Source organism: Rhea pennata, chromosome 9, assembly GCF_028389875.1.
Source record: "Rhea pennata isolate bPtePen1 chromosome 9, bPtePen1.pri, whole genome shotgun sequence".
Lineage (NCBI taxonomy): Eukaryota > Metazoa > Chordata > Aves > Rheiformes > Rheidae > Rhea > Rhea pennata.
Genome location: NC_084671.1, coordinates 13,509,963 through 13,582,051, shown reverse-complemented (window position 1 = coordinate 13,582,051; position 72,089 = coordinate 13,509,963). Strand labels below are relative to the sequence as shown.

Here is a 72,089-nt window from a genome sequence, read left to right as displayed (position 1 = left end):
CATGTCTCTCTTGTACCAGGGAGCCTAGAACTGGACACTTGGTTGCTGCAAAAGGCAGTCAGATAAATTCAAGAAAGCAGCTTTGGCAATAGGATTAACTATAAAGATCACAGCTCTGGCTCCCAAAGTCTCTGAGTTACAGACCAGAGTTGTCTGGGAGATTCTTCTGGGGAAATAACTCAATATGTTTTCCCTTGGAATGACACTATGAGCAACCCAACTAAATGCATGCCGGGCTACAAGGACCCTTGCCCTGACCTTATGTAGATGCTCTTATATAAGCAAAGCAAGATCAGCCATGCTGACACTGTCCTGCAAAACCAGAAATATATGTGAATTGCTGCCTCTGGGCAAAACTGATTGTGCCTCAAACAAGTCAAACCTGGTTATTGCCAATAATTAATCTCAGTAATCCCTGGATGCTGCACAGCTTCTGCCAGCACATAGGTCGCTCTCCAGTGAGCTGTCCCCCTAGAAGCCAGGGTGGGCACAGCCAGCTCGATCCTTGCACACAGACCCCGCACGAGAGCCCAGGAGCCAAAAGTGAGAGCTACACCAGGTAAAACTCCTCCAGGGTGTAGGTCTGCTTTACAGAGACCTGCTTTGCCCTCTAGCGACTATTAAGCAGATAACAGAATTTTGCACCATCTCTTATGATTAATAAAATCAGCCCCTTGCTACATCTGCTGGCTGGCAGGCAAGCAGGAGAGTTGTTCTGACTTTGTCTGACCTAATTGAGATTAACACTCTCCCGAGGCAGCCTGACCATTACTTGTGTGTGGGAGGCGTGCAGTAGTGATAGGGGAAGGAGATGCTATTCTGAAGAGTTGGGAACAGATACCCTAAATTGGGGAATGAATGTCTAAGTGAATTGCAAAGGAAAATCCTCCAGGGCTGATGCTATTTCTAGTCTGCACATGCATTGGAACTGAAAAGAGGCTATTTGAGGGGGAAAAGGAATGGATGAATAACAGAAGCAAAAATAGCCGCTCCACATTCCATTCTAAAACCATGTTGCCAATAAACCTTTTGGAAACAATTGACAGTTCATCAGAACATGAGCTCATTTTTTTGTGATCTATGGGGTCATAGACTTTTATGATCTAGAGTCTGTGTAAGAGACTATTCAAAGAGCTTAGTTGAGAAAATAATCACACTGATCTTGTTTGAACAGCAGCAGGGAAAGAGAGTGATTAGAGATGAGCGAGATAGCTGAGCTGTATGGAAATCAAATTGCCTGAAAATATTATTTAGAAACAAACTGTTTTCCTTTAAACATAAGAATAAACACTGTTTTCAATTTTGAAAACATTAGTCTGTTTTGCTAAATTAAAGAGTCTTTTACTACAGATAAGCCAGGAAGCTAATGAAATTAGATTCCTCAGTAACACTGAAATGAAAGAAATGAAATTCTTAACAATCTTACAGTAGAAGTAGTGAGTCTATCCCATTTAAAAAGCCTTGTACAGTTAATTTTTGCAACTGGAAAATAGGGTTATAATAATATGATGGGGAAAATTTTTATTTTTATATAAATTAACCATCTATAGAAACTCTAAATATATAAATCCAGATATTCTGATGAATGAATATTAGCAATTTCTCAAACACACACAAAAAAAAGATTAAAAATACACCGAGTCCTAACATTCACTACAACAACAACAAAAAAAAGGATTATAAATGAATTGGATGGAAAACTAAAGCCCAGACACAGGCATTATGCAGATATGTATTAAGAAGAAATTCCAGGCAGAGTGGAAGCTGTTCTCTCAGGCCACTCACTAGACTTAGTAAAAAACAGAAGTCTGCCTTAGCTTATTCATGAACAGAATAAGAGAGGCTGATTAGATGACTTGCTCCATTGCTGATTTCAAAGTGTATTTCAGTTGGATGTTGTGGTACCTACAACCGCACTTAAGTAATTACTTGTAATTAGGCTTTCACAGAATCATAGACTCAGTCAGGTTGGAAAGGACCTCTGGAGATCTAGTCCAGTCTCCCTCAGCAGGGTCACCTAGAGGCTTTGCTGCAAATCAACATGATCATCTGGGACAGTCTTGGAAGGGCAGAAGCATTTGGGCTCCTGTTGTTAGATCACATATAGGAACCTACTGCAGAAGGTTTTGGAAGAACCGAGAGGGACTTGTAAGAAATGTCTGACTGTATTTGATATTGTTGCCTGGGTGTTGCCTCTATATCCATGCTGGCTGCTCAGAGCTTCACAGGTGGCTTTTTTTTTTTTTTTTTTTTAAGGAAGCTATTTTCTGTACTTTTATGTTTTTTCCATGAGGAATTCACTTTTACAGATTGTTTCATGCCAGGCTTTTTAAGGAGATAGCTGGCCACTCTGGTGTGCAGGGTCTATGCAGGGCCTAATTCAGAAGATTTATTAATACTAGCAGATAATTAGGAGTCATCTCATCTGATTTTAGCTTTGAAACTCCAAGAATGGCTATTACTTGCAGTGCCTATTTTCAAAAAGATAGTTTGTGATCTTTCAGGTTTTGTGTGTTCCTCTCCAAAAGCTACTCTCCTGAAGGAACCACTAGATGGCATCAAGCAAGTCAAGTCTAAAGGTAGCTCATTTTTGAAAATGGCTCTGTTTTTGCTATGAGCACAAAAAGTAATGTTAAAAATGAGTAAAAACACCTAGAAGGTATTTGTAAGTTATAGGCTGCTCTTATATGGGCAAATTCTGTTTACCTGCTTCCACTGTCAGCTACAGTGCACACAGATGCCTACTTATATTTAGCATTACTGTTCCCAAGCACTATAAACTAATGCAGCCAGTTCTCTTAAAATCAGGAGATTAGTGTGAAAATCATGATTGGTTAAAACGCAATGATTTTGAGGCTTTTTAAATTTGCTTCCTGTTTTTTGATCCTTTAGAGACCTATGAGTGACTGTTCTATAACCCATAACCAAGTGTTTGAGATCTTGCTTCTGATAATAACCAAATGCTTCAGAGGAAGGAAAACCACAGCAGCAGATGTATGATAATCTCTCTTGCATGAGTTTACTACTGATCTTAATAGTTATCAACTGATTTAGATTTGGAAAACTAGACTGAGTCATCTGACATTCAGGGATCATATTCCTTTGCTCTCCTTAACAGCTGCAAGAGGTTGGAAGGCATCAGAAAAAGAAATTTGATGCTATTTTCCAAATACATGCAGGAGCAGCTGATAGCTCTCCTGCTGGAGAGCAACTCAGACATACTAGGAAGCAATGGGAAGGGTTAATCAGAAGCAACCGCTTCTCAGTTCCCACATGTGCATGTAAGTGGAGGGTGGTTTCTTGTCCATGTTATTTAGAGATGTGTCCTCACTGCAAAACATGTGGGGATTACCAGGCAGTCCCAGCTGTGCAGAAGTTGGATGGCTGCTGAGATAAGCTTAGACTCAAAATGAGCAAACAAAATGAGCAAATGCGTAAAAGAAAGAACTCACCTGTATCTCAATGCTACTGGCAAATCCTGGTGTGCTAGGAAGATTCACTCAGGAGCTGATAGGTGTTTTTAACATATCCAGCCCAGTTCTCCAACTCTGAAGGTTCCTTTGTATCACTTTTTCTCTGAGAAGGCCTGTGAAAACAATGCCCTGGTTGGCCATCGGCAAAAGGAACTACCGGCCCATTACTTAGTGAGGAAGAGGAGCAAACAGTGGAAAGCACAAAGAAGCTAAAGTGCTCAAAAGGATTTTTGTTTCATTCTTCACAAATAAGTTTCTGACCAGGGAATTAATCAAGTTAATTGTAAGGGGGATAGGTTACTCCAAGGCAGCATAAGGGCACAATGAATTAAAGAAATATCTAAACTTAAAGAAATACTATGTGTTCAAGCTGGCAAGGGCTGCTAAAATCCCCCCTAGACTACTTAAGGAATTAGTTGAACTAAATCTGTTTGTACTTGGGGACGCATAGAAAACAGCAGAGGTCCCAAAGGAATGGAGAAAGGCAAGTGCAACATCTATCCTGAAAAGGAGACAAAAAATTGGCTCTAGGGCCAATTTCCAGGCCCTTTCCAGGCCCCAGGACTTGCAAGTGATCATTGAGTATCTCACTGTTAGTACCAAAAAGATAATACAATTATAAGGAGCTGCAACTAGGGATTTGATGAGAACAATATGTCAAACCAGTCTTATTTCCTTGACAAGATGGCTGCTTTGACAGGAAAGAGAAACCTGATTTGTGATCTTATCTTGACTTCAGTGCTTAATACTCTTTCAATACTCTTTTCCTTCTGCCATCACATCATATAAGCAAACTCAGGAATTATTTTCTAAATCACAGCTGACTTACAGAAACAAGTAGTGAGCAACAGAGCAGAGAAATGCTAAGATTCCTGTAATTCCTCTATTACATTTGCATCCTGGCAGTGTCATTATATCAAAAATACACTCTAGTTTTTCTTCTGTAAGCTTGCCTGTCATGTCCTCATCATAACAGCTCACATTGGACATTTTAGCATACACCTTTAAAAAATGACACCCATGAAGCCACTGTAGAATACAAATGTAATCAAAAGAAGCCATAGAAAGGTAGAGATAGCCCAAAACAAAAGGCTAGATTTCCCTGCACTGAATTTTGAGTGACTTTAGTTCTTCAAATCTAGATGTAAATGTATATAAATATTCTCCAAAAGTTTAGAGAATGCAAATAATGATAATCTCAAACTAAATCCCAGTTGGGGAGGCATGCTTTGCCTACCCTGGCTTTGTGGCAGAAAGGTGTGATGTCTTTGAGTTGTGCTCTAGCATTTTCTGTTCCCTTCTACCAGGACTCCATCTGAATTGGGAGGTGTTAGAAAACAAACCTCTTAAAAAGGTTTGACATCTAACAATTTGAAGCTCCAGACCCCCAAACCACAGGATTTCATTCAAAAAGCCAGTAAGATTGCTCCTTGGTAACTTGTGAGCTGTAAAACTGGCTATGTGCTCCCCCTGATAAGGGCTTCTTTGTGCCACATTGTGTAATGGCCATCACAGGGCTGATGTGGGCTTGGACATAAATAACTTCTGCATAAATATTTTTAGCAATACTTTCTGCTCTCTTGAGTTACCCTAGGCAGCTTGAAGTGTGTGCATTCATTTGTAAAGTAGGTGGGGGTGCCCAGAAGAGCCCCCATCCTAAGGGCAGAGCAAATATCACAGCACTCCCAATACTCACATCAATGCAGTAAGAATGGACACTTCCTTGAAAAACACATCCAGAAGAAGCAAGCTTTCTCAGAAGAGCTGCTTATCAGAGTGGTAAAGTATGTTGTCCTATTGTAGGAATGTGAATGAACCCAGTGCCCATGAAAGATGGATGTAAACAGAAGGGGTCTGAGCAGGTTACTCTGCAGCCAAGCCTTGTGCTGCCATCGTATCTGAAAGGTCCCCTGCTAGCTATTTATAGACCTCTGTGAATTCAGAGGGAAGGGTAAACTACTGGTTGCATTTTCACTGAGGATTACCTTCCTTTTAGCCTAGGCCTGAGGCAACAATGCCTGATTCTGTCTATAGAAAACACCAATCTCTGTAAATCATTGTCTTACCTTGGAAACATAGCAAGGGTTAATAGAGAATTTCAGTTGCCAGAGGCTCCATCAACAAGGAAAAAACTAAACCAATCACACTTATATATGAAACTACATATTAGGAACTCAGACATGTCTGAAAAAGCAAAACAGGACAAAACACCCCCACTTACCTCCCTCTCCTCCTTCAGAGACTTCAGAAGAGTGTAATATACTCCCAGTAATCAGCCAGAACAGGCTTCAGCTGATAGCACAGTGGGGAAAATACTGACAGTACTTTGCAGTACAAACTACCTGCAGGTTTTCACATGTATTTATCAATTACAGATTCTCTGACTGCCTCTGGACAGAGCAAATCAGGAATATGATGCTAGACCTTTGAAAAATTCTGCATGCATCTCTTACCAGAACCAAGTGACTAACAGAAAAGGAGCTGCAGGTAGTCAGAAAAATCATGAGAAAAATTGTTCGGCATTGATCCAGACTGGCATTGTCCAGAATAGTCTGCACATTGTGACAGCTAGTCTAGGGTGGCTTAATTCAGTTGATGAGATTCACAAAAAGCTGAGAGAGAGAGTTCTAAGGACTATGGAACTCACTAGTTAAAACATTCATTTGGGATGTAACAGGACTTGAAGATACACAGCAGAGGGCAACCTGTCTAGTCAGTTCTGCAAACACTGGGAATCTGGACCCCCAAAACTCAAGGGGCTCATTTTGGAAATGGTAGAGTGAAGAACTGACATGCTTGCCTCCAATTTTTCCTTAGCACAAGCTGTATTTTAACAGAACAAGCTGTTAATCAGATGCAGAAGTTCAACTCTGCTATGTTATGAAGTAATTATGTAACCACAGGCAATCACTTAGAGTTAGATATTTGAAAGTACTTAAATATACAGCTCTCAGTCATTTCTCTTAAGACAGATAATAGTAGGCTCTTTAGTGATCGAAAAGGAAAGGGATCTCCCATGACTTTCATTTTCACCTCTTGGTTCCAAAGTAGCTGCTACAGTCTTAACTTTAAGGCCTCAGCAAGTATTTGTGGTGACTGATATACCTCAACCCAGACCGGAGTTTGTTTTTCAAACACAGTTGATGTAATTAGCATGTATTGACTAATGAGGTGAAACTTAAGGGACTTGTCTGAGGCAGTAAGGGACTTGCTGTAAAGATTCCCCCTACTAGCAAGGTTATTTATTGACAGAGAATAGCTGTCCCCTTTGGCTTTTCTGTGGGTATATTTGGAGGACAGTATAACACAGGGACAACTGAGACAATGCAATATCTGATCCTTTCAGCTATGTTCCTAGTACTCTTCCTTTTTGTTCCACTCTTTCAGCCAGAGACTGGAAGTAGGGGGAGCTTCTAACTATCCGTAATTATAAGGGGAGGGAGGTTACAGCACATGGCCAGATGCCAGTCTGAGAGTAAAGCAATGAAAACCAGATATTGTAGTGGTTATTCCAATTAGGTATAAAGGTGATAGCAGCTAATGGGAAATGCTGTTAGGATGTAAGTCAGGCAGCTGTGAGTTCTCAAGTATAGTCCTAGATCTTCCTATTCTAGTATCTCAGTAGAAGTGTTGGTTAAACAATTACCGGTATGTGAAATAAGTAGCCAGAGTTTTACTTGGTAGTGCTGTAATGGAGAGCTGCTATTTGCCTGCCAAGTGCTGTTTTCTTCAAAAAGGTGATTTCGTCATAAATAAATGTACTACTGGAAATGCCTTGGTGAATCCATTTTTAATCAGAAAGATATGATCTGTTTTCCTCGCTATATCTTCTTTCTTTTTCCATCTCCTTTCAGAACATACCAGAGACTAAATATAAGCTATCCACCAAACTGAAACAACCAGTGAAAGGAGGTGACACCCTCCAGGCTGCTAGGAATGGATGATCTTGCATTATTTTGTTAAGTAGCAGATGGACACTTGCGCAAAGATTTGGACCACATTTGCTGATGAAGTCACTGCTTAAAAGCATCTACTATGTTGACCTCTTCACTATAGGCAGGGGCAAAACTTTGGGGAAACTTTTGAAGTTTTCCTGTCAGCCTGCCTATGGCAGCTGGGGTTGTATAAAATAAGAGTAAAGCCTCTTTAGAGTGCTCCTGACATCTGTACAGTATCTGGCACACGCTTCCTTACCTATTGGGAATGAGAAGAAAAAGTATACTGCACATATGAAATGTCTAGGTCGTGTTACAACAGGGGAACAAAGGCAAGAGGGAGATATCTGTACATCAGTGAGGAATAGATAAGAACAGTGCAAAGAAAGCAGGCAGGTTGGAGTATAGCCAGATGATGAGTTCCCTCCTATCAGACTAGTGTGTGGAGCAGCCAGAAGTATTTGGATGCTTGTTGTGCACTTGGCAGTACCATCAGAAAGTTTCAGGTGCAAACAAACAAGAAAGAAGAACGGACAAATGAGCAATGAAGATAGAAAGTTAAATTATCTTCACCTAGTTACAAGGTAATGCCCTTGGGTCTCCCCAGGCATAAAATTTATGTAAGAGATGTTGGAAGCCGTTGAGCTGAACTGAGCAAAGTTTGAGATCTGGAGTGAGCTCTGTGCATCTTCTCAATGATATTTGCATATGGGAGTTCAGCAGAAGTGAAAGAGGTGCATACGGTACAAAGCCTGGCTCGCTGGTAAGAATAAGGCAAAGTAAAGCTGCAAAATGTCTACGTGGCAAACTGTAACTCAGCCTGGTTAGTTGGATTTATTTCCATATGTACTAAAAAAGAGCAATAGTAAACATTTAAAATTAGAATGAGGTGAATGGAATCTGCTGACACATCTGATATTTACTGAACTGTATCCTCAAAGAACTCAAGGGAAAAGGAATCGTGAGGCCAGGCAAGAAGACAGCTAGCACTCAGCACAAACAGCAATCTGTTGCTACTCTGAGAAGCTGGGGTGTTGACATAGGCTAGATGCCCTAACTTTCTCCATTCTGGTCTAGCCAAACGCGGGACTAACGTAGTCTAGTGCTGAAGACCAGCTGAGCATTTACGGTTGGCTGGGTGAATTCAGAAAGTGTTTATTCACCAGGTCCCTGGCAGCATTATACCACTATATTGGAAGAAATTAGCCAAAGCAGAAGCTGGTATTTGGGGACAATAGCCAGGTATTTGAGTTTTGTTCATGGGTACATGTCTGAAGGGTGCAGTGAGTGAGTTGAAATGCTCTCTGAAACCATCAGGATGTTAAATGTAGATAAATGAACATGGGACAATGAGGCTGATACTGAATGGGAGGAAACAGCTGCTCCCTAGTGCATGACCACAAGTGAAGCAGATGTTTTCGAGACAGAGATGTGAAACAAAAGGATAGATGTCCCTCTTGCCTGCCTCCACAAAGTAGCATCCAATTGAAATCTAAGCATGAATGAAACAGTATTTTCTTTCACTGGCAAGAGTTTGCATTGAAAGATGACACAAGCAAAGCAGAATGCATGGATTACTGTCTTCAGAGACATCTCCGTTTGTGTTGGCAATATGTAACAGAGAAGAGGTAATAAGAGGAATTACCCATAGTCATGTTCTTGGACCCAAAACACAAACAAGAATGAGATTTGCGGAGCTGCCATGATCTGATATACAAGCATGCTGATTTATTCCAGCTAGCTGTAAAAGTATGGTTGGAGGCAAGCTTTTCAACTGTGGAAATGTTGATCGAGGAGCTCATGGCATCACTGGCCTAATTCTGTAATGGGTCTTAGAATTCTGGGAAATTACAAATACTGAAAACTGAGAATGCTAAGCCACTATGAAGAAAAGGACAAATCTGATGACTGAAGCAGACCTGAATGCATATTTATAATTGAAGCTGCTTTTTCAAGGAAAATGCTGTTTGAATGTGTTTTAAAAGGGATTGGTTTCAACCCATGCTGTAAACAAAGCAGAAATGAAACGCCAGCATGTTTTTGGCACCCTTGGTACAGCACACTGAGCTTTGCTTAAAAAACTTTCAAAATATGTTTGTGTTAAATAAAACATAAGTTAAAATGGGAATTTGGTATTTTCCTTTTATTATGAATATAAATTGCTATGAAAACGTTTTCTTTCTGGGAAGTTTTGATATCTTTTTGTGCTATTTTCTCACTGTTTCGAGGTCAGCAGAGAAAAAAGAAAAAAATAGGATTGCCTCTGAACTGGACACCTGGTTCTTTGTGATTCTGTATGGATAACTACAGGCTCATTTCTGGATTGAATTCAAGTAATGGAAAAGGCAGTATGGAATTCCACCCATATGGAATTTCACGGTAGCAGAATAATTAATTAACAACCAGTGAACATGGCTCTAGAGAGGCAGACTTTCCCAAATGACCCTTTTCCTTCAACAGTATTGGCAGTGTGGCTATTAACTGTAGATGCACAGGAATGGTAGTGCTTTGTAAGCATAACATTATGCATACACAGTAACATTGCGTCTGTTCTTCTTCAGTTAACCTGTAGATCTCAAAAGAAGAGAACTTCTCAGTGAGGATGATGTTTCTAATGGGAGTCGGTGTCTTCATGGCTGACCTGGAGATAAATAAAACATTGTTTGCTAGTAACAGTGGCAGATGGCACAAAAATTGTGTATCACCACTATTTCCCACTTCACTGAGCATACAACGTGATCTGGATTGCTTGATGAAATGGTTCCAAGAAGATACAGTACAAAATAGCACAAAGCCATATACAACCCTGCTGATGAAGCGTCGGGGTGCACCCTCAACCATAACACCTGCTTGGAAAAGGTGTTGGAGTGGGCAAGTAATGAAATCCAATTTCCCACTGAGATGTGGTGGCACAAACAAAAGAATCAATGGGAAGTAGTGAGCAACCGAGGGTTAGTAACTCCACTTCCTTGCACTGCCCAGGTGACAGGAGCAATCTCTCTGCCACTCATGTTCTGAAAATGATGCTGAAAAGTTAAATAATGAAGAAAAGAAAGAAAAACACTTAGAAAACTTGAGAAAAAAGGCTCTCTCATGAGCAAAGGCTTGCTGAATGACTTGGCAACTGTTTGTAAATATCCTCACAGGGGAAAACCCCTGGGAAGTCTCTTTACTGCATCAGAAAAAGGTAAAGCAACAACTCTGTCTGGAAGCTAAAACCAAGCAAAACAAAGATCAAGCAAGATTTTTAGGATGTGGCTATTCACTGGAACAAAGTATTGATGGGTTTGAAAACTCCTTGACGTTTTCAAATCAAGATCAAATGGTTTTGTGGAAGTATGCATTAACAAAGTACAATTCACTATATTAATTAAAGGCATACCAGTGTAAAGGTAGTGTCCCCTGTGCTCGCATTACCCTGTTTGATCTTATGAGGAATTACACAAATTTTACAACATAGTTTATAGAAAAATATGACTTTGTCTTGTTAATATCTTTAGGATGGGTGGTACATTTACTATGTCTTTTTGGAGTCATAGCCTCTCCACAGTGTGATCAGTAATGCTATCATCTAGCATGAACCCTGAAGCATACAATATCAAACCTACAGCTTTTCTGCATCCCTGGACACCAAACTGGGTGGCCTGGTGATGAGCAGGGGCTTGTACCTCTCAGGCTGCAGCTCCATGCTACAGGTGCACCCTTCCCGTGTACCCTGATGTGATCTCCATTTGGCTGTTTGGCCTGGCTTTCAGATGTAATCTCATGCTATTAACTGGAGTATTGACTACCAGCCTTTGCAGAACCTGGGTTTGTGGTGGATCAAAAGCAGTAGAAGAAAATAAATACATAGAGCTTACATGGTATTAAGGACTTGAAGCATATATCTTTTTTTTCCCTATTTCTGGCATCTGTTGGTTCCTTCATGGTCTTGTCATCATTTGGGAAAATGTCTGATATAAATACACTCAGATCAGATGCTCCAAGATTGGTATCTAGTTTGATGAATGAGCTCAAAATTCTTCTTAATGTTAGAAATAAAATTTGCTTTAAGTTCTTGACGGTTAGTGATTCATCCGTATTTCAGATATGGGAACTGTCTCATTACTGGCACGTCCAGTGGACCTTGCAAGGGAGAGACCTCCCGGGCATCAGAGCTTTGCAGTCACTAAAGTAAAGATAAATTGAAGTTCAGTGAGACTGCCTGACTTGCCTACCTTCCCTTAGCTAACTCCATTCAGTGCCTTCATGATGGCTCCAGCCTTCCATATATTATAAACATCTAGACAAAGATGATATATTGTACAAATAAGTCTGCACATTAGGACCTGGTTTCCTTGTACTGTAGCATGCCATAGGTAGGAGGTACAAGGTTACTGGAATGTGGTCTTCCATTAGGATTTAGTGGAAAATTTCCATATATACTAAATCTACTCACCCCTGAACAAGTCTCCTGAGAGGAATATAAAAGGTAAAGGGGGTAGTAAACACTGTGCTGAGACTAGTAACTTTGGATATAATTGTATTTTTGTATACAATTGACACGAATATGTTAAAAAAAAAGGCAAAATGGGAACCTCTTTTTACACCTCTTGCAGCAAGAAGCAGCCTAAATATAGCTCCAAATACATATGTACCAGAGAAGAGAGCAGTGACTATAGTCCATCTGCAGCAGTCAATCTTATATGAGAGATGAACAGATTTAACTGATTCTTGCAGAGCAGCATTTGAGCCCTGTGCAATGAATCTATTCTGGTCCTAAAGCAGTACTTAGTTCTGATGCAAAACTTGTTTACTTGGAGATATTTCTAACCAATATGTTTAAGATGAGAGAGCAATACAACCGAAATTGGCTCCAAGATTTAGTATCTGTGTCCCTGCAGACACACCTCATTTAGTATAGCATGCCTTCAGGCTCTGGGAGCTTGGTCTCTGGGAGCAAAGGCCCATAGCTGTGCACACACTGAAATTTGTCTTCTCTCCATATTCATTATGAGAGCAACTAAAGCCTTGTGTCAGTTCTGAAGGTCATAAAAGTGCCTTAGCTCTTTTGAAGCCATAGGAGTAGCAATGACCCTTACTAGTCTGCATTTGTTCTTTCTTGAAGACAGAGACCTTGTCCCAACAGACTGGAATTGGCCATTTTGTATGTCTATTACCAGCTTCACTTGATGATGTTAGCTCGAAGTTAGCTGTATCTTCAGACTGCTGTAGCTGACTGAGTGAATAACATGGTCAAATAAGGACACAGTTTGCAAATAAACCTTGTAAAATGCCAGCAAATAACAAATATATTTGCTCAGGAGGATATTTGATTGCAAATTATTTGTATTTCTCGGCTTATGTTTTCAATTCTGCCAGGTTCATTGACAGTGATGTGACACATCCAGTTGTAGGAAACTGGAACTATTTAACCATTTAATGTTGATAATTATTTCTTATAAAGCATTCTGCAATTTATCAGCTCACTTTCCAAACATCTCATTCCCCCCTCCTCCTATTTGATCACTCAGAATGAACACTTATGAAAAAACTTATTTGAGCCTTTTGAAGTGTGTCTGTCTGAAATCATAGAGAAATTCATACCTGAAGAGGCCTCTAGAATCTGAGTTTCTAAATTTTATGAGCTGCTAGATAGGGTTTTTTGTCTTTATTTTTTCAGATTGACTCAGCTCTGGGTTTTTCAGTTTATCTATTTTCTCAGCCTGATGCAGCAATGCTGTTAGGATTTAGCTCACAGAGACTGGTAACAAGAAAGTGATCAGCTATGTTTGATCTCTGAAGGAAAGAGCAGAAAAAAATCTAAGGTATATTGCAGAAGAGGGCTGCTGAAGGAAGGGAAGTGATGTGTGAATTATAAATAGATTTCAGCACTATTAAAATGGGTGAAATATGGCCCCTTGTTTCCTCACAGCTCCAGCAATGTCACAAGGGCTGCACCTGTGGGCATGAAATAAGAGTCTGTTCGAGGGGCCACAGGCCCTGTACTTTGAGCACTTAGTTCATGTTGCCCAGGTAGGAATTACAAGAACTTGTGAAGAAGCAACCAGATTGATTAGAATGGCTAGGAAGGGTTTTTTTGTTGTTGTTGTTTTTTGTTTGTTTGTTTGTTTTTTCTCAAGGAAAGAAAATATATTTAGTATATTATCCACTATGATGTGTCTGAATGTCAGCTGAAGGTGGGTAGCTAACTCCCAGGATTACCATGTTCTCTGAGGGGGAGGAGAAAAGTTGTTATACAAAATGGAACAAGGCAAATGAAGTTTTTATTCTGGGTGAACAGTGGGAAATACTGCCAACAGCAAGCTCAACTGATGAGTGGAATAGCCACCCAAAGGAGACTGGTCAAAGGCTCTTGGGGTTATTTAATGAAGTGCGGTTAACTTAGGATCCCTCAGCTTCAGTACCTGAGGTTTTTCTTATGAGCATTTGAGGCCTTGCTTGTATCCCTGAGCTCATTGACTATGAATTCATCCTATGGGGAAGCAGGGTAGTGGATCAAGCCCAGGAGCGCTCTAAAAGCACTGGGAATAGAGGGGCACCTTGATCAGATTGGGCAAATCACCTCCCCAAGTAGTGTTTGGTGAACAAGGCTTCTGGCTCCAACATTTACCAGCTCGTAAGACTGTACATGTCACTTATAACAACAGCAGGTTAAAGAACTCAGTTTTATTTAGAGAGAAAGGACCTGTTTTAAAAGTTTTGACCAAATTCTTTTAAACCACAGTGGTAAACCACAAATTCTTTTAATGCTCTGTCCTGCACAGCACCATACTGCACTGGCAGGGGGCTCCTGTTAAACTCATTAGCAAAATTTCACTCTTTCCAAAATGCAGAGGTGCAGGCTTGCCAGCCTTACTCTTTTGCAGAGACTACTACAAACGCGCATTGCTTCTCCCCTCTTCACCTCCCTCTCAATTTCCCGTTGGGGCACCTGCCCTCTACCCATGATTCCTGAAGCAAACCTGTGGCAAACTCAACTGCAGCTGGTAAAAAGAAACAGCAGAGAAATACTTATGTTTTTTCAGCTCCACTTTGCAATTTAAATAAAGCAGAAGGACCCAACACGCATGAACCAGGAGCTCCCAGCCACTGCTCTGTATTTTATTCCATGTCCTGGGTTCAGATCACCAGCAGGGAGACACTCTGTGGTATCACTGCAGTCCTTCCAGATGCTCCTGAGGGCCTGAAGATGAATGATATAACATAGAAAGACACCAAGTCAGCCTGTGATATCATAAAAACATCTTAGCTGAGGGCCCAGTGAATTTCTTTTGCAGGCCTAGCTTCTGCAGTGCTTTGAAACGCAGGCTGCAGCCCGCGGACTTGGCTAGAGGACGTAGAAGTCGTTGTTGTTCGATAAATCACTGTAATGGCAGAGGGCGAGAGCGGGGACTTGTGCAGGCAGGGGCTCTGGCTGACTCCTGTTCTGAACCCCCTGCGCCTCAGGCCTGCCTGAGCCCGGCTTGCAGAGGTGAGTCTCCCATCTGGACTCAGCCACAGCCTGATGTTTGCGCTGGAGTCTGCTGTCACCATTGCAATAGGTCACACAGCACTGGCAGGCCAAGAAGTGTTTGGCTCGGTGTTTGGCTTTTGACCTGGGGGCTGAGGCTGGCCCTCTGGGAGCAGCAGCTCCTGCTGCAGCACCCGGCGTGTCGGGCTGCCCTTTCAAGCGGCTCCGTCGCCTCTGGATGGGATCGAGGCTGATGTCGGACTGGGAGGAGCAGCTCTCGTTCCAGCCGGAGCCAGCGTTCAGGCTCCGCAGCGGCAGGGCGAGACGCAGTGCCTTCCAGAACTGGGAGCCGGACCTCTTCGACTTCTCCCCCTTCCAGGTGACGAAGGAGACGGACTCCTTCAGCTGGAGGATGCTGGGGTGGGTGCACTGCAGTGGTCTGTACTCTACCACAATGAGCTTAGTGGCAATGGCATTCTGGCACATGATGCCGAGCTTGAACTCCAGCAGGCTGATGCTCTTCTCTGTCAAGTAATCGGGACTCAGGACCACGATCATCCTACGGCTCCTCTGAATGAAGTCGAAAACTGCTTCAGTGGTATCTATGAGTGCAAGAGCAGAGGGATTGGGGTGCACAAAAGCAAAGGAACAGGGAGAGAAAAGCCCAGGAAAGCTGTTTCATGGCATACCTGCACAGATCCTCCTTCCCAGAGAAGGGAAGTTGGTGGAAGCCCAGTGAATTTTGATTTGCCCACAGTCCTGACTGCAGGAGCAATACTAATATTTTTGTTTTGCAGTTGTTTTTTGAGAAGGCTGAAGTAGTAAATGAGAAACAGCAACAACAGGATAGACAAGTGGTCTGGCCAGCACAGCACTATGGTTCCAGCTCTGTATTTTATCATCTCCTGCACAGACAAATGCAGGAGTTTCATAAAGGGCAGTTCAAGAACCATCTGCCACAGCTCTGGCAGCCCTTTGCTCCAGGAAAACATAGCGAAGCAGTCACATAACTGGGCTCCAGTTTGCACTAGCAAGGCTAAAAATCCACCTCCCTCCCTCTCATGCCGCTTATCCAGAAATGGAAGCATCCAAACTTAGAAATATGGAAATGTCAGCCTTAAACTTCTCCATCAGTTCCTCTAGCTGTAATGTGGGGTGAAAATACTGTCCTTCAAAGCATTTCTTATGGTTATTTGCAGTTTGTAAAGCACAGCAAGATGCTTAGCCGGAATGGTGCCAGGCAAGGACAGCATCTCTTTTATTATAAGCACTGAAAAGCAGCAAACCTGAAGGATGTCCTTGGACTTCTATCTACGACTTGCGATGCAGTAAGCATATTGAAGGTGTTATGGCTAATGAGTGAGCAGTGCAAAAGATGGGAATTAATAGAACTGTGGCACTTAGCAAATTAACTCAGATTGATTAACAGAATGGTTGTGAAAACTTAAAGAACATGTAAAAGCTGCCCACTTGCTGAGGGCTTGTGCCTGGTACTGGGGGACCTGAGGACAAGGCGGTGTTCACCAGGACAGGGAGAACTGTTGGAGTGGGAGCTCTTGCAGACTCAGTGAGAAAACCCTCTTGTAGGAGATGGCTGTTTAAGAATTTTCTTGGGAGAGAAGAGCTGATTGCTGTTTCCATCTCCTTTTACATTGCTAAAGACAGAGGGGATATTGCAGCAGCTTCCAGCTCTTTCATGCAATTTTGACCCCACTTTTGTTTACCTTATTTACTCTGAGGCTTTGGGGGCCATTCTATGCAGTGAGAAGGGTGAGAAAGAAAAGGAGAGCTCTTCGAAACTGCCAGCAGAACAGAGCTGCAATTCAGAGGGCTTCCACCCTGGCGTGTCGTCCTTTTTGGTACCTTGCCACCAGCGAGAGCTGATACATGGGCAGATCACCACAAAAAATCTGTAAACCCTGTTTGATGCCCCATTTTGGAGACTCTCCTCACCCTCTACCAGTGTAACAGTGGTGTTTTATGTAATAAAAATACTGCTCCTTCCGTGCAGTGCCTTTTATTCTTCCAGCACTTGACTGTTTCTATTTCCTTTTCTCACAGTGCAAAATGCACTGTGTTGCACCTGAAGGCATCTTATTTTAAAACTATACAAAGAAATGTTTTTTTTAAAGCCATTTGGCCAGTAGTAAAACTCATTGTCACTAGATTGCTTGGGAACCACGGACTTGAGATAAAAAAAATTATCTATTAGGAATATCCTAATGGAGAAAGTAAGGTACTGTTTGGTTGTTTAATGTAATACTGGAATTTAAATAAAACTGTTTAGAGTATTTTTTTTTCTTATATGCAAGCTTTTTAGGGATTTTTCCCTGTCCATGCATGAAAATATGGATTCACTGAAACCAAAAGTAAATGATAAAGTCAATTCTGTCAAAATCTTCACTTAAAGCTGTGAAACATTCTAACCACCCTATTTCAAAGGCACAAAGAATTGGCAGCAATCTGCCAATTTACTGAGTCCAGACCTCATACAAACCTTTCTATAACTGATTGGGATCTATTCTGAAATCAGCTAGGCTTTAACAGTTTGTAAAAGAAAAAGCTCCTTTGCTGGTTTGAAAGACCTTTCTTTTTGAAACTGAAATCACAGAATCACAGAAAAATGTAGGCAGGAACAATTCTTGCGAGGTCACCTGTTTCACCCGCCTGCTCAAAAGAACAGATTAAATTAACGTGAATGACTCCAAAACTGTTGAAATGAAATGTTTCAGACTGAGATGACAATGACGGTTCTCTTTTATCATATTTTGAGTTTGCTACATTTTTAGAGACTCAGCATTTTTTCAGCCTAGAAAATATAAGAGGTACATTTCACTCCTGGGAAAGGGATGCCCTTAGACTTGGCTGACCAGGACAACTCAGGTTTACAATCAGATGTCCAGGTTATGTCATAATCCCATCTCACATAGAATCTCAGGTGATCATTTCATGATGTGCAGGCAGGATGATTCCTCCCAGTAATACCAACAGACTAGGATGGGACAGGCAGGAATGACATTGCTGCGTTCTGGGTACCAACAAAGCTGGAAATTAGATACCCTTGGATATCTGCCTTTCACTAAAAAAAAAAAAAAAAAAAAAAGAGAGAGACTTCCATCTTTACCATACAATTTTCATGAAGGACTGGAAATTTTTGTTGCATTACTTGTGTCTGCCCTAATGCACCCTGGAGATAGAACAGAAGCATTTAAAAGCCCTGCATCTGTCTCAGCCCAATAAAAGCTGTGGGGTTAAATCCACCGAGTGTCACAAGTCTCCATTAACTAATCTGATAGGAAGCAGTCAAGGGAAAAAATCAAGAAAATGGGTTAGAGGGGAAAAAAATGAAGATGAATGAACCTTTTTTAGCCAACTACTTGTAAGGCGAGAGGAGAAGCAGTATGTGCTGTGGTTAAGGCGGATTTCCAAGCGCTGTCCAAAACTCCAGCTATTTGCTTGGTCTCTCCCATTTTTCTACCCTGTGATTGCACATGTGAGTGTTTCCTGGGTCAGAGACTTTCTATGTGTGCATGTACAACTGCTGGGTGACATTTGGCTGCTGCATGCCTCTGCATTTCTGCCTTTGTGGACCAGGTGGCAGGAACAGTGTCTAAAGCTTGTGCTGGGTCTATGCAGCCAGTAAAATCCCACCCTCTAAGGAGATGTCCCCAGCTGATCTTGACGCATGGACTACATAGTCACCTTTCTCTGACATCCTTTCGCAGATGTGATGGTAGGGGGAACGATACTGATGAGAAATGCCCAAGGATTGAAATGCAAAAGTGAAAATGTTTTATTGAAAAGCAAAATAAAATAACACTGACACTTCACAGATCAAATAACACAAAGGTAAAAACATACAGAAAAGAGAAGGGAGAACTCTGGAACAGCTGTAAAACATCAAACAGCACAGAGGGAAATATCCATTCCAATTTGTGCAAGGCTGTTTCCCCATGAAATAACAATGAGGAACTTTGTATGAGCTGCATATTGATAAATGTTAGGTTACAGCACAGAGACTCAAATGAGTCAGCTGAACTAGACAGACAGTGACAGGATCCTCTAATGGAAACCATGTGTGGCATAGGAAGTAATGGAAGGTTTATTAGAGGAGGTCTGCAGAGCTGCATTGCAGCCAACATTTGGGTTTGCCCCTGGTCTGGCAGCTCCCACTGAAGCCAGTGGTCAAGCTCCAGTCCGCTCCTTCCACACTACTCCCTTTGGACCTCTCATGCCCATTTTAGACCATCTCACCTTTTGCCTTGTGGGTGTTCTGCCGAGCTTTTGCTTCGCCTCTCTCGGTAATCCTGTTCTGGGGTTGCAATGGCACCAAAGGCCACTGCACTGTATGCCAGAGAAAGACTATGCCCATTATTTATTTAGAAAACTTTTAGAATAAACCCAGCAAAGTAAATGAGGGGGCTTTAATTTTCTAAATAATATCAGGCTTAGAAAAATATCAGCAGAAACTCTCTTGGTGCCACAGCCAAAAGTGAGAGGCAATGTGGTGAGGTCTAGGATGTTAATTGAATTGATGCATATTTCTGAGACAATTTTTTAGAAATCAAATTGGAATCTAACACAGTTCTGCTTTGGCCTCAGGGCCTTTCCTCTGCCTGCAGATCTGGCAGCTGCTTACAGAGATGCTGAGAACATGAACAAAAAGATGAAGCTGGGCAAAATAATGCAGTTGCAATGGCTTCACAAAGCTTAGCATATTTTTGGATGGTATCTCATACAAATGAAGCTTCACGGAGTGTGGGAATCTGCTCTGCCTTTCTGCAGAAGGAAGGCTCAACAACAGCAAAACTTTTAAGCACCTCTAAGCAGGTAAGAAGCCCCACTGCCTTTAGTGAAGCCGACTGCAATTTTTCACCTGCTTAAAACAAAGCTTATTGGGGGGGGGAGGGGGAGGGAGGGATGAAGAGGAAGGCAAGAAAGAAGGCTCTATTTGTTCCATGTTTTTACAGTACCTAGCCCAGTGGTGTGGTGGCTGGGGCCCCCAACTCCCCTGAATACAATTAGTAATAAGAAGATCATAAGGGTAAGGGGTCTTTGCTGACTCCAGGAGTCAGCCCCACACCTTTAAAGCTGGACTGCTTGCTGGGTCACCCACAAACCTCGCAGCCCACTTGAGTGAATAGTGCGTATACTCCGACTTGTAGTGCTTTTTTAATGCCATTATGGATGGCTACACCTCACTCACTGGACACCAGCAGAGTGAAAGCATGAGTCAGAGCTGACTCAAGAGCGATCATTATCTATAAAAACTAAACATGCACTTAGTGTGTGTAACACTGAATTCCGTAACTATGTGAGAAGGTCCTTACACAGGTAGTTACGGGAATATTGAGGCACCCCCAGAGTTTGTAGTATTATGTGAAAACATTGTGAACAACAGTACTAGCCAAGGCCCGCTGTGCTTTGGTCTGTCCTACAAGGGAAGCGACACTCCCCCTTTGTCTGCAAGGCCCGTCTGCAGGTGCATTAACATGTAGGCCCTTCCTGCGCCTGCTGCCTCCTATTTAAGCAAGGACTGGTACCCTGTGGCTGTTGTGAAAGGCTGCAGAACCTGAGACAGACCTTCATTCTGCAACTCTGGACTGAGAACAAGAGGAGCAGAGGTTTGCTCTGTAAAACTGAAGTAGGTTTAAACCCAAGCCCTGAATTACAAAAAACACGATGCTCATCACTCAGTTCAGATAAGTTTGTGGGGTCCCCTAGAAAGCTGGGCAGATATCTAGTGTTGTGCCGTGTCCTCAGCAACACTTTCCATGATGCCTTCCCACTGGAGCAGCACAGACAGAGCAGGGGTGTTCAGTAGTAAATTGGGGTTCCTTGCAGTGCTTGTGAAGTCCCTGAGTTTATTCTATGAATAAGCACCTTTTACACATGCTCCATGACCTCTGCTAACAAGAGATTCTCCTGGATTAAGAGCATTACAGCCCTGAAGGATCTGGGACACTCAGAAGACTGCAGAGTCCCAGAGACTGACCACTTATTAGTAGAAATGATATAATACAAATAGCACATAACAGAGCTTCAAAAAAAAAACAAAAAGGTTTGCTTCTGTAACAGTCATTTCACACTGGCAAACTACCTGAATGCATCTGCTCCTACAGGAGTGTGCAAGGAGGCAATGAGGAGCCTTAAGAGTGTAGGGGTTTTAGTGTGCTTCCCCCACAGAAGCAGATATCTGCAATCCTGCAGGACTATGAGGCACGTGAAAGGCTCCACACTGCAGACACTGTTCAAACTGCCCCTCAGCCTCCTCAGTGGGGACCAGTGAACAGGAAGGAGTGAAGCTGCTTAAGAGAGGGAAAGAGCCCTGCCAAGGGATTTAAAGAGGGTCTAATAGAAGTTGGAGATAGAAGTACTGGCCTGTACAAATGCTATGCTATCACCAGGTACTGACTGCACCCCACCTACAGAGTTCAAATTCAGATCATGAGCCTGGGACTTTTGTAGTTGATTAGAAGTTAGCATTTGCAAAAAGAAGGTGTGTGTGTCTTTGGTCAGGGCAGTAGGAAAGCTGCAGGGAAACACAACTGTCCTCTGAAATGCTCAGGACAGAGTCCTTCATGGTAAGCCCTGAGTTCTTTCCCACTCCCAGCCTAACTTGTGATTTTTTTTTCCTGATAGTGTCAAACATTTCTTAGGGAGAAATATGAAGGCTCTTGGCCATTGAGGCTTGAACTCCTGCTATTTTTTTTTACCGGCATTTCCACCTGCAGCTGCTTCCAGAACCTGCCCTTTGGAAATTTTGATTTCTCGCCTTTCCATTTAATGACAGTCAAGGCTGTCTTGGCCTGCTTCAGCTCCTTCACCTTGCTCTTCTTGATGGCTTTGTACTGCACTAGAATGACTTTGATGCTGCCCTTGGAAGCCATATTCTCTAGACCAGCCTTGAGCTCCAGCAGGGCCTGTGTCCCCTGCAAGACGTAGTTGGGGCTCAGGACAACAAGTAGTCGGCGGCTTTTCTGGATGAAGCTCAGGGTTTCATCTGTGACAACTGGGAGAAAGAAACATCAAGGTGGTTAGTGATGGCTGAGAACAGGCTACTGAGCTGCTAAGGTGATGCAAGGTACCTCTCAGAGGCCCTTGAGGGCCCTCTCCAGAGACTACACTGGTGCTTCCCAACACTGCAAGTGATCCTTGGTAGGGCCTCTTATGCCACAGCTAGTACTCACTGTCCCAGATGGTGACATCTACTGCTCCTAGCCTGTCTGCCTATCTCTCCATGATATGTGGACAAGGTGCCTGAAGTAGCAACATGTAAAAAACGTTGTACTCTGTGGCAGTGACACCATTCGATGCCGTGAGGGTGCCAAGCAGCAAAGGTAGCTGCCTTGATAGGCTCAGATTTAGTTTCCTTCTACAGACAGAGGAAAAAGAGGCTGTTCAGAGCAAAGCATAAAAATTAAAGCACCTGGTCCCTGGACCAGCCGGACAATGCATGACCTCAAGTGGAAAAAGACAGTCCAAATAGGTGGCAGGAAGCCTGTGCTTAAAACCTCCTTTGGTTTATGTCCAGAATGATGTGGGTGATCCTTTCATCTCTCTTGCTTTGGTTTCCCAACAGCAAATACACATAAGAATTTTCTATGCTCTCCCTAAGCATCATTACAGGTTAATTTACCTTGGAAATCCTATCATCCTAACTACTCTTTTTCATTCGGCTGTTCCTGTTACCATCATTGATGAAAACATATTTGTGTTTCTAGAAGTGACAAGTGCAACTGCTCAGAGGATTTTTAATGAAGTGTCCAAAAATTACACCCTTGAAGCTAGAGACATGTCATAGTAACTGTGGATCCTCTATGATTTTCTAACATCTGCAGGTAGATTAGATTGTCCTTAGCCATCTTTCTGTAATTAATGTGAAGTCTCCTTGCAACTGTGAATCCCTGTGGTTGCTCCCTCTGTTGCAGGCTCTCCCATGTTTCATTGACAATGGAATGTTCTTGACTGGTCAGAAAATACAATGGAGAATAAAATAACACTGACACATAACTTCATTTAGCTGTCAAGCACGTTTGATTAGTTCCTGTCAGCGCACTAGCAGGATAATCCATCTCCCACTGTTTCTTCATCAAGGACAACATAATTCTCTACCTATGACACAGATGCACACACCGGAGGCAAGCCACCAGCTGCCAGAAGCTATTTCCTGGTCTGGCATTCTTCCCCAAGAAGGAGATTAGTCAAATCCCAGCTAAAAGCAATAGCAAAGCCACAATAGTGTTGCATATGGCACTGCAATTAAAGGTGACCCTCTCACTGCTTAGGAACGCTTGGCCTTTAAGTTCATCAGAATAAGGCAATCAGTGACTACTACTGCGTGCAGAGATGGGAGCCTCCCTGGGGAGGCTCTGGGCAAAGAGCTGAGCTGGGAGGAAAAGAGGAAGAATGGAACAAAGTGGCAGAGTGGAACCATAGGGAGATGTAAGACCCAAGGAACAACTGCTGAGAACAAGTCTGTCTGTAGAAACTAGCTGGGGCTGTTTTGAGCTCTGAGCTGGTAGGTTCTGGAAAGCCCAGTTCAGCAGCTGGACTGCCTGATAGACAGTATGCCTCTCCCTTCAACAGTCCTATGTCTGTGCATAAGAGGAGAGAAGTGGAGGAATGGTAGAAATTAGCATCTAACCATTCAGCCTTGCTCATAAGCTTGCAACCCTTTCATAACAGGCAGTGGCCAGCATCTGTTTAGAAGAGTTTTTGCAGTAAAGCTCCAATGTCCTTCTTGCAACTCCCTTCAGGAGCTCTGTAATGGGGCATCATGATGCAATACTGTTGTTCCACAGAGAGCAGCTGGAACAAGCCAAGGCAACCTGAGGACACACTTCTCTGGACCAAGCAAAAGACCAAGCTTTCAGCAGGGCATCTCCTTACAGCAAGCACAGCTCAATGTGCAACCATGTGTGTCCTTGACCATGCACGCAGCAGAATAGTGAGGCAGATGAGAGTACACAGCCACAACCACTCTGCTAGCCGTTCACTTCACATCTACCCATGATCAAGACAAACAGCAGCCTGCCTGACCCAGGGATTCTTCTTTTGCCACACAGGCAACTGTTTGCCACAGCATGGCTTGGCTGATTTTAATCTTTTAGCTCTGCCTTTTATTTTCTCTCTCTCTCACCTGGCAAAGAATTGGATCAGGTTTGAATGGAGGAAGGAGGCAGCTGTCTGCCTGCAGCCCTGTTGCCATCAGCTGAAATCTCAAACTTCAGCAGCCAAGGAGAGATGGGCAGAGACTGCAGTCTGGTGGGAAAATGCTGAAGGCTGAATGGCTGCAGGCAGCACAGCCAGCCAGCCAACAGGCAATACTTGCAACAGGACAAGAAGCCTTAGTAAGTAAACTGAGCTCCTTCCTGCAACCAGTGAGTACACTTTGGACTTACAGCAGTCTTAAGCAGCACAGAGAGGTAGAAGCTGCTCTACTGATTAGTCTCTCAAATAAACAACCTAAATTATTAGCACTTGCTAACCTGTTCTGCGTCTGACATTGGCACCAAACAAACAGAACCTGGAGGATGACCTGCCAGTGATTCAGACTTTCTTTAGAACTAACAGTGTTAGGACAACAGCTCTCTCCCCATCCCAAGGGCACTTTTATTTACTTGCCCTTAAACCTTGAGGTGCTGTACTTTGGCAATGAGCTAGCGGAGAAAGATAAAAGGATCCCAGATTGATTCTGCTTCCTCCCACACAGCTCAGGCTGGACTGGGACTCTAGTAGTCCCTCCTGTCTCACCCAAAAGTAAGTGAGCCAACCCCCACAGACTTCATCTGCACAAGTTCTGATGTCAGCGGGTGAACCCATGAGTTCAAAGCAGAGTGTGTGCACTGACAATGGCCTAGGCTTTGATCTCTTAGTTGGGTCAGGGACCCTATAGCCATCTTGCCCCCACCCCCAACCCCCAGACACTAGAAAATGAGAGTGTTGGGTAGATTTGTGTCCTTGTTCTGATACCTCTGTGACTACACATGTATCTGGAGAGTTTCACAAACTTCCATTTTTGGTGATTCCCTTCATCCTTGTAGGGGGCTTTTTGACCAGAACCTAGGCATAAGATTTAGCTTGAAACAACACTAAGGATATCTACATCTTGGTGAAGAGATGAATCCCACTACATGCAATGAAGTATTCTTAATCATAGCTACCAATTGTATGCTATGTTAGACATAGACTCTCTAATTAGTGAGGGTGAGGCCTCATGGGAAGACACACTATCTTCTCACTGATGCTGGCAGGGTGCTCTCCACCCTTCCCTGAAACAGACACTCCTGGTATTTATGGTCACTCACTAATGCTGCCTGAGGCCTACCAGTCTGCTCCAGTATCATACTCTCCCCACATCTTTCCTTTCTAGCCTTGACTTTACCCTTGTTTCTTAAGGCAGCTCAGAGGTTTGTACAAAGGTCAATGGGTGAGCTGCCTTGTTTTGATAGACCCATCACTCCCCATCTCTCTGAGAGAGAACAATGAAAATGAGTAACCTCTACCACTTTACCACAGCAGCTTTTCAGGTAGCCTGGAGCATCTGCTACATTGTAATGTGAAGCAAAAATACTAGAAGATACCAATAAGAGATGATTAACAGAGATGGGGAAAATAAAAGATAAACTGGAGGGGTCGGCTCCTATCAATTATCAGTACTGCAAAGACAGTAAGAGGATGTGCATGCAGCACAGCACCCTGTGAAATACTCACTTCCTCCAGGGAGGCTGTCTCTGTCGAAGATGCATAGCTTGTACCCAAACTCATTCTCCAGGACTCCTCGCAGTGTCAGCAGCACAAACTCCTCCTCTTCTGCATTTCGTGCATAGGACACGTATACATCGTACTCCTTCCCATCTGAGCGTTGGGATTACAGAGAACCACAAAGAGTAGAAGAGACACTTGTGATACCGTATATGCTGAGTCTTTGACTTACTTCAGAGGAAAATCAAATATGAAGGCCCACTTTGAGCCCTCAGGGCTTTCCAGGTACCATGGATTAACACTGACCTCCATAGTTACAAGAGAGCAGTGGTATCCCTTTGACTACTCAGCCAGAATGTGCAGATTCGCAGACACCATTGGGTTACTGGAGCAGCAGACTGCAGCAACATGACCACCTCCTTCTGTCCAGAGTTCCCTTCATACTTCTACTTCTCTGACATTGCTTCCTCGCATTGCGATCAAGACCCATGAGCAATCCCACCACAGATTTGCACCCTGACTGCATCCTCTGAGAGCCTCAGCACTCTCTCAGCAGGTTCACACAACAGGCTGTGAGGGCAAGAAATTAACATCCTCCTTGTTCTACAGAGGGAGAAATCCTTCCCAGTAGCACTGGAAGGCTATGGCAAAACTGAGGATAGAAGGGTCATTTCCAGATCTTATGCTTAAGATTATTAATTACATTTCCCCTTCACACGCCTTCTCCCATCTTAAAACAAATTTTACCTGCTTCTCTAATCAGAACTCATATAGAGAGACCAGAGAAACTAGGGACTTGTTGAAACCTGGTAACGTATCTCTAACTGTTTTGATCACATTAAATAGCTAGCCTTCAGTAAAGCAGTGTCTAGGGAACTTGACATGTCCACACTTCACCCCAGCTGAGAACACGGAAGACTTCTCTCTCTCCTTCCCTCAGTCCAAGTCTGACTCCTCTTGTTCTAAAATAACCCAGAAAATTGCAGGTATAAACATGGAAGGTCAAAATGTTATCATGATGTGAAGAGGGTTAAAAGCAGCTCATATGAAAATTGCTATACACAAATGAAGGATCTGGTCAGTAGCAGGGTAAAATGAATATAACATGTTTAAATCCTTACCTAGAATGGTTTCATCTGTTCCAAAATGGGCTCGATAGAAGAGAACCATTTCAAGCCAATAAACATGATAGACAACTATCAGCACCACAACAAGCAGGATGGTGGCTCCCAGTCCACAGGCCAGCTCCACGGTGTACTTTGGTGGCACAACTGAGTTTGAAAAGAAAGAGGGGTTCCGCTTTAGAGAACAGGTTGGGCCTTCAGCTAAATAGAAACAAGTCTGTATTATGTGCAGCCAAGGAGTAAAGTGGAACACTGGGAATAACAACCAAGAGCTCAGCTAAGTCTTTAGAGGAACATGGCCAAGCCAAGACTCTTCTGGTAGGACACACAATGGCTGGTCATCCTAGAGTGCCCTTTCTGGGTTATCAGATGTGGGTGGCACCTGCAGGGCATAGGCATCAAGACCAGTCAGAGAAAGGGTTGGACTTCTGCTTCTGAGCGCGATGTTGTGGTATAATGAACTTTAGATGAAAATCACTTGCATAGTCCAAAGCCAGCTCATGAACTGTGACTTTCTCGGGAGAACATGCAACCTCCCAGAACAACACCACAGTAAAAAGCCAACCAAAGCTCACCTGCAGCAAAATAAAAGCTATGGCCACCATCTTCCCTCCCCATCAAATATAAACAGTTCTTATGGCTTGTCCCAGACTTATAACAAGGATACAAATAGCCATGACCTGATTTTTTTCTGTCAGGTAAGAAGAATTTGTGTTCATCTCAGAAAAGTTGAAATGCTGGCAAACAAGTAGGACAACATGTGCATATCAAACCACAACATGACAGACTACCTCTATACAGTGTCTGATATCATGCTGCTGTTTCTTTATTTTAAGGACAGGAATAACTCTGCTAATTGTATCTCTAGGCAACCTAGTTTTTATGGTGATTCAGGTGGCAGATGTCATGCACACTAGCAAACTGCATGTTAAGAGTAGTAAGTCAAAACATCACCAATTTACAAAATTTAATGTTTTATTAGAAACCAAACCACCAAAAAGAAAATGGAAAGAATTTAACAAGTTTCATCAGATGATAAGCAACAGCATCACCACTGGTACAAGAGAAGGAGAGGGAAACCATCCATAAAAGTAGGAAAGATATACAAACTAATATAAAGAAAGGGTGCAGAGAGACATTTTCTTATAGCCAACATATATAGCTATTTGCTAAAAACTGGAAGGCAAGTTGGGGATTAGGTTCTGGCATGCTTGATATTCCTATGCATGATGGGATGATCTGTCTTGAGCTTATTTAAGGTTGTTCCGCCAGCAGTGGTCTGGGCCCATTCTTGCAATTTGCTGTGGAATGGAGTAGAAAGGAATGGTTGTAAGTAACCAGGCTTACTCAAAGGGAACCTACTGAACTGCCTCATGTGCAGCAAGAGCAAGCAGGACAGGGAAAGAAGAGAGTGGATAGTAAAGATCAGTCTGTTGGAAACAGCGTTTAGGCACTGCTGTACAGAGAAAGGATTTGAAAGCTTTAGATTCCCTGATGCTACGTGTGCAAGCGTTATTATCCCAGAAGAATTAATTATGTAGGATGAACATACTGGTTGATGGTTCCAGCCTTTTTTAATTGAATGCTTGGTCTTTGGTTCCTTCTTAATGATTCAGAAAAGGTTTATCTCAAATGAGTGGGACTGAAAACAAAAAAGGACAAGGATTAAGGATGTACTGGCCTTGGTGAAAACGACTTTGTAACCTATTCTTCCAGCAACCACACTGGTAATAGACTATATGAAAGAAGAGAAAGAGCTCTCTAAGTGAGTCCTCCCATGTTAATAGGGCAGAACTGGAGGAAGAAAGTGTCTGGCATGAGCTACACGAGAAAGGGCAGAATCTCTTATGGGAGAGGGGAAGTCTAAGTTGCAGCAACTAGGCATCAAAGGTCCACAGGAAGTTGGTAAGGAGGCAGAAATATCCACCTTAGTCAGGAAATCTCAAATACCTATACTAAAGGCTCAGTTCTTATTACTGTCAGATGTGCTTTTGAAACAGGAAAAAACAAGCACATTTGATGAAAGAAAATCACAAGCAAAAACCACTCTGAATTGATCTTTTTAACTTTGCTAGATCAGTCCATGCCAACTACGCTGAGATGTCTGTGTCTAGAATGGGCAAGGTGTAAAACCCCTGGGCATCGTGCTTAGACTGTCCCACTCCCCGAGGAATGTTGAAGATCTTAGTGTGCCTTCTAGAGAAGGTCTTGGGCCTCAGGGCCTCACACTGAAAAGCTCAAGCCCAGCAGGTTGCTTGTTCCTCACACTCTCCTTGCTGCAGACCCCCTGGTAAATCCAAGCTTAGAGAGAGCTATGAGCATCTCCAGTATGCAGAGATCTTATTTAGGAATAGTTTCTGGCAGCTTTCCAGGAAAGAACACTAATTTAACAATGTCTAATGCTTCTTTTAGTAAAGTTCAAACTCAGGGGCCTGTTCTATGCAACAAGCAAAACATGGTTTTGTCCAAGCTGCAAATGCAAGTGTTAATAGGAGATTAACAGTTTTAGTTAAAACAACTCCATACTCAGTCCAGAATGAGTTTTCTGGGCCTGAGCAGTATTTAAAATTTGATAAAAAGGTATCCTTGGGACAAGAAACTCTCATATTGACCTCTATAGTCCTCAAATGGAAAGCCAGCTTACAGTTCAATGTACCTTGATACAAATGGCCAACTCACCCATACTTTTCTAGTGGGGAGTGGGTTTGCATTTTGGCTCCTAGAGCCCAGCACGAGGAAAGCTGCTCTGTTCTGTGCTGATGGCCCTTGCTATATGTATCCTTTGAAACAGCCTGGGGCTAAACCCTCTTCCTGCTTTTTTATGCATTTAACAGGCACACAATACATTTTGTATGAGCTGTAGAGTGGTGTCAGAGCACCACAGAAAATGAGCCTTGGGTTAGGCTGCTGCAGGAGATACATGCATATTCCCCTGTGTAGCACACACTGAAATTGGAAGTGAATGTGGGGGCAAAGGAAAGCAGGGAACTCCCAGTACTAGGTGGGAGAGCATCACCGAGAGGTCCTACAACTGCTGTGCTGTAGCAATGCAGTACCATCACGTACTGCATTGCAAGTAAGAACTGGGATAAACTACAGCGTAAGATGTCTTGGCTTGAAGCCTACACTCCCTAAAGGATGGATGAGCCAACTGATAGCTCCTGAGTTGCACAAAACTCATGCATCTGACTACAGGGCAGTGCTGGCTGTGGGGTAGTGTTATCCTAGCTATGCAATGGAATGAGCCAGGCAGGCCTGCTAAGGATGGCGCTACCTCAGCAGTCACCCCAGATTCACCCCCGCTCAATGTAGCCAGGGAGCAGTACAACCCCTGGGGAACCAATATCATCTTCTGAAGGGGACCAGCCTGTGTTCCCCTCTCCTCAGCCCTCCAGCCATACCATGCTGTCTCCAGGCTCACATATTCAACTCTCATCTCAATACTATATGGAGGTTTGCTTCTGTGTATCTGCTTATCTGTAAAACCAAAACATGCACTTGGAGAACGGATTTCATGACACTTTCCTTGTTTCTTCCCTGCTCAGAGGGAAATCAAGCAATCTGAAATCGTTTTTGATACAAACAGTCTGTGATCTTGGGTCTGCTTCAGTTGTAGTAAATGGATGGGATAAAAAAACAGTTCTATGCCTCCTTCTTTCTCCCCAGCCTTTGACCACAGTAGGATGTATCTGATATGCATCCTTTGCAAGAAAAAATGCAATCTGGGCAGCAGTAATACAGCTGTGTGTACAGAAGAGTGTGTGTTGGGGGAAAGCACCTGATAGAATATTTTGTTCCCCTTTTGTTTTGTAGGACTAACAGTCCTGTTTGAGCATTCTTCATTTTACACCCGTGCTCTGCAAGTGTTTTACCTTTCATGTGCACTATGGCCTGGCTATGGTTCTCCCCTCTGGCATTTCTGGCGTAGCAAGTGTAATTGCGTTTCAAATCCTCTGGTGTAGCTTTTGCAACTGTTAGAGTCCTTATGATAGTTTTGTCTTCAAAATTTCCAATGATTTCACTGGAAGAGAAAAGCTAGAACATTATACACGTGAAGCTGCAATGAGTTTTTAATGATGAAGAGTTCTTCCCTGATGGAACGTGAGCCTTTCTTTAAAAAAACACCTGAACTTATACTTAAGAATTGATACATATTTCACATTTTAATATGGAAAATTTCAGCTGTGACTGTTCCTTTATCTGATTTTGCTTACGTTATTTTGCTATTCATATTCTCTCATTGCAGATGTGTCACATTGTATTTTAGAGACAAAGAATTTCTTGCCTAAAAAGCAACAGATTTTATGAACTCTGGATTTAGAGTCCATCATACATTCCTTGTGCAACCCTGAATGAGTCACTTTGTGCCTGAACTTATCTGCAAAATGAGGATAATAATATTTCCTTTTGCCTCTTACTTTTCTACATAGATTTGCAAACTGATTGGAGCCGCGACTGCTTTCAACATGTTGCTCAGTACCCAGCAAATGGGATTCTGAACCTCATTTGGGTTCTTCATGTAATTGAACCTCTATTCTTCCTAATAACTACTACATATAATACTACATTGTTGTTCTCAGCCTCTGGCTTTTGAAATGTTTTCATCTGTGCTATTTTGGAATATTTCTGTAAACAAAATTGTGCTTGTCCTTGCTTTTGAAGTGAAATCCCACAGTAGATTTGCAAATCTGGGCAATTAAGTATTTGATATTTCCAGATGTTGTCATCCTACCAGAATCTGAATGAGTGATAGTGTGAAACGCTGCATAAAGTTCCCTCAAGTCTTTCTGTAAGAAGAGGCACTGGCAGGGCCCACAGGCTTCTTCCCTGGAGCTCCTGGCCCTCATCATGGGGTGATGTGGATATAGGGCTTTCCCAGTGACAGAGGGAGGAATTCCATTTTCCCTTGCAAAAGAAAACGACACAAGGGGGTCCCCAGTATTTGTGGTGAAAAAGTAAGAGTAGATGGATGGTAGGAGGCGTCTAAAGATCTGATTTCTTTTGTCTGGAACCATTCACCTAAACATGTCACTTGTGGTTGGGATAGCCATATTAACACACATCTGCTGGAGCAATCTCTGAACTGCCATTCAGAAGTGAACTGTTTCCTGGATCTTTGTGCCATAACCTATCTACTGTATATGGTCAAAGACTCTGGGCATTTCCAGCAGAGGTACAGTACTCTTGCACATCTGTACCCAGGACCTCTTTGCAAGATCTAAAGAGAGGGTGAGATACAAATGAAGGTCTATGTTACTAAGCATTACCTTTGTGTGACTTTTATCTTGGGGTCCATAATGTCATCTGTGTTTTTCCCATCTATGGTCCACCACACCTCAGTTCGGGAGTCCTTCAAGAAAGTGAAGAAGACTTCACAGGACAGAACAAGCTCATTTCCTGGGAAGAAGAGAACACAGTGAGCTGGATGGCACAGCAGGAACAGCACTATCCTTACTCACACGCTTTCTGGTGATCCTGTCAGCCTGAGCTCTGCCTCCTCTCAGGAGGGAACAAGGCCAGCATACACCTTCAAACATTTGATACTGACTGAACACCATGGCTGTGGGAGAACTCAGACCCTTTGAGCCAGAAAGCAGTGCTTTAGAAGTAAAAGACTGCTGTTAATCATCATCATTGCACTACATCTATTACAGCAATCAACTGAGATCAATTCATAATGGGACAAGTTTAGGGAACTGCTCCAAGGACCTATCCATCTGAACAGATGGGATGGGAGAAGGGGTATAACACACTATATACAACGCTGTGAGGTCAGCAAAAGGAGGGTTGCCATTAATTAGGAAGTAAATAGCTAAAAGAAGAAGGGAGGGGAGATGAGTAAAATGTGGCAAGAAGGGTAAAGCCACTGAGGGGCCAGATGAGGGATGGTTAGAGCAAACAGCAGGGGCAGGGTTGAGACAAAGTCCTATAGGAATTTCTCTGAGCAGCTGACAGATCATATTTTGTCTGCTTCTGCAGCTGCTCCAGCCTGCTGTAATCCTGTAACTCCATGCCTGAATATTTCAAAAAAATCTGTGCGCTCAAATAAACCTTTAAAGCTGTGCTCTCCTATTCTGTAATTGAGAACTGGCACCCCACACTGTCTGCTAGACAACTTGTCGCAGCTTGCTTGCTCTATGAGGAAAACAGTCTGGGAGAACATTGCGGGAACAGAGGAAGGGGAACCTCTCCATGCTTGGCTGGCTATGTCTCCCCATCCCCGCTGGCAGGCTGCCAGCGCAGGCACAGCAGGCGGCTGGCATTGCAATTTACCTGGGTTCAGCTCATAGACAACTTTCTCGTTCGGAGAGGTGAACTGTGGTGGCAAAGCCTTGTTGGGAGACCCTGCAGGAGAGAACACAGTCCCCCACCAGGGGTCCAAATTTCATGAGACTCAGGTGTTCTTACAGCCTCGCTCACGATACCCCATCACTCATGTCCTGATCTAACTTGTGATGTAACCCTGCTGCAGAGTTTCATCCAATGAGAACTCTAGTCCCAGCCCCCAAATTCAGTGCCAGACACAGAATCTAAAACTCCTCCAAAGCTTAGCTACACCTAAATGGAAGGTTTTGGACCCATCAAAACACTCCTGTGTCCCTGTGGATCCTGGAGGGTACATCTTCCATGAGGCACAATCTATAACATAGTTCCTTTGTACCGATGGTTCTAAAAATACAAACATGATTTCCTGCCTCAAGTATTTATTCTCCTCTGAAAGCAGCAGTTACCACAGGACTCTGCATGTGCTCTACTGTTCACCAGGTTTCTAGGCTCCCTCTACAATTCACTGCCAGCTAGACTGAGCCCTTATCACTGGCACAGACCTCTCTGAGCAGTGGGCTAGGTAACTGGAGTTAGTAGTCCTTCCTGGCTGAGTAGCAATCTTAGCCTCAGCACATAAGGCTTCAGCTTTGACAGAAGATTAAGGCAAGTTGGCTATAATGGGACAATCTGCATCTACAATTTATGACAAGTAAAATGCACTGGAAAAAAATATTAACAATGCCAGGGTTATGCATTCACATGCCAGCAGAGGGTACCCCTGACCATGTCATAGGCTGCATGTCACCAGCCTAAGCCTGATCACCTGCTGCGCTCTTTGGGGCATTTGTCCTAGTAGTTGGTAGGACCTCCAGCGTGACATGCACTGGGCAGTCACATGAGGCTTATCCCAGCAAGCAAAAATATACCAGTGACAGGTGAATTGGGTAATAAAGATTGAACACACCATAAATGGATCCCGTGACAGACTTTTCTAACTATTTTCACCACTTCTGCTGCTACTGAAATTTGCATTTTTTTAAAGCCATTCTTACCCACAACCTTCATCTTTATGGTTCTAGTGAGATTATACGTTCTCCCGTGGTCGTTGAATGTCACAATGCAAGTGTAATTCCCTTCATACACACTGCGAACAATGCCAATAACAAGCTTGGACCCTTGGGGATATCGCTCATAGTAGCCATCCACCAACCTGCAGTTCTAGAGTCAGACAGAAAAACGCTTGAGTTTCAGGACTCAAATTTGAAGATATTGATTCAAATACCACTACAAAGATCTGTTTTGAAACTATGAATATGATACTTTGGATTGTAATGTAGGCTAGACTTAAATGCTACAAATCTTGAGCATGCTGGAATAGGAACTGGTAGGTTCACTTGGAGAATGAGGTGATGAAGCAGATGATCCTAACAGTTTTATCCTCCTTTAAACATGGACAATTTTATAAAAGACAGAGCTGTGATTTAGAAGTACATTTGCAAGAAAGGCGAACATCTTAGTAGAAGGAAGTGAGAAAGTAAAAACAGAATATGTCCTCAGTTGATGCCAGGTTCTTTAACTCTTTTGCAGCTAATCAAGCTACCCTGACTGACGTCAACTGAGGATGAAGCCCCAAAACGGACAACTGGCAAAAGAGAATCTATAATACAGAAACATTAATAACTCTTCTCTTCCTGTTAGATAAGGCAGGAAATCTCTACCAAGCATCAAACTAGAGATCCCTTTTCAGGAAGGGGTTATGCAGATGACATCTTGATTGTCATAAAACCCAAAGATATGCACATTTCCTAATAGATTATTTCTGAATGGTACATTTCCAAGTCAGATATATCCTAAGGTGGTAGTTTAAGACAGAGGTCATACAACATTTTTTATGGTTTTTATTAGGCAAGCAATGACTTGCTGCTTGCAAAATGATTTCCATGGGGCTTTTTGTTTCATTCTGCTAATTGATTGTTGAAATGTGAATTTCAATGGTTGGTACAAGTAAGGCATTCCAACCACTGCAGTGAAACTGCTCCTCTTGGCTACAAATGCATTTTTTTCCTGAGGGGCTTTGGAGTTGGGTATCTTTTTTATAGTTGTTGCCAACTTTCTTTATTATTAATTTCTCTCATATAGCACCTTCTATCTAGAAATCTGAAAGTGCTTCATGAGCAGTTAGAGAATTCAGTCCCATAACCCTCTGGCTGCAAAACCTCTGAGAATTTCTTATTCTCCCTTGACTAAATGCATCCATACAGAGAATGACACTGAGGTCAAGATTTATTAAAATGAGCACTAATTCTGTACGCTTGCCTGGAGATGGCTTGAAATAAGTCTAGTTTTCAGAGCAGTAGGAAAGGGGTGTCCTCGTCTTCAGAAATGAGGTCCACTGAATTGTGCCAGACTGGCCTCCCACGGTCCTTGCATAGATCTTGCATGGATAACTTCATTATATGACCTCAAGGGATCTTAGAAAGGATGCTGCTTTCACTAGCTCATGAGGAGAGCTTTTTACTAAAGATGAGAAATGAGTCACAGCTTTCTTTATGGGGCCAGTGATTTGCCCACACAGTAAGCCATGGATACTGCTAGGAACTGAATTAAGGTTCCTAAGCCTCTGTTAGAACGTCCTCCACTTGAACACACTGGTCAAAAAATTTCAATTCTACACAAATGCCTCGAAGAGCAATTTAATCCATGAACTAAATGAAATGAAGTCCTTTCTTTATACTAGCTTTGCTAATTTTAAGAGTTTTATCTCTAGTGAGACACTGAAATATAGCTACACAATTCTCATACCAACCAGTGTGTTTTCAGATGAAACACCACATTTCCCCAATGCTCAGATAACAGTAATGTTCTTCTTACCCTGTACCATTTGACAGTTGGTGTTACACTAGCTGGATAAAATCCATCAATATCTGGACATATGATCTTCTCATTAGCATGCTCCAGGTAGAACATCTCCTCAGCTGGTTTTATTGAATGGCTGACACAAGAGTGTTCGTCTTTTGCAACAACCTCCAAGGGAAATGCAACTTTGCTGCAGTAGGTTGTATTTCTAAGGATGGAGGAGGATATGGTTGATTAAACAAGGCTAGTTTACTTATGTAGTAGAGGAATGAAATAAAAAATATGTCTGTGCTAATGAACATCATAGCTCTGATGAGATATATACAGCCTCAGTTGACCAATTTGCATACGGGAAAGAAAACATTATCAGAGATGGCCACACACAGTACCTCAGAAAATCCTACAAACATAATTAACAAGCAGTATCCACTCTTCCAGTGGTAAAGCAGATAACAGGGTCAAAGACATGATGAACAAGAGACAATGTGAGAAAGAGATGAGAAAGAACTCTTGTGCTCAGTGCATAGCAGATGCTATGTTTGTTTTATACTACACTTAGAGACACTTTCCATTTTCTAGAAGTCTGAATCTCATGAATCTTCCCCAAATTAGCATCCAGTCAAAACATTACCCCTTCATCTGAAGTTATTTTTTACTCTAGACATACAGATCACTTTTTAATGGCGAATGCCTGTGGATTTTGCCATGGGCTCAGCAATAATATTTTCATGGACAGTTGCAGTTAGCAAGGAGTGCATGTTCATTAATGTTTGCAAGGCTCCAAGCATTACTGCAATGTAAATTGGTCAGTACTGAATATTCTTATAACTGTAACATTTTTTTCACATTAATGCTTATGTAAATGGTCTTTTCCCTACAGAAAGATCTGAAGCTATCAGCATAATTTCTCTGTTTCCATGAAAGTCCTTTGATTGTCCTGAAGTCTGATATAGAAGCTGTACCACACAACCTACCTGAGCATACATGTATAATTCCCAGTGTCATTGAGAAGGGCAGGCCAGAACCAAAGGGTGTCTTTCTCCTTACTGATGCGATTGTCTGGGAGACGGAAGTTAATGGGCTCCTCCAGATCCCGGTCCTGCCCAATCCTGTACCAGATCAGGGTTAAGCCAGCAGAATGGGCTGTGCTGTAGTTGTACTTCAGGAAGGTCTCAAAGAGTGGGCATTTGATCTTAGCAGGTTCCCCATCATAAATCTGTATCTGTTTCATGGTGTCCACACCCCAGTCATCACAACGTTCTGCAACCGGGAAGAACAGGTGACTTAGCTTGCAAGTCTTCAGGAGAAAAACAATTATGCCCATGTTCCCCAAAGCCCTTGGTCCTGTCCCCACTGAAATCAGAGGCAGTAATCTAGTGTTTTCAGCGGAAGCAATTCTGGATGTTACAAAGCAGTTTAGTTTAGTTCTGGATACACCTGGAAACTTCTACTTTTATTTGTACATCTCCTACATTTCTTCCAAGGTATTTATCCCTCACCTGGACAGCACAATGGGATATTTGTGTATAACACCAGGCTTCCTCCAGAACTCTGAGAAAATTCAAGCCTAAAAATAAACAGTGTAGGAAAAATAAAATTTGACTGAAAACAATACTAGAGGTGTACATGTATGTTCATGCATAGTGGCAGAGGGGTGTAAATACAGATGTTGGAAGAAGAGAAGAGATTAACACTGCACATAACAAACCATCCCTAGAGCTATGAGCCAGTGCCACTGCCAGAAGAAGCGGAGGAAGCTAGACCGCATGTTCTGGGAGTAAAGACAGTCTTTTCTGTAATGTGACTGTCTTTTTGGTTATGTGACTTTTATGCATTATGGTAACACAAAAATTGAGATCAGCAACAAATGGCATGTAAGGACTGCTTATAGTAAAGTTTGGGAAGGGAGGCTGGGAGGCAGGAGACAGTGTGGAGGAGGGTGCAATAGGTTCACCTGAAGATCACCATGCAGCCCCAGGTGCACTCCCCAAGCACCATCCAACAGGATTAGTGTGATCACTGCAGAGGTAGACTGACACAGAGACCGGGCAGCGAGAAAGATAGCTGTTCAGTGATTATTTTATCGATTCTCGCCATTAGCGAATGGGATTGGAAAAAACAGCACACTCCAAACCCATTTGTCTTCAGAGATCTCCTTTCCACCCTGTTCCTCCCCAGTGTCCCATCACAAAGGGACCAGATGCAAGTGAAGCACAGTGCCAGGACGCCAGCTGAGACATCTCTGCAATTCCCATTTTTCTGTGCTGACAAGGCATGGCATGGCACACTTGCCCAGCGCATCTCTTGTGGCTGCAGGGAGGCATTAGCTAGGGTAGCCTGATGCCTCAGAGCCCTAAACAAGTCAAACAAAAAAGGGGCCCTGTCCTTGTGTTGCCTACAGTTGTCCCTGGGGAGGTATCTCAGTATATCACAGGCACACCAGAGATGACATTGCGAAGTCTCTCTGGTTTGCAGATATTAGAAGAACTTGGACAGAAAGAAAAACAGAGTACAATACGCTCTTTGAGCCCAATCCTTCTGAACTGACTTCATAGGCCCAAAGCAGGATTCTTGGCATTTTATCTTCTTTAAATAGACACTGGGATGCAGCTTGGCCCCAAATTCATACTTAATTAAAAGAAGCAAAGAGACAGGCTTACAAACCTTTGAGAAGACGGTGCTCACAGTGCTTAAAGGCAGCAATGCTAACTCATGTGGCTCAGCAATGTTTAGTCACATTGAGGAGGAATCTGGGCCAACAAGAATAGAAATGGTTTCTGGTGTTTTTTTTTATATATAAATGTAAATGCAAACTGAGCTGCTCCTCCTATGGCATGCCAAACACCCACATGATGGAGTCCTGCTTCTAGAGTAAGAGAGTGAACTGAGCTAGGAAGAGGTGGCAAAGCTAATGTATACAGCCATTCTCTAGTAGGACACAAAAAAACAAATTGCTGGAGAGTGCATCTAGCTCTTCATCTTAGAAACACATAAATATTTCAAAAGTTCATATCATCAGTCAACGTCCTTGCTATTGCAGCCAGCCCAGAGTCACATTCTGAGTGATTAAAGCCCCATACCATGAGAAGGTGCATAATCACTAATTACTGCCATGGGCAAGGCCAATTGGAACCAGTATGATGCTTAATACTGGCAGAGACAAACTACTGGATTAGGCACTATCAAGTTTCCATGCAGTGGCAAACAAGACAAATGAGCCTGCCAGTGACTGCCTGCTAATTGCACGATAAAGTTCTGATCGCTATTTGTGTGAGGCCATTTGTTTTTATAAAGGAAACCTTTCCTTCTGAAAGGAGTGAGGTCTCAGAAGTCTTACAGGTTTGCAAATCAGGACACTGGGGTTTTCTTCCCTGCATTTGACTTTGCTGTGTCCTCTTGGGCTGCATAAAAGCAAATTGCCCTTATTACTTCCAATGGCAGCATTGGAGAGTGAGAAAACTGTATCAAAAACTACAGCACTGAAATTCTTGGAGTCAAGATCAATGAATTTTGCAATCATGAACAGCTTTTGCATTTTGCAACAGCTCATAAATCAGCATTGTAAAACTACTTACCTCTCCTATCTGCATGAGTAATAGAAAATAAATACATTGTTTTCAGCTAATTCAGGAAAAAAAAAAAAAGTGGTTGGGCCTTGTTTTCTTGGTTGGAGAGGGGAGAAGAAGCTGTTATTGTTTTTCACTCTGATAGCAGATATACATTGAGATTTTGTCTCAGAGCTGGCTAATTCTCCCAACTTCAGAAACACTGTCACACTGAATGACCATTCCTAAGGCTTGGGCTGTCAGGATGTGTTTAGGTGTGTCCTGCCTTGGGATGCTGCACGCTTCAGTCTTAGCCCCAAATGCCACATGTTACCGCGCCGAGAAACAGCAGGTACACCGCTGACCACAGAAGCAGACACATGCCTTTAGAGCGCAGGTTGCATTTGCCACCGGACTGGCAAAGACTATTCCTCTAGGCTGTCAGAGGCAAGTCTGTCCAAGCCCATGTCCAAGGCTCAGGGAGCAAAGCTACGATCCATCACTCACCGAGAGGATGGCAGACACAAAGCAGGGTGGGAAGTGGCGGAGAGACCTCCCTGACATGCAAACCGATGAGGTCAAAAATTGTGACTTTCCCCATAACTTCTCTTCTTGACACCTCCCCGTGCCAGCCTGACAAAAGCACAAGCATTTCAATTTATTGGGTACTTCTTGCCTGAGATATCACAGCTTTGCCTGACAGAGCAAGCAAGGGGAGTGTATGGTGTCCCTCAGGCACAACTTTGAGAGCGTTTTCCTCCTCGGCTGCAACATGGCTCCTTTCCCTATGTTAATAGCACCCTTTGCCATGGTGATGTTTTTGTAGCAGATCCCACTGAATGGGTCAAGCCCAGACAGCTGGCTACACTCCCTGTGCATGTTTGCTAGGGAGGGTTGGGTCCTTTAATTACTGCTATAATTTTATTTGCATTCAACAGCTTCCTGCAATGCTTTGTGCCTTCTCCGCTCTTTTAACCTTCATTGGAGATTCAAAGCCTATTTGCTGCTAACAGAAGGATCCAAATATTTGGATGTCAGTCTAAACTGGAGATAGCTTAGGAAAGGTCATAGGAATTCATACTGAACCTCAATGAAAATTTCACAGCTCCCATTGTGGAAAAAATATATATATATACTTACCTACCAATATATCCTGATCCCAGTAATAATATTCAAGAGGGCATGACAGATCACTGTGAGAGAACATGCAAGATCCCAGTTCTCATTGTGAGAGATGGTACTAAATTCTGTGGTGCTATGCCAGTTTGCACCAGCTCATGCCCTTTCTTTCACTGGCTAAGCTGAAGAAATGAATTTCTTCTCTCTTGAAAATTTTCCTGCACAAAACAGAGCTGTTGTGGTTAAGAGCAGCATAATCAGGTGGGATTGTCATTCACTTCGTGACTTCAGGAATTCACTAGAAAAATGGAAACCCAGTCAAGAGACAGGAAGCAGGATATATGCGGTTCCATGGTCCCTTCCACACGACAGCAAATGGAGCACAAAATGCATAACAGAGGGAGATGGTAAAATTCTAAAAATCCACCATCCCACAAATGTGTTTTCCTCAAAACATCTCTGCAAAAGATCTTTGAAAGAAGTCACCCTTTTCTCATTGCTGATCTTGTGTACTGCAGAACTCCCAGCTAACCCTTTTTTCCCCTGGGTGCTATACAACCACAGAAAAAGGCAGTCATACCTACCACTTACAGACAGCACAGAAAAAAAGGCAAGAAAAAGAACATACATATTATTTTTCATTTTCACTGCACTGACAGCAAACCCAGGCAGCAAGGGACTGACTCACCAAAGATCACAAACAGAGTTAGTGGTGGGAACCAAATGCAGTTCAGACCCCAAACCACCAAGCCCAGCGAGGACCATGGAAGAAGTATCATGTGCTGCAGAAGGGTAAGGAGATCTGGAATGGGAGTTAGAGAAGCAGAGAGAGAGAGAGAGAGAGAGAGAGAGAGAAAGAGAAAAGCCAGACAGCAAAAGCACTGGTGTATGGCCCAGGTCATCTGTTGAGAGTTGTAGGCAGAACAGAGGAGGGTGTTTGTGTAGTCCTGCTTAGGGAAACAAATGAGGATTATACAAGAAGGAAGGAGGTTACATATTAGAAGGAAAAAAAAAAAAAAAAAAAACCACCTCCAGCATAGGAGGAGAATGTGCAGGCAAAAAGGTCACAGTAAGAAGGCCAATCCTGTTTCACCTCTCTGGAGATGAAGATGAGAGCAGACTGCTGCCTTCTACTGTTCTTCTCTGGTGCTAGTTTGCATGGTGAGGTGAATTGGCAAAGTCAACTTCAAATGTCTTCCTAGCTTGGACCGTATGTTGTGACCCTTGTCCACGGAGGATATCTACTACTAATAGTAGGGACAGCATCCTGTCTTGTCAAAGAAATTGTCAAAACAGCCTCATTTCTACATCGGGTGCTATAACATCCTTAAACATCAGTTATCCCAAACTCTTCTTTCTCAGGAGGTAAAAGAAGATGAAGAAAGTGGCTCCTCCAGATGCCAAGTAGAAAATGAAAGGATGGAAAGGAAAATAATGATGTTGCTCAGCTGCAAAAAGGTGAAAACTGACATGTCTGGAAAACTTCCTCAATGTTTCACTTACCTCACTGATTTACCCATTTGGAAACAGGCTCTGAAAACACACATCCAAAATACTGCCTTCCAAGATGCATCTGCAGCACCCATTAGAAGCACCCACACATTCAAAACACCGAGGTGAAATTGGTGCAAATACTTGGGCGATCAAGGCAGACAAACTACTGAACTGGTGGATTAAAAAAGTCATAGAATAAGGCCAAATCAAGAAATACTACCTTAATTTTTCTGCAGTTTGGCAGTTTTATACAATTATTTTAAATATCTTCACAGCACTTCCATTTCAAAAACTTTCAGCCACTGAAATTTGATGAGCTCCACACTGCTTCCACCCCTTCTCTCCTTATCCCTGCCCTAGTGCTACAAGTAAAGGCTTCCACTAGTTAAAATTTCTGTGAAGAAATACTAAAAACCACTCTTATGACAGGCCATCCATCAGATTGGCATAAATTACTCTTCCATTTGCCAAATCGATGAGCCCTACTTAATTGCCTCTGACCCTCTGAAAGGCGGCCCACTCTGTGCACAGAACTGGGTTTGCAGCAATAGCAGAACGTGGAGCTGTATTGGTTGAATTACACAGTCAAGAGCTCTGAGCTCTCCTTCCCACATCATTTCAGCAGCAGTATCAGACAGGATGGCACTATGCTAACGGCTTCCTAGTTTCTTCAGCTGCCACTGCTCTGTTGTCGTAAGGTAAAGCTAATATGACTCAGCCTCCATGCAGAGTTAGCAGTTGGCAGGTGGGCCAGCAGTTCGCTTGACAGAAGAATCGGCATTAATGAGGCAGAATAAGCTGGTCACGCAAAGCTGTTCAGTGAGAATTAATCATTACCACCTTAAAAAATTTTCCTCCACCCTCTTTCAAGTTCACAGCAGATAGGACAGCGACAAAGCAGCAGAGGAAGTTGAGTTGAATAAAGGAGCTGCACTTCTAATAAAGAAGGTACCATTTGTGACCAGTAGCCATACGTGGGTACACTTTCTATTTACACCGGTAACAGGAACACCAACTCTTACACTGCATTGGTACCAATGTTGCATTTTGATGTTTACACTCGAATCGGCACAAGTCCATCCCACAGCAGCCTGCTCTGTGGCTGTTCAACAGCTCAGAAATACAGCAGTGCAGCAGGAAAGCATTCCCCACTTGGCCTGTATCTCATCCGACTGTACAACAAAGGAGTTGGAGGGTGGTACAGAGCAAAAGAGATATAAGACTCTCTCTCTGAACTAGACGAAGAGAAATACTGACCTAGGTCCGCTGAAATCAAAGGACTTGCATCCCCTAACCAAACTCAGCTAACTGATTTTGTTCCCAGTATTTTCGAAGTGATAATAGTGGTCAGATGCCTAGAAAGTGACTGGAGCTTAACATGTCTTGGAAGCCCACCCAGAAAGTTTTATGAATTCTGCAGGAATTTATAACCTGACTTCCAGCGGGAGCATGTCGAAAAGGCCCTCCCATAACCTCACCGCCTTCTTCACAGCCTCTTCAGCAGAGGAAGCAACTGGAAGTGGTGCTAGCACAAGCCTCCCCATGTTCAGCGCTGCACTCAGTTCCACACCGACACACAGCAGCACAGTCTAGCCCCTTCCACATGATTCTGCTGCAATAGCACCAGCAATGTGGCTTTACATTTCTGGCATGTCTCATACCATTCATCACGTGTATCGCTGCTGTGCTATAACGCCCCAGTAAAAGCAAGCTCCATTAGATGCTGCACATGATGATGGAGTCTCTCTCAAACTGCTTGTCATTTAAATAGACAGAACAGTCAAAAAAGAAGGAAGGAAACACACCTTCTGTTGCAGAATGGCTCAGCATTTCCAAAAGCACTCACACGCAGTGGTTGTTCAACTTCAGACACTGAAAATCTAGTTTAAACAGGTGTGATGATCTGCACTCTTTGCCAACTTCACGAAAAACAACCTGACTCTGTAAAATTCTGCTGACTTCAGCACAGCCAGGACTTCAGAGAAAGAAACCAAAGCATGACTTCCAAAAATTATGATTCTGTAACTGACCCACAGCTCCTGACTCTGAGTTTCCCTACCCAGTCCAGCATAGCCTGTAACACAAGGAGCAGTAGTTGTTTGTGTCTTTAAAAACAGTGAGTTCCACGCCTTCACTCTACCTCTGATTAAGTTGTGTTTACATTACGTGGCACACAGCATTTTGGTTACCTACAGCAACAGGGTAGAAAAAAAAATAAATTTTTCTCTGGCATGGTAGACTTGTTTTCCTGGAGGGCTTTTTAAAGTGGAGATCAAAACGATAAAGGTAGGAGTACAAAAACTACCTCAAAGCCTGAAGGAAAAAAGGGGTAAATAGCTACTTTCTGTCCCATTTCACTAAGTAAATTGCTGTGTGAAGCAAAGCACAGCAGCATGGGAGGAGGAGAGACAGAAAGAGGAAATGGAGCGACCTGTTGCAAAATCACCAGTAAGAGGAGGCAAGGTGGTTAACCTGATTAGCACCCTGGTAGAGCAGTTCTGAGGCTGATGGGGTTCTTTGTGCAGCTAGGACATCAGATGGGAACTTGAGAAGGTCCAGGTCCAGGTTCAACTCCTGCTTCTCTGCCAGGGACTCATCTGATTAAACCTTAGCAACCTGCATTTAACCAGGGCCTTGGTTGCCACTCACCTTGCTTAAAACACAGCTAACAGTTCTGTGCTCATCCGACCGCCGATGTCCACAGTAACGTGTGCATGAAGCAGCTCCAGACAGGGGTGCCACAGAGGTCTTAATTCAGCCCCCACTTCCAAACATGTATTTTAGCCAGACTCGTGTCAATCCCAGGTGCTCTTTGGCTGTCAGGGAGCACCGCAGTCTCTCTGACCTTGCGCCCTGCCCAGTGACACGCAGACTAGACCAAACACCAGACAGCAGTGTGAAGCGAGTGACAATCATACGAGATACGCTAAGAGGACAGTAAAGGCCAGCCCAGCTCTGCAGCAGCTACTTTGAGCAGGGAGCTGCAAGAGCAAGCGACGCCGCACACCCGATGAGGACTGGCACTGAAGAACGCAGCAGAGGGTGAAATGCACAGGAGGGGTCCACGGCTGCCTGGATGCACACACCGGCATTAACACGCCTACTCCTTGTGAAAGCATCGACATGTAACGCCTTCACCTCTCTACCTTCCTACCGTGTCTGCCTCTCCTGTCGCCTGGCTCAGCTCACCGGAGAACAGCTCAGCAGCCGTTCAAACAAGCAGTGCTCCCCACCAACGCACACCCCTTCCTCTGTTCCCCTCAGGGCCGTGCAGGGCGAGCGGCAGCAGCCCTGCTCAGTTTAGACAAAGACAAGGGAGGCCGCGTGGCTGCAGTGAGTGCTCCTGTCTACCACCGTTTGCACTGCTGTCATCCAGGTGTCCTACCTGAGAGCCGAGAGAAAAGGCTAGACACAGCTGGAAGTGCCCAGGCAGCCTGGCAGAAGTCACTTGGGTGCACGCAGTCTCACCCACTTCATTACACTACTGTGAGTCTGCAGCTAGGGGGAAGTGACGGCTAAGCAAGGTAGGAGACTGACTACAGATGTTCCCCGATGGTCTATCTGATATGCACAGAGGAGCAAAAGTGACCACCTAACACCATGTCAGTGATGCACACCAAATGGGCTGCTTTCTTCTGCACATTTCTGCTTTTCTGAGAAGGTTTGAGCAGACGGATTGCATCGCACTCTCACCTGCTCAAGAATCACCCTTACTATCTATTTCCTCTGCTGGCAGGAAGCAGAAGCAAGCTCTCTTCTTCTCTCTCCTCCTCCCAAGGCACAATTCTGGCTGGTTAGGATGGAGGCTGATGGCTCCAAGTTACACGTTTGCTCCCAGGCTGGCTCTGCTCTGCAGGTTTTATCTCCACTTCAAGGCTATGCACTTTTCCTTCAGTGGTGAATAACTTTATCCCCCCAAGCACCACAAACTTCTACAATTGCAGTAACTCACAAACTGGTATGGGTGGTTATAAAATCATGTCCTAAATTAGGACAGAAAGAAGCTGAGATTGGAAGAGTAGGAGGAAATCAGAAAATCCCAGGAGAAGAAGAAGGGGAGGGATTTAGTCTCTTTAGAAAACAATAATGCAGTTTAATCTATTTTTCTTTTGACTTTACACACTAAAATAAGCTTCTCAGCTTCTGGGGCTGTCACAAATCATAAGGAAAATAAGGCTATTGGAACCCCATCAGTAGAGTAAGAGCTATGTAGCAATAATCCTGAGGAGTTGTGCAGGGCATTCTATCTTCAAAGTGTTTTACAGACAGTAATTTATTAATCTGTAAATTTCCCCTGGCCATAAGTAACTACACTGCCTTTCTACTAAGTACAAGAGAGACTTAAAGCCCAAACTGGCACTTGATAGAGATTGTGTAGGAGACAGCTCTGACCTCCTGAGGCTGATTTTGGTCTCTGGTTCACTGTGGTCAGATTTTGTTACTCCAGCACCAGTCTGAATCCAGAACCACTGGTGATGTCTGGTGTTTTGGTACTAACTTCAGAGGGAACAAAACCAGTGTCTAACAGCCCCTGGTATGGGACAGTGTAACAGATCTACTCACAACTCAGCAAATCAACAACAAAGCCCCAGATAAAACTCCCAGGAGTTTCCAGAGGTTCTAGGCTGCCTTACAATCACTGTTTGCCTTGGCTGGGAGTGTTAAATCAGTGCAGAAGTTGACCCCAATCCTGGACTCATCCTACCATGCAGCCTGTCTGATAATGCCTAGGGGAACTCACAGGAGTTTCCTATGCAAACACAGTGTTTCCTGGCACTAAAGGATTATTTCTGTACAGTAGCTACTTGTTAACATTAGGTGGATCCTTTAGATAATCAGCGCTCAGCACAAGGCTATTCCTTCCCTCCTAGCAACAGCATTTTTCTGCCTTTGCCCATTTCTTTCTAATTCCCAAGACAGTGACTCTAAAAGTGATTCTCTCCTGAGCTATCACCTTGCAAAAGCTGGAAGCCTCTGAATAAGAGAGCAGAGAGAGAATATGGAACATGGAACGCACTACAACTACATCCTTACAACAAGACAGCATCAAAGATAGGCTGCTTTGATGGAAAACAAACAGATAATATAATTCTTTATTCATACTGTCCATTATGTTCTTTGTCTGACCAGTTTTTCACCTCTTTTAAGCCCGTATATATCAAAATCACTCCAGTACTGTCAAAGAGATCATTGTAAGGCCAGAATTGGGTACATAGGCTCCTTTGCCACCCTTATCTGGATATGAAAACATTTGGGTTCATTAAGCATCCTACAACACAAGCCTTATTTCCTTCTTAAGGGTGGCTTAGCTGAGACAAGAAAAGCAGTGAGACTGTGAATACCATCACAGATAATGTCCCAAAGGTCACAAGTAAGGAATTCAAACTGAGGCACTGCAGATCAGTAATACTTTCAAGACTAGGAGAGATTTGCCCAACCATACAGCATGTGTTAGTAGTAGCGCTAGGCACAAATTCAATCTCAGACTCCAAGTCTTTTATTCTAAACTAAACAGATCACACCTCTTCCTCTTTCAACTCGCAGCTCTCTTTCAGCAAATGATTTTGCTCCAGCACCAGCCTCCACGCAATGCGAAAACAGCAGAGTCAAAAGGATGGATGATTACTGCCATGGTGCTGTGGTCAAAATTTTGGAAAAAGTGTTTGCAGGTGTGTTGCTCCAGCGAACAGCAGGGTGAAACACAACACTGAAGCTTTCTGACATACTGCCAGGGAGACAGTCAGACATGCTGACTAAGATGGATGGAAAGACTTTATGTATTACAGCTGGAGCAGTGCTGATTTTATAGCTGGAATTTTATTAAGTGTTGGCTCTTCATTCCCTCTGTAAGCACAGAGAGCTCAGGATCAAGTAGAGTAGGTAACCCTGAGTCAGGACGGTTGGTTCAGTGCTGCTGAATGCGCTGCTCTCCCAGGAATGAGCATCTGCAGAGGCAGGGAGGAGAGGCAGCAGCAAACCACGCCAGGACTCCAGCCTCCACAAGCAAAAAGCCAGCTCCCAAACAGGGCCTGAGAGAGATCTGGCCCCGAGGTCTGGCCCGCAGTCTGTATTGCTACTTTCACCAGCCTGCCACTTCCATTCATCACTTCTTTTCTGTCCTTCCCAAGCTGAGGGAGCTCTTGCACAAAAATGACCCAACTAGCTACTCAGAAGGACTTTTTAAACTGAGGCTCAGCCTTGTCCTAACCAAGTCTGCATGAGTGCCTGGGCCAATAGTTCATACTGAGTTGGCTGAGACTACAAACAGAGCAAGCTCATATCCACTACGAAGTCCTGTGAAGGTAAGCTCCAAGTTATTCAAAAAACTCAGCCAAACGTACTTTAAATGTTCAAGAAGCCTGGTAGCCTGGTGGAGCTACCCCTCTATACAGACTCAGTTGGTATTAGGAGACCAGTGGGGCAGCTGCAAGACTTCACACAGCCCTTCTGGGGTCACTCCAAATAACCTCTACTCTGCATCTCTCACCTGTGGTCCCTGCACAGAGAAAAAGAAAGTTCAAATGCTGTATCAGTAACAGAGTATGTCCAGTCTCCCACATTTGACCGTATTTATGACTTTGCAGGGATGAAACAATCTTTAGTTACCTTTTTGTTCCAGTCCCAGGAAACCACACTGCAAAACTGAGGTTTGCCCATCCATCTAAACACAGACTGGCACACAAGCCCTTTAGCATTAACAATAAACGTTCTGACAGCCCAAAATGGTTTATGGTGCCCATGGAAGAAGAAGAAGGGAGCTCTGAACTGAACAGCGAGTCTGTCATCCACAGACATTCAGAAGATTAAACATACACACTACAGTGGATTTGTAGAAGAAACATATTTTAAGTGTTCACATGTCCCATGCATCACCCTCCAATGCCTACGTCTTTTGAGGCTCTCCAAGAGCTATGACTATGTCACCTGCCCTGCACAGAAATCCTCTGCTAAAGGAGGAATATTTAAAAAGCATTGGATACCTTACAGAAATGCATAAAGGGTTCTGCCAGATCAGCTGGCATGAGCTGGTGTGACCCAAAGGCCAGGACACTCATTTTGCAGCTTCCAGCTGACAGGCTTAGCCTAGATCTGTTTCAAAATTTCCCGGACAATCCTGATTCTGTTGCAGATACTTCCTATTGCTCAAAAATCCTCAGATGACTGCACTTGGGGTGTCAAAACACCATCTCAGCAGTGGGAGGATACTGCGCTGGTAGAGAGTTGTAATGATGCAGAGCAGAAGGGCACGTCCAGAAACGCACGCAAAACAGGGAGTTTCCAGGAGAGCAACAGCAACCTGCACCACTGGATCTCCTCTTTCCTAGGTGCTCTGACCACGCAGGACTCGGTGGCGGAGACCTGGGCCATATATTCTTTCTCCCTTGCTGCTTCCCCTTTGCTCACCAGCTCCGCAGTTAGCCAGGATTTGCTATACCCTACTAACGACTATACTAAGTATGCCAGTAGCGCTATGGCAACCTAGGGAAAAAAAACCCTCCCAGCCTTCAGCCTCTGCGCTGCACTGAGATGAACCTTGCTGAGGCGGATGTTGTGATTCCGGCCCTGGCAGTGCTGCATGCTGCAAGACGCAGCGATACAAGAGCTGTTCGTCTGCGCCGGGCATTGTAACCAGTTTGCCCGTGCTGCAGAGGGGCAAGTGCTCACGGGGGGACGGGCTAAGCCCCCTGCCCCAGCCTGCGGTGCTCGTCTCTGAATGCTTCCCCCTCATCAAGCCGCTGCCGGTTCTTTCCTCCCTCCCTCTTTCCACTTGCCTTCTGCAAATCGTGCTGTCTCCCTTCCGCCCCCAAAGAGGAAGTCCAGAGCCGAGACACACACAATCTGCCTCTTCACAAGAGCTCGGCTGAACGCGTGCCAGAGGAGCTGTGTGCATGACAACATATTTCCTGTCAGGAAAGTGACTCAGTGAGACGGCTATGAGAGCTCATCTTATTCAAGAAGTTCCCTTCTCCCCTTGCGTTACTGAGGCATGAGTCAGAATTCGAGAGCCGGAATTTCAACCCCCTCCGGATCCAGGCACGAAAGGCAGATTTCAGGTTCAAGTCCAGGTCCTGCTTGTAACTCACTGACAAGTTGCTGCCACATGCTGGGCCCCGGTTTCACCCCTTGTAGAAGGAGAATATCAATATTAACCAATGTCCAAACTTTTAGCTGTTGTTTACTCCCATCTATTTGCTTGCAAAACCATTTATACCATACTCATAGTCATTACATCTGAGCATTACACAGTACATACAAAGAATGAAAATAATGTTCATGCATTTTCTAGAAGCATTTTACACATGACCATTTCATCTGGGATTACCATAAATGCTTAAAATTACTTCAGCTAATTTTCTGGCTTTAGATCAGCTCTTCCCATGATAAGCAAGCATGCCACATCCTTACCGGAGCTGCTGCTGAGGGTGATCATACACAGCCATAGAGTAACTAGCAGGGCACTGATCATCTTCATCCTGTCAACAAAAAACATGTAAAGAGGTTCTGGTTATTTTACAACATTTTGTCACTGCAGAGAATTCCTTAATTCTGAGGATGTGTTTATTCTTCTGCCCTTCCATAGATCCTTTAATTCTTTTTTATTTCATCATTGCTCAAGAAAAGCATTTGTATGGAAATGCTGCCCTGACTGCAGGGGAGCTTTCCAAGCCTGCAAGGGGACAATGCAGAAAAGGAAGGCTGGGTCGTTGACTTAAGTAACCAGCATAGTCCATGTCCATGTGCACGTGGAGAAAAGTAGCTGCTTGTACGTCACATATGGTAGAGTACAAACCTCAACTTTCAGCTCCCAAAACAGTAAGATCCTTCCCTGAGACCTCAAAGCACTTGCTTGTTTATACAAACAAGTGCACATAGCACTCATGACAGTGAGCAGTGGCTGAAGTACCTTTGCTCTGAACATAGGCTTGATGGTTTGGAGTAACAGATGTGCTCGCACAGTCCGAATCTGCAAGGTCTGTTTGCTGATGGTCCGTGCCATGGGTGACCGTCAGACAGCTGCAGCTTCACCCTGCTCCTGCAGGCATTTCTGCTCAGGATACAGCTCCAGCTACTTCCAGTCAAATGCTCTTTGAAACAGACACCTTAAAGGAGTCGGTAAGTTCTGGATGTTTATACTTTTCCAGAAATGACCCGAAAGGGGCTTATACTTCCAAAACAGCACCTACAAGCAGGCACAAAACAATCTCAGACTGTTTTTCACAACAATTCTCAGCTCCCACTGCAGAGTACAGTTTCCTGTGATTCCATATAAATGTAGACGGCCAGTTTCATCTGCCACATGCTCTGGTATTTGGCATTCTGACCTCAGAGCTGCTCACCCACTAGAATAAATTTTGCCTTTTTTTTTTTTATGATTTTCCAGGATGCAAGCTGTAAGCTGCTAGTCACAAAAGCTGACGTTCACTGGAAGCTCTCATTAACGGGATGAAGGTTACATTGGATATTCCTGGGTGATGTCAGATCACAAGGGGAGGAGAGATGGTTAAAAGGCTAAACTTCATCACAGAATCTCAACTCTGCCAGGCAGATGTGGTAATGAGGATAGTGCTACTGTCATGAGTACGCTCATGAGATGAGAGGGAAACCTGCACCATCAGGATGTGCTAAAACAGTGGAGAGAGAAGCCATAGAGTTCCCTAAACATAACCCTTATAAGCATGTCTGTAATGTATACATTACACAAAAGGTACTCAAGGATAAGCAGAGAGCCCCTAAGACTGCACAGATTGCAGATATTAATGGGAGTAGAATGTGTGAACTGTTACTACAGCAGCAGATATTCAATCTTTCATTTGTGGCACAGTGCTTTCTCTCTGTTAGGCTCGTCTCTCTAAGTGCTAAGGAAATTTGCAGCAAGCTTACTCTTCCTGCACAGGGTTACAGACTGCCTTGAAGGTCCTGATACCTTCATAAACCTGAAAGATGCAGGGAATAAGAGTAGTGCATTTTCTTCCCTGGGATTCAGCTAAAAGGCAGGCCTTCTCCTACTTCCCTAATCGAAACTGGAATGCCAGCTGCTAATTAAATCCTTCTTTACTGCCATCTACAACCAGTTCCCAGTGTCACACAGGAAGACTCCATGGAGAGGAAACAAAATTAAGTATTCCTACCCTCTGGAAATACTCAAGAAAGATAAAACGTCTTTCTGCCAAAAGGTTGAACAGACAGAGAGAATCCAAACACTGCATCTTTGCTCGGGAATTTGGCTGCTGGAATGGAAGAAGTGTAAACAGGATGGGGGGACCATTTTCATAATAAAAATGGTTCCTTCTCTATTAATCATTAGATAAATGCATAGTGAGTCCTAACTCACCCTTATTTTCCAATGATTCTCTCCTACATTTGCACAGATCAGACTGAATTCAGCCCTCAAGCAAGCAGGAACAACTACTGCCTTTGGATGAGTTTCTCTCTTTTAGAGCAAGGCCATTTATGTGGCCTGAGGCCAAAATAAACTATTATGTTTTACCCAGTGATACATGAACTCTGCAGTGAGCTAATATTTGCATCCATTAACTATACTCATAAGGACATGCTCCTTGCAGCAGTCTCAACAGAGCCACTGGCTCTCTGTTCCTATGGGCAAGGTGCTGTGCAAGGTATCTAACATTTCCATGCTCTGTCTGCTAGTTCGAAAACTTATGTTTCTTATTCTACCCAGTTATAAAATCAGAAGCGCTGCACAGCTTGATTTACTTCTGGCTCATTCTAGGCTCTTCCAAGATCTTATCAATGGAGACAGTTGGATACAGCTTGTCAGATTACAGCAGTTTCTCTAATCCGGGAATGGGACTGATTTGACCACGGTCGTGGCTTCTCTGACACTTTACAGATTATTACAAAATATAAAGGACCGTGAAAGGGACAGGGACAGAATCAAAGGCTGGACAAAAGGAACAATCTGCATTTCCTGGACACCCTGCCCATGTCACCATTTACCATCTGAAATGAGGGAAGAGGTTTCTCCTCCCTTGGTTAAGAAATGGAGAGCTCTCACGTATAGCAAAGAAGGAAAAAGGGACTCTATGGTAGGAGAGCTCCTGAAGTCCAAATCTTTTCCTGTGGCACATAAATGTTCCAAAATTAATTAATGCCACGTGATCTGATGATCTGTACAATTACTATAGCACAGGCACCAGTTCTTGTGTACTAGGACCCCTCTTAGTGCTGACAGCACTCTAAGAAGCTTTAATTTAAATGGCCCAAAATCTGTGATATGTCCCAAAGAGAAAGGTGCTCCCACGATAGTCCTGTGGCCACATAGTGTGCTCATTTCTCACCACAGAAGTTAACGTGATTCTATCAGACCACGAAATGCACCCATTTGTTTGCAGAGAAAAGGAAGGGGGGGGGGGCTTTCGTAATGCTGTAAGAACATGGTGCCATAGGACTACGACCCACCTCAGGCTTGTCAGCAATGCAAAAGTTTTCTCAGCCTCTTCCAGCAATCTGCTGCTTTGTTTCGTGACACCAGAAAACATGATGCCATTTTGCCTGGGTGTGATGAAACTGCAGCAGTGCCTGATTAACATCTTACACAATTTCACACCACTGCTCTGAAACAGCAGCAGCCAAAGGAGCCAAAGGTCAGCATGGGAAAAACCCAATCTGCAATGGCTGTGTTCACCCAAAAAGGTCTTCACATCTTGTGTACAGGCAAATAAAACAAAAAGAAAATACTAAGGGGAACCCGGAACAAACTAGTAAGTAGATGCCAGTTCAGAAACCATACCACAGCTAGAATCCCAGATAACTAGGGCCGCTAGAACAAGGCTGGAAAGCTCAGAAACAGTCTCTGTGCTCCAGGAATGTTTCAGAAGACCAACATAATGTGAGTGTTCTTAAAGTCTCCATAAACTCACATTTTAATAATACAGACATTGGGGAAAATAAACCATTTCTGTCCTTGATAGAAATTTTTAAAGAAAAATTGAAATATTCATTTTGTTTCAAATCAGAAATGGTTTCAATTTGGTTCCTGAGCATTTTTCTCTTTAAACTTTCACCTCCTATTTACTGAGGAGCACATAATATGGTCATCCAAGAGAATCGTGTTCTCAAAAACTGAAGAGGTGGGAAGCCTTGCTTTTTTTAATAGATACTAGCAGGAAGTGGACTTAATGTCACAAAACCATGAATATTTTCACATAAAACATCTTTTATTAAAACATGCTTTCTAAAGAGATCTAGGTGAGGAATTGTTCACTTCCACCGTTAGCAATGTGTGTTCACTTCTACCTTTAGCAATGTGGACCCCACAAAGTCTTGTACATTTTCCAAACAATTTCGAGAACAGACACAGATGTCAAATAAGTAATGGAGAGTGCAACCGTCAAAGTAACTACTGTACTCTTATTCTCAAAGATATTGCACCAATTCTAAAGAACAATGCTGCATTTTTCAAGAAACTGCCTTTGTCCCTTCTAACCATGGGCACCTATAGAGATCTGACAGATTTTTTGCGTTTCACTGAGAAGTCACACTAGTATATGCAGAACAAAAGTGCCCTTCAAAACCTTGCCACTAAGTGCTCTGGCTGAAAGGGCATTTAAAATAACAGAACAATTTTGGAAAGAGGGAAAAAATAACATTGTTCAAAGGGCCAGTGCAGGTTTTGCATATTATTTTCTTCGCATAATTCTGCCCCAAGCTCCCCAGGACAAGCAAGCTTAGGACTTGTTTTCCACATAGACTTGGATCTGAAGGCACCCAGTCTTGGTCCTGTACACAATTTCTCACCAGAACCAGGAAGCACAAGGGCTTCCTTCTCCCTTCTCCAGCATTTGCCTGGAACAGGAAGGCTAGCAAACAAGAGGCAGGTAGCACAAGGAGTTAGCAAACTTCTGGGCTGACACTACCAGGCCTTCACAGCATGATTGAGCTAGTGAGGTCTACTCCCTCCATTTGCACTTGGCTTGGCCACAATGGGGACATGCTATAGAGTGGAGCTGATGCTCAGGAAAGCAGCACAGCTCCTCTCCTTTCATGTTACTGCATGCACTAAGCCTAAGAGTGCATCTGCACATAGACACATTGGAGAAGGCTGCTGGATGAGTTTGCTGGGTTTTCTCACAAGGAAAATACATGTACAGTCAATGCAAATTAAAAGAATCCAAAAAGCAGACAAAAGGCAGTCAGCAAAAGCAGCTGCAGAAAAGTAATGGAAAAACACTAATGTAAACTGGGAAAAGGCCCTTCAGCCCTCCAGGAAACACTCTTACTTTCAGTACGTGCAGGAGTCAGCCCTACAATGGCTGGAATTATTGTAGCATAAACCATTTTGATACCATTCATCTAGGATTTGCAATAGCTTCTCTTTGACCCGGCCTCTCTTCCGGAGGCAATCTGGGCACTGAACAGCAACGCTCTTTCTTACATATTCAGTGTTTCCTCCCATATCTCTCCCCAAAGCAAAACACTCTTGCAGTGAGTTTGCCTGTCCTATGGGAAGTCCTGAGCAACATAATGTTACACTGAAATCTCCCAAAGACACGGGTAGAAAGGCAGGCAATGGGTTTTGAAAGTCCAGTCTTTCCTTTCCAGAAGGTAGTAGCACATTCATTAACATTTTCCTTCCTAGGCTGCTTTTCAGAAGGGAACGGGGGAAGAAATCAGCAGCAATTTGATGATGAATACAGTGAACTGTTCAGTGCACCTCCCTGTGCGCCTGCACACTATGCCACACTCATCGTTTCAGATGCAGCACACTGACCAACAAAGGGCCCCAAATGCTGTCCTTAGAAAAGCATCTGCATCTCCCCTAAGGGCAGAGAGCCCAATTTGTTTTGGCAGCAACTCCATAACTGCCAGGCACATTTCAGCAGGAATCAGCCAGGGCTGAGATTTGGCCCTGAACCAAGGATACGGTGAGAATGGGAGTGTGACCCCAACAGCACAGCTGATGGTGAGATGCATCCAGCCTAAGAACCTGCAAGATTGCTGTTGAAGTCCTGCTTTTGCCGTAAGTTTTGTGTATTACCTTTGGCTGTGCCCACAGCTTCTCTCTGCCTCAGCCTTCCTGCCTGTGGGAATGGGGGTTGCTGCACTCACTAGGGTGCTGTGAGTATTACACTAAAGTAGGCTGTAAGCATTTTGTTCTGAAATGTTTCTACTCTAAAAGCAATTTATATCATCAAAACCAAAGGAAACATTTAGATTTTATCAAACTGAAACTCTTCTGTCAGCTACAAGTGATTGTTTCATGGTAAATATTATACACTTGCTTTTGCAGAGGAAAAAATAACGAAACTCGTGGGAGTGAGAGGGAAAACTACTCTGGTGAGAGGTCTCCTCCCATCACTAGCACAAAGTACCTTCTGTCTCCCAGGTCCTATGTGATGGTGGCAAGTCCTGGCCAAAGGAAGTGATGCCTTCCTACGCTTGAGACCAGTGGTGCTCACAGACAGCTAAAAGTCTTCATACTCAGCTCTGTTGGATACCCCAAATTTAGCATATGGATGCTCAGTCAGTAAAAGAAGGAACCAGCTGGATGAATAGGCCTAAACCTCCTCTACCCCAAATAGTAGACAGAGCTAGTGTTTAAGACAGCAGGACACACACTTATGAGATGCCTGGCCAGCCCCACGTGCTGTGCGAGCCAGGAGACAGTAACAGAGCGCCTGGGGCAGCCTCTGTGTCCACCTGCCACCACTGTGGCCTCTCCCTGGCCTTCTGTACCTCATGTATAGGCCAAGGACTCCAGTATGCTGGCAAGCTTGGTTGGCAAAAGTCTCAGGTCCTAGCAGAAAGATGTAAACATCAGAGCCACGCTTTCCTGCATCTCCTGGGAGTCCTAGGCGCCTCCTGCCAGTGACCTCACTTGGCTGCAGTGCATGGCAGCAGATCCAAAGGCAAGCTGGAGTTCACCACTCTGCTCAAAGCCAATCTGCCCACACTAAAGATGTCAGAGTGGGAGGAAGGAAGGATCTTGTTTCCTCCTTCTCATCATCCTAAAGCCCTGCTATCTGAGGACACCTGATCCTTTCTGTCATCTCAAGGCAGTTTTAAAGATATCATTTGAAGCAAAATGGAAAAAAAAACAATCAAGAAACATTTTTTTCCCCGATCTTTAATAATCGTTACACATGCCAATCTGAGGATGAACGCAAAGAACAGTTCATCACTTTAGGGGTCACACCATGAGGTGAGGAGAGAGGATGCTTTTTCTGCTTCAAAAAAGCAACATAAACTGCAGCAGCAACACCAGCCTTTGAAGAGCACCACGAGCTCCAGTGGGCAGAGTACTTGGCAGCCCAACCTGAAGTTCAGAGGCCTGGGGAAAAGTGGGAAGATATTTATTAACAGTGAGTTGTTTCTGGGAGCCTCTACAGTAACACAAGACTTGCCTCTGCCAGTACTGACCTGCTTGGGACACAGAGAAGATTGCTAGGCAGTTTATGATCCATTATTGGCATTAGATACCATCTTCTTGGCATGGCATCTTTTAGGATCAACAGATTTAAAACTAATAATCAGAATTAACTAGAAGGAACTATACCCCACAAAAGAAAAGAAAAAAATTGTGACCTAGACAGGTGGAGGGGCAGGGAGAAGTGTAGGTGGCTTGAAAATATGTCTAAAGAAAGTCAGGATCCCCTCCCTTTCTTTTCAGTTCTCACGGGGTCCTCTCATGGCTTAGCTACACAGAAATGCTACAGATCTTACACACAACTCTGCTGGAGCCTAGTATGCTGCTGATTATGCCCTGGCATCTCTTTAACAAACAGAGCACATTGCATTTCATACATTTAAAATAAACCATCTCAATAATCTGTCACCTCTCAGAAATATATGCATACCTGGACAGGACAAATAAACAGCTGTGACTATCACTGAGAGATCTGTGGAGTGGGCTGAAGAGGGGCAGGTTGAGCCACAGCTATGAAATAAAACAGCTCAGATCACAAATGCACATGCGCTGGCTACCTAATAGTTCAAAGACAAATCTACAAGGACACTTCAGCGCTGAAGCAAAAGATATCCATCCAGGATAGTCTGTTTTTCAAGTCTGAATAGCCAGGGAATGAAAAACTTCCAACAGAGCTTCAACAAGTGCTGAGACCTTCCATGAAGTAAGACACAATGCTTCTATTTTGGACAGCAATGTTATGGTGAAAGAAGAGCTCTGAGAAAGAGGCTATCACAAAATAAACTGACAAACTAACCTTTGCATAGAAATAAAGACATCTACAGCCAACGTGGCTCAAAGATCTAAGGAGACTTAAGGAATCCAGAGTGCGATTCCCCCCCCCACTGGAAGAGTGTGCATAGCTCTCATGGAGCAGCTGTAGACACCTGAGAACCAGCATTTAATTTACGCTCTCTTCCTTCAGACCATTTCCTTTCTAATGTCTTTTAAATGTAAGCATTGCCACTGCCTTCCCTGAAAGGTTTTTCTGCCATTCTTGTAGATACACCAGCATGTCCACACTGTGCAACACAGTACACAGCAGCAATCCCAAGCTAGCTCAGTCAAAGTCTCTAAATCCAAAGTACATAATACAGAGTCAAGCAGGCTTATCCGTTGGGCTTACTGGCTTTCACAGGACCACCGTGGGCCTCTTGGATCCCAGAGCGGATCTCCCAGGAAAGAGAGGCGTCTCCTCATAAGCGCTGCCCGGTAAAGCACATGCTGGAGAACAGTTGTGCCACTGCCCAGCACCCACCATCACAACAGCAGACGCATCCAGCTCTGCTGACCCCTCGCTGTGATGTATTCTCAGTTTCGAGAAATAGCCCGGGAGTTCCTTTTTGTAAGTGCCAGCCCTTACTGCCAGCTAGCTACCTGCTCTTTCATGCCCTCTCCTCTCCTCATACCCCCATGCTTGCAGCCTGATTCTCAGGCTGGCTGTTCTATATTCAGCACACACCACTGCCTGGACCTTTGGTGGCAGCTCTGTGCTGAGTACTGGCACCCCCACGGCATGCCAGCATCTTGCTGTTATCCCAACCTCTTCTCATTCTCATTCCCCCAGACAGAGAAGCAGCAGGCAAAAGGCCCCCGAGCAACACAGTGCTCTAAAGTGCAACATCACAGTGCTTCGCTTCCCTTTTCAAGTGCCTCTTTTACTGTGCCATTGCTACAAAGTCCCCATGCAGACTGCAATGTCTTCTGCTCTGCAGGCAGGTTTACCTAGGCTGCTGCTAGAGGGAAAGACCTGATCTCCAATTCTCCCTGCAGCATAAAGGATTTCATCAAGTGATTCCAGCTATCCTGGGATGAACAACATATTCAAGGATAAAAGAGAGTCAGTTGAGCCTTCCTGATTCAAATTTTGGCCACACACTGTTTCCACACCTGGCACTTCTATCAATCAGATTAATTTAAAAACATTTAGCCTTATGAGGAAAAGAAACAAAAATAAGATGTGAAGATGCTTCTCTTCTTCCCCAGCTTAAACAGGCTGCATTGCACGTGCGCTTTACACGTCAATCAAGAACAGAAATTAAAGCAACAGGAAAATGAACAGCAAAGGCACTGAAAACCCAGGAGTCACCTGCCTCCCCCAGCACAGAGCTCACTTACAAACCATTCTCCAGAGCTCCTTCTAGCTCACCCTGAGCCTCTCACTCTATGTGGGAGGACCCACTTGGTCCTCCCAGTGACAGCCAGGGCAACTTGCTTCTGCATTCTTGCCCCTTCCTGGACAACATAGGATAGTTGCACTCTGCAAAGGGGGATAGACAAACCCAGGTACAGAGAGAAACAAAGGAGGGAAAGAGAAACAGAATGAGACAATCATCTACGTGCATCATGTGCATCGCATTTGCTCCTGATGTGTCTAACATTTCCTTCTGCAAATATGAGGTTGCTCCATCACAGGGAACTTGCTCTGGCTCTGTTTACACTGACCCTACCAGAATAGCACTAAATTCAACCTTCAAACAACAGGATCCTGAATTTTCGAGGCCAGGAGCTTCCCAAGAGAAGGTCTGCTTTGTGACCCACAGCACCTCCATGACAGGAAGGCTGGGACAGAACTGCAGGCAACAGTATGCTGTGATTGTCATCAATATTAATTATTTGGGGAGAATATGATTGATCTCACGAGGGCAATGAATTCATTTCTCAGCTGAATGACAAACAAAAGGCAATATATTCACTGCTGACATTTCCAAAGGCTACAAGGAGCAGGGACAGGAGAAAAGATCTCTTTGTGTTAAAACCCTGATGCAAAGGGCCAAAAATCTGAACAGTCTCAAAATTTTTCATTTGGGAGTCTTTTTTTTTTTACTATTAGGAAGCAGGTGCTTTAATATTCTTAAATCTGTTCCAGCCAGACCCTAGCCCTGAGCCAGTTCATCTCCTTGCAGGAAGAGAAGTGATCAGCCACTGAGCATCTTTGGAAAGTTGGACTGAGCTCCCTTCTCACTTTTGACACTTCTTGTCAAGGTCACTGCAGCTGGCTAACAAGGAGAAAAAGCTTCTTAGAAAGGGGAAAATCCTACCTTCTTGGGTAGCCCCAGCTTGGGGCTATTCAGCAAGGCTGAAATGGCAGGGACACTTGCAGGAGGGTGATGCACCACTGCCAAGATGCATCTCCTCAGTGCAGGGGAAGAGGAAGACTCGATAGGCCTGGAGAAAGGCACTGCCCTTCTCTTTAGCCTCAGATTAGGGGTGTCTGCATGTGTGCTGCTTTCCAAGGAGCCAGAGCTGAAGAGAGGCTCCTTCAAGCCCACACAGCAGCTCTAGAGAGAACAAGGAAGATGGATAAATATAAAATGCATTGCAGCCTATTTTAGCAGGAGGACAGACAACACAATCTGTGAGACCATCACTCCAGTGGGATCTGCATTTTGTCTCTTAGTCATACCAAGACAACATCAGCCCCAGCTGGATGAACTGTAACTGGCACAGTTTGCGAGAGCAACACTGATCGGGATGCAGCAGGGTATCTGCACCCATTCAAAACAAGTGGGTGCCCTACAAGCCCTTCAGAGCTTGCCAACGCAATCGTATTAGGCAGCAGCACATACATCTTCCTCCCACTATCCAGTTCCCTTATAAACAAGGAAGGACTGGAAGATGTTTGTGCTTGAAGGGGGAGGGGGAGGCAGCTATTTCTCAAGAGAACAAATCCAATTATTTGTATTAGAGTGAATTTGTATAGCCCTTTCTTTCAGAATAAGCATTTTCTGCAGATCTCGGAGCTTTAAATCAATAAGTCACTGATAAATTTATGTGGGTGGAGGACTGGATGTTACTGTGGTGGGATGGAGGTGGGATTGTTTTACTTTTGGATTTTTGTGAAGTTTGCTTTTTGCAATAGGGCTTATTTGGAAAATAAATAACTTGAATTTTGGACCGCTGCCTCTGCCATTTACTATGCTCTCATAAGTATCTAAGGTTGAAGATTTTTAAACAGTCTGCTACGACGGTACTGATAGGAGTTTTTGACTGATCTACATGAAACTTACAGCGGCACCAAGCACCAACTGCAGTGTTTGAAAAATTGTAGCGAGTCCCCGATAACCAGGAATCAGACAGCCTCTTAAACTGAACACATTAGGAGAGGCTTCCGAAATCTGTGTCTCCGTTTCCCTAGCCACATTTAGAATAACCTCTCCCCACCTCACACCAGAGCTGTGTGTCTTAATATCTCTAAAGTGCTTAGAGATGCTGAGACAAAAGATAACATACGAGTGCAAAGTATAAATCAATTCCCTGAGCTCAGCAGTCACTCCAACTGATGGGGATAAATGTACCACATATCTGCCACTGAAAACTTGGGTTCTGAGCCTGTCTTAAATAGCAACTACTTAAGCAGCAGCTCTCTTGGAAGAAGTCATCTTAGGGTTGGTTGGTTTGGGCAAAAGGAGCCCCTGCAGACAGGAAACACAGAAATGCAATGTACTGCTATGAAAAATAGATGTTTCTTCCAGAATAAGGACTCTAACCTGCTCTGATAGCATTTGGTGGCAAGATTTGATTTCAGTAAGAATATGACGGAGCTGTTCAGGTTTATTAACTAGCATGTTAAGAACTCAGCCAAATATAATCTGAAAAGCTATTTCCATCTCTGTTTGTTTTCTAAATGAATAAAAATCCGGTTTAAATATTGCAAGGAAAACTTTAAATCGAGCAAGAGAAGTTTTGGCTTCCTTCCGAATAGACGGCAATTCCCCAAAACACTACTGCAGATCTAACAGATGGGAATGATTTTTCACTCTTTAAAAATCTAATTCCATTGCACTGAGATTAACTGTAATTAGCTTATTATTTACACACAGGACAAAAGGTAAAATGATAAAGAAAAACAACTACAAGAAGAAATAATGGGCAGAAAAAGGCAGAAACAGGCTAACACTCACTCTGAGAAGAATATTTCATACCTTTCTCACCAAGCAACATAATTGTTATAAATTCATAGTTAAACACAGTTCCACAGCATCTTGTCAGCACTAAGGATAAACATTTAGGTCACAGTTTTGAAGATCTTACATACAAGTTGACTGAATGTATAAGAATCATCCCTTTGAATATCATGAAAATATCACATCTCTGCAAGTGGACAGGATCAGGCCTAAGAGAGAAGATGTTTTATTTCAGTAATGCAGGAGATTAAGCAAAACCGCAAAAGAAACAAATTGCAGCTTTTCTGTTAAAGAGACAGAAAGGTATTAAAAACTTACTTTTTAAAGTCTTTTTCCAGCTCTGATAAGACCTCAGCTTAGTAGAGCTGAAGAGGCTTCTAAAGCATTTGTGATTCACGTTGTCTCTTTGCCTTTCAGTCGCACAACAAAACTGTCCAAGGAGTTTCATGTCAAACTAATTACCGGTCTTTTACTGTGCTATTTCTAAACTATGAGAATTGTGAGATTAGCCTTTCTCTTTGTGAAAACACTGTGAGGAGAAAGAAATCCTAAATAGTACCCAAAATAAGAAGCTGTTTCGTTCCAGCTTAGCAGCAACCAAATCACGGCTGCACCTTCCACTGACGGCAGCAGCTCAGAACAAAGCGGTTACAAACCACGCAGAGAAAGAAACCCGCCGGCACCTTGGCCTTGGAGCTGCAGGCAGACTCCAGAGCTGGTGGGCAGCAGCAGGTCACTTCTGGGCAGCTTTGTTCTCCTTCTGCCCCTGCATCTGGCCCATCTTTTAGACCTGCAGGAGCATCTGCTCGCATCCACCAGGTATAAAGATGCTATCAACTGGCTGCTTCTGCCAGGCAGAATAGAGGACCAAGCTCCCGGCTCTGCTTACGGCGGCAATGAAGTCCGTGAGCTGTGTGAGGAGACAGGTAGAGGAGGAAGGAGGAGAGTGGGCAGTGTCTGAACTATGAGCTCCCATGTGGAAAGTGTTTCAGTTCCCAGATAACGTGGTGCTGTTCACAGATTTCAGCTTATATAGGCTTTTCCATACATCTATTTTTATTCTCAAAAGTACTCCTTGTCACTCCATGATAAAAAGCAAGACTGGACAGCATGGCTGAAGCTGCTGACAGGCATCTGAACGCCTTCACACGCTGGTTATAATCTTCCTAACTGTCCACCTTGCTAAAGCAAACTGTGCCCTGAAAGCCAAGCTGGGGTATCTTCTCTCTCATGCTGCCAGCTGCTAGGGTCTCTACAGCAAGTTTTTACAACCCAGAGTCTTGCTACAATGAGAGGACATTTGACAACAGTTTTGTGGAACTTGGGAGAGATGGGGAGGAGGAAAGGAGATTATCTGCTTGCCAAAACAACCAACATAAAACTCCAGAACATAACAATAAAAGAGAAGGAATAAAGAACATGTTTTGCCTCTTAATCTGAAGTAGCAAAGTGCTTCTCCTCTGATGCTGGCATGTGGCATATGCAGGTCATGAAGGAATAAAGCTGGGACAAGCTTTCTCTCCCCCTCCTCCTTCCTATATGCATATTTCAGAGGATAAAATTACAGCACCAGGGCCAGCAAGGAGGCATTCTTCATTCCTGTGCCTTTCCAGGCACCACTCAACTTCCCATCACATTGCAGTCCCAACCCCCTGAAGTCTCACTGACTCATAGTTCCTTCCAGGCACCTAAAAGTTGGGCTACCCTGATGCCTGACCCTGGACAGGAGCCTGTTTAAGTCCAGCCTTGCGCAGCACCCACCCTCTTTGCACACTAACAAATGCTCAGACGGAGCACTTGTCTGTGAGCACCTGCAGAGAACCCCAGAGGTCTGTGAGAAGGGATCCCAGAGTAGTTCAGTCCGACAGCATGGGTGCAGGTTTTCCTTCATAGACTCTAGAGACACTGGGCATGGGCAGACTCAAGCATGCGTAGCTCATCCTACACAGTATGTTGATGCTTTGCACTCAAACTCCATCCAGAGACACAAGAAGAAGGTCACAGGGCTGCATGTGTATAAACCTGCTCTCTGCCTTGTGCAGAGGTATTTCTTTACCAGTTTAACCTCTCATCCCACAGCTGCCTGCTTCATCTCCATGCAGCAGCTCCCACGTTCCCAGTTCCATGTCTTCAGATCATTTCAATGCCCTGCAAGCTTCCACCACCTCAAGTCTCTCTTCATGGCTTTAGTCTTTGAGTCCCCCATTATCCTACCTTCTTACTCTTGCAGGATTGGAGCAAATGCTGTTATGGAAAAGGCATTCCCACTGGCAGAAACAACGCTGTATCTATTTTCAAATAAGGAGAGTATCTCTGTCATAAAGATTAATTCTTTCAGCTTGCCCTTCCCTGCTCACCAGAGCCAGGTAGGATACACAGGCAGAAAAGCAGGACTGCCCCCAGCACTGAGCCCTTCCACCAGAGACCCCCTGGGTTGGAGTGATGCTCTCCTCACGCGTACAGGAGAAGCATTTCCTGCAAGAAACACAATACAAGTAAATCTTCAGGAGCTGCCAGAAGCAACCTGTTATAAATGGCCCTCTACGTTATGAGATATGGACTCTCTACAACATAGCTAATAAATAATATCCCGTGATCCTTCTGTGTATGGAAGTGTAAGTTCAGTGACAGTTCTGCTTACCCAAGAGGGGCCAAAGTTAAAAATGGAGTGTCAGGAAAATACTACTTTTTAATTAAATTGCAAATATTTTGTAAAAAAGATAAGGAGCTTGCTCCAATCTCCCACATCCAGAAATAAAAAGCCCTTCCTAAGACAACAAAACTGAAAACATGAAACAAAGGCCATCATTTAACAAGAAAAGAAGATTTGTAAAAGAAAATAGAATTTTATCCAAGTATTATAACCAGCTATTCACCAAGCAGAGGCTAGGATGAGTGTGCTCTCTGGTTTGCAGTAACATCCCAGGACCCTGAGATCAGGATCCCATTGTGCCAGGCACTGTACAAAGCCATGGAGAAACCTACCTAGGCTGACAAACAGGCACAGTCACCATAACCAAGGGAAGTGAGAGTGGTACAGAAAAGGGCCACCTGAAGAACTGGAGCTCTGATGGTCTCTATTTTCCTCTTCCTTTTTAGGAAGCATTGCCATCAGCCAGTTTCCACCCAGACACCCCCACAAAATGCTTTGCATAAGGGGGCAGCTGATCCCAGCAAACACACGGCAAAAAGCATCCTGCTGCCAGCATCTAATCACTTTCAGATTGTTTTCTCAGATGTGCCTTTTCCACCTTATTTTCCTGCTGTGGCTTAAATCTGACCCCCTTCCTCTCTCCCCTTCATTTCAAAGATCCGTTTGACAGGCGAAGGGGACAGGTATCACAGGCTCACACATTTGAAATGCAGATGAAAATTAAAGTTGCATCCATCAGCGCCTGTAGTGATCTACCTAGAGAGGCACATGCCCAAATTTCCCTGCTCCAAAGGAGGGAATTTAAGCAAACCACTCTGCATTTAATTTAACGGAGCTGCAGAAGCAGCTGAGCTACGCACTGGTGGTCCCACAGGTCGCGTTCAGAGCCCACACGTCCTCCGTGGGGGGACGACAGTGCCCAGCGCAGAAGCCCCCCACGTCCCCCCCAGCTAAGGCGGCCTCACACCGCCGGTCCCGCGTCCCGCCGGGCCGCCCCGGGGACGGGGGCAGCCGGAGCCCACGGACACGGCAAGCACCACGGGACGGCCCCACCGAGGGTGCCGAAGCGAGCCGCCATGGGCACCTCCGACCCCCCTCCAGCACCTTCTCTTCCCCTCAAGCCCCCCTCCAGCTTCCCCCCCGCCCCCGCCGTGCGTGGTGCCCGTCCCCGCGCGCAGGGTACGGCACAGCGCTTCTGCCTTACCCCGGCTGCCGGCAGCGGCCAGGCGCGGCGGGACGCGGGCAGCGCTTGCGAAGCGCCTTCTCCGGGCAAAAGTTTCCCGGGGAGCGCGGGGAAGTTCCCAGCCGAACCGAACCGAGCCGCGCCGCGCTGGGCCGGGCCGGGCCCCGCCGGCGCCCTGCGGCCCGGCACCTCCGGCCGGCGGCGGCGCGCGGCGGGGCTGCGCTTCCCGCAGCCCGCCCCGCGCGCACGCACCGCCCGCGCCCACGCACCGCGAAAACACGCGCGCAACACTCCCCCTCCGCTCCCCCACGCGCGAGCGCGCGGTGCGGCTCACCTGGGCGCGCGGCAGGGCGTGCGCAGCCACGTCCCGCGCGCCGCGCTCCCCTCTTCTTCTTCTTCCTCCTCCTCCTCCTCCTCCTCCTGCTGCTGCTCCTGCTCCTGGGGCCGCCTCGGCCCCCGCGCCGCCCCGCCCCCCGCCGGGCCGGGCCCGCTATGCAAATCAGGAGGATTTCCCCATTTCCACACACCCCCCCGGGTCCTCTCCAGATGTGCCAGGCAGGGGCGCGCGCGCCAGCTGTGCCGCCCCCAGCTGCGCCGCCCCTGCCCAGATGTGCAGCGAGGGGCGGGGGCGGCTCTCCCCTCTCCCGCGCTATTCCAGCTGTCGAGCGGGAGGCAAGGGCCTCCCCAGCTGCTCGCCCCCGCGGGGGAAGCAGCGCTGCCCAGGGGCGCCGCCCTCAGCGCCCCGCACGCCCGCACCTGCACTGAGGCGGACAAGGCCCTTCACACTTTGCCGGGGGCTGCGAGGGCAGTGGGCGGCACAGGACCTTCCTTCGGCCCTGAGCGAGCTCTGGGCATGGCCGCGTAGCCCCGTCCCTTGCAGAGAGTGGGGACTCCTGCGGGAAGGAGCAGCTCCTCCAAACGCAGAGCTGCAAAGGTCCCGCGATGTCCATCTCCCCAGTTTGCAAGGTTCTGCAAGGGAGGAGATGGGTTACACGGCCGCACAAGGGCCATGGCTCCCTCTCCTGGCTCAAATTGCTCTCCCAACTTTAAGCGCCTTGCAGTGAAGTGGGAAGCAGGAAGTTATCTGAATTCAGAACTCCCTCTCGCAAGTGGCTAAATGACATTTGGTGCCGTTGGAGTCTGTCAATAAAGCACCAGAATAGTGTGCAGAGTCCTGCTGCTTGCCCTGTAGACTATCCACTTGTCATTTGCCCCGTGAGAAAGCAAAGGGCTCAGAGAAAACGTGGCTTTGTGCCATTTCTGCTTCTCCTCTCCATGGTGTGCTAGGAGTGTAGCTTGCACTAGCAAGAGCAGTGGCACTGCACAGTGCCTAGCACGATGCTGTGCAGCCTCACCCCAGAGAAGTGGTAGCTACTCAATCCAACATGTTAAATGTGACAGGTCTGCCACGGTGGGACACATCCAGATGTACTGAGAGGAATGGCTCTGTCACCAGCTGGCACTTCCCTCATCACCCGCAGGCCTTTTTCAACATCCACATGAGCTGCCTGGCAGACCTAATGCACAGCTCTGTATCAGCGATACCAACATGACACACATCCTTTGTCTTATCTCCACCACAGACATAGCTTTGATGAGAGCGAAATGTTTCCTGGATGAAGAACAGATGCCCAAAGCTGACTCCAAGGAAAACAGTAGTGATGATGATGACTGGAAGAGTTTGCAGAAATTTGTGCCAGCATCTTCTCATGGAGAATGTGGCCAGCAATAATCAGTGTAGTTGCTAGTGCGGGAGTTTTCTTACCCTGAGCAGGGATGAAAACTTTCTGTCCTCCTAGGCTGGCTGAGAGACTCTGTTCCATCCTGGCAAGAAATGACCTAGCCTTATTCATGCTTTTGTTACCTCTTGGCAAGCTGACAGCAAAGCTGTATGTCTGGACACAAAGCCCTTAGCACTAAAGAAACCCCTATTAGTTCAAAGTGCTGCAGCACATCTTAGCAATTTTGGCTACAATATTCGTTCCACACTGGACCAAGTTCAAGATCCTAGTCCTTATCTTCAGGCTAAGGGCCCAGGAAATATAGAAGACCAAATTTCACTCCATCTCCTAAAGCCCCAGCACAGGGACTGCCCCAGGAATCCAACTCCTGGCACAGTGGAAGCATCTGCAACAAATCTGTCCTGGAGAGCAGGGCCTGGTCAGGGTACCTGGCACAATCTCTCACAGCTGGTGCTAGCACACATCTCCCCACTTTCTCCCCAAGGCCAGGTAGGTGAACACTGCCCACACCATGCTGTTGTGGGAGGAGGGTCTTGTCTTCATCAGCCCACCCCAGGTTATCAGCATGGGCATATTCAATTTTTTTTTCTCTGAGGAAGAGTGGCTGTGGCCTCGCTGTGCCACTAGGTGAGATGGAGCGGTGAAGGGAGCCTTGAAGCTGTGAAGGGAGTCTTGAAACTTTCTACCCTTCTCTTTCCAGGGCACAGGAAAAGTAGGCAGAAACTTTCTTGTCCCAGCAGCTTTCTTGTTGTTTTGGTTCAAGTCCTCGAAAAAATGTCTGCTTGAATTGTGTCTGGAGTCAGCTCTACTCAAGCTATCAGTAACCTAAATCTATCCAAGTATTTCAAGTGTATTAAGGCAGAACTCCATATAGGCTAATCTACTGCACTTCTAGGACAGATAAATCTGTGTTTTGCCCCATTCTAACTGCACAGCTCTAGGACCTGAACTAGTTTGTCTGGAGTTACTTTATATATCTGTACCCTCAGCTTCACCATTGAATATAGACAAAACTGGAGTAGCAAGGCACATTTTGTGATCTGTATTTTCCACTGTACCTACAGAAATATATGTGCTTAAAAACTTCTGTTGAAACAAGACAGTCCACTTTTCCTCAGAGGATGAAATACCAAAAGCATTGCATATTTTAGCTGTGATACTTAATGCAGTTGTGGGAGTAGCTCAGCTGCTCTGGTGACGGATGTGTTACAAGAGTTAAATAATAGTAATAATAATGATACCTTGCCCTGTATAATGTCTTCCATCCATAGATACACACCTGAGATAGGACATGTCGTTACTCTTGTTTGGGAAGACTTAGGTACTGTTGCAATACCAGTAATGCAGGTTAATAGTCATCTATACATATATGCACACTGAGAAATTCACACCATTCCAAAATTTTAAAGCCTACTTCTGTCAGTGCAAATGAGGGGCTTTACACTAATGTCATTAATTTTCTTTTGGTGGAAAGCTACAATTCAGCACTAGACTTCCTTGAAAGGCTTATAAACTAAGGTTCAAGGCCAAGTTTCCAGAGATTGAGTTTAGACTAAAGTTGGTATCAAAATCCCAAACCACACCTGCTTGTTTGTTTTCATAGGAAAGGTTTCAGACTCTTTTAGCTTACAGATTAAAAAAATCACCAACTCCCTACTGTAAAATGAGGGTAATATTGCTCTCTTGGACTCAGTGCTGTCATAAGGATTATTTTTGTATTGCTATTTTTTCTCCCATCCGCTCTCTATGCTAGTGTGAGCTATTTCTATGCAGGGTTAAAATTCAACACAGTTACACCCTAGAGTGAATTATACTATGGTTTGAAAAGCAACTCAGTAAACATAAAACATTTTTAAGCACAAAAAAATGCAGCATTATGCCACAATTTTAGGCAGGGAGCAAAGAGTAGCATTACTAAGCGCAACCACAGGGGAGGACTTTAATAGCAAAGGAATGTTTTGAAATGTAGCCAAGACACTGGAGCTGTTGGTATTGCAACTGTTGGGGAAATGTTCCACAGATCTTCAGTTACAAGCGGCCAAAGACCTCGGTTTGCTGCTATTCTCCTATTCCTGTTAGTTAACTTTAGAACTAGAAACACATAAGGAACCTGGATTGCACAGTCTGGTTCTCTGCCTCATCCACCACAATGTCATATAATCCTTTCCATGAACAGACCAAGCTCCATCTTAAAACAGGTCCATGTTTTCTGTCCTTGTTGCTCCTCTTAGGAGATTTTCCTAGACTACCCAACTCCCTGATAGTCATAAACCTTCCTGTCACTTCCACGGCCAGTTTATTCCCATATGTACCAGCACCAGCATTGGTTCTCATTTCAGTTCTGCTCCCTGCTCTTTACTCAGGTATTTTTATAGAAATTGTTCTTGTCTCTTTTACCTCCTAGTTACACAAGACAAACTTTTCAGTCTTCTCTCCTAAATGACTCTCTATTCCCCTTGGACCTCTTCCTCGTGTTTGCTTCAATTTAAAATAATCTTAAACTGTATATGGATTACAAATTTATTTACAATATTAAATAGGAGGAGGCCTCACTGAGGCTTTACACGACAGATATTAGACACCCAGCTTTTCTCTGAAATATTCAGGATTGCATTTATCTTTTCAAAGTTAAATTGTAGTGGTGGCCCATTAGTCATCCTTTGATCCACTATTACACTCATATTTCTCATTTCTCAAACTCATATTTCTCCTCCACTCTTGCTTCCAATAGTAAATTCCCAGATTATATCACAAACTTGTTATTCCTTTACCAGATTCCAGTTCTCTTGCATTTATCCCAACTCCGATTCTGCCTGTGGTTTTCTAATTTGTTCTTAGCCAGCATTTCTGATACTTGGAGACTAAGGCAGTTTTATAACATCTAAAAGACTTGTTTTTGCTTCTTCTTTTACTCACACCCACCTAACCCATTTTTTCTCCTTCCCAGTTCAGGAAACAAGCCCTAGACTACGTATAATTATAGTCTGTGTAGTTATAAATGAACGTGCCTTCTGTGTTTTACACCTACGCTTTGAATGTCATTGAGAAGAGCATGCCTGATAACCTGAGATACAGGACATAGAAGAAACCAGAGAATGAAAGCTATTCCTAACATAGCAGCACATGGACCTCCCATCTGCATATGTTAAGGAAACCAAGGTTAGCCATACTCAGGTGTAATGGCTGGATGTTGTCTGCTGAAAGCATTTTCCAGTCAGGCACCTGAGCCTGCCTAGTTAGACATGCTTGGCTTTCAGAGAAGTGTGCATTGTTCATCTACCGAAATGCACAAGGAGTTGTAACTGTTCCTGCTTCATACGATCTTGACTAATACGTATCATTTATTATGGGCTCTATTGTCCGTAACCAAACCAGATCCCAAATCACCTTACATCTCATGTGAAGCGTGTTATATAAATCTGTGTACTCACAAACACACACACACACACACACAAACAAACAAAACCGTACTTGATGATGACTGGAAGTGAAGCTTCATGATGAGTTCACCTACATTTATTCCTGAGGATCCAGTACACAGCTGTTGTCCATTTTCATGCGCTAGGTATTGTTGGTGTCTCTTCTCATCAAGTTATTGTGGTTGTAAGACTGCTAATGTGAGCAGTTCTCAAAAAGGGACTTGACCTTACATGGCTTGTACCTAAGTCCATTTAGATCTCTGTCACAAATGATTTGATATCACCTCAGGCCAGAGATCTTTTCCAGTCCTATAAGTCTGTGAGTCATACAAACTAAAACTATTTCAGATCAGCTTTGGGGAAGAATATCTTCTTATCCTGCCAAAGGCTTCTACTTTTGCCAGGTGTTTGAACCAAATGTACGCATGCTGCACAAATGTCACATTCAGGATACCTGAACATACTTCAGCAGAATGCATTCGAATGTACAGAATTTGTACAAGATGTCTGAGCTTGGAGTTTGCAGGGACACTTATCCTATCTGTACAGATGTAAAACCAGTTGACATTTGAGCGGACAAGCCTGGCTTCTGTCTCAAATAGCCTTTGAAGTAAGCACCTAACCTGGCACTAATTAGCAGTAGTTTACCTCACTTGCTCGTTGAGACCAGTGAGAAGCGAGTGGTGGACCACAGGTTGATAAAGCTAGATAACCTGAATACTTCCTTGGCTATGTAGACTGCTGGGCATTTCTTCTCAGAGTGGTCTCTGCAGTTGTTTTCTGAT

The 72,089-nt window shown here is 44.2% G+C and overlaps 1 protein-coding gene across 6 annotated transcripts; it reads right to left on the bottom strand.

Annotated features, from left to right (window-relative positions):
• Window positions 1-14,738: 14,738 nt before the first annotated feature.
• IL1RAP (interleukin 1 receptor accessory protein) lies at window positions 14,739-66,590 on the bottom strand. Of its 6 annotated transcripts, none has more exons than XM_062582993.1 (11): window positions 66,478-66,590; window positions 50,380-50,447; window positions 36,790-37,075; window positions 35,831-36,023; window positions 34,012-34,177; window positions 32,966-33,037; window positions 31,960-32,089; window positions 30,565-30,713; window positions 26,690-26,839; window positions 25,578-25,721; window positions 14,739-15,463 (listed from the first exon to the last, which is right to left on the bottom strand). In XM_062582993.1, the coding sequence occupies exons 2-11, from the start codon at window positions 50,444-50,446 to the stop codon at window positions 14,739-14,741; spliced, it is 2,082 nt and encodes a 693-aa protein (XP_062438977.1). In that variant the 5' UTR covers window position 50,447; window positions 66,478-66,590. The 6 variants fall into 6 exon arrangements, 4 of the variants coding, with proteins under 4 accessions (XP_062438977.1, XP_062438978.1, XP_062438979.1 ...); XM_062582994.1 differs by lacking the exon at window positions 14,739-15,463 and adding an exon at window positions 18,687-21,873; XM_062582995.1 differs by lacking the exons at window positions 14,739-15,463; window positions 66,478-66,590 and adding exons at window positions 18,687-21,873; window positions 38,480-38,565 and having other exon boundaries at window positions 50,380-50,438.
• Between the last annotated feature and the right edge of the window lie 5,499 nt (window positions 66,591-72,089).

What these genes read in the sequence shown, in the direction of transcription:
- IL1RAP (XM_062582993.1), bottom strand. Translation starts at nt 50,446, where the DNA reads ATGAAGATGATCAGTGCCCTGCTAGTTACTCTATGGCTGTGTATGATC. An exon ending in CATAAAGATGAAGGTTGTGG is followed by an intron (nt 33,038 to 34,011) that starts GTAAGAATGGCT and finishes TCTCTCCTGCAG; the next exon opens with GGTCTCCCAACAAGGCTTTG. An exon ending in AGACAGCCTCCCTGGAGGAA is followed by an intron (nt 15,464 to 25,577) that starts GTGAGTATTTCA and finishes TTGCACTCATAG; the next exon opens with ATACCACTGAAGCAGTTTTC.